The 72,089-nt window shown below is 34.5% G+C and overlaps 4 protein-coding genes across 4 annotated transcripts; 2 read left to right on the top strand and 2 right to left on the bottom strand.

Moving 5' to 3' along the window:
- The first annotated feature begins 14,629 nt into the window (after nt 1-14,629).
- On the top strand, nt 14,630-18,916 carry LOC112036690 (probably inactive receptor-like protein kinase At2g46850). Its single transcript, XM_024069520.2, has 3 exons — nt 14,630-15,576; nt 17,206-17,289; nt 17,568-18,916. The coding sequence occupies exons 1-3, from the start codon at nt 14,790-14,792 to the stop codon at nt 18,641-18,643; spliced, it is 1,947 nt and encodes a 648-aa protein (XP_023925288.1). The 5' UTR covers nt 14,630-14,789; the 3' UTR covers nt 18,644-18,916.
- A 7,742-nt stretch (nt 18,917-26,658) lies between these two features.
- LOC112036652 (soluble inorganic pyrophosphatase 1) lies at nt 26,659-31,257 on the top strand. The gene is made up of 9 exons (XM_024069480.2): nt 26,659-26,845; nt 28,261-28,409; nt 28,492-28,520; nt 29,027-29,092; nt 29,463-29,570; nt 30,274-30,339; nt 30,426-30,546; nt 30,655-30,736; nt 30,921-31,257. Exons 2-9 carry the CDS (start codon nt 28,274-28,276, stop codon nt 30,961-30,963), a joined length of 651 nt encoding a protein of 216 aa, XP_023925248.1. The 5' UTR covers nt 26,659-26,845; nt 28,261-28,273; the 3' UTR covers nt 30,964-31,257.
- Nucleotides 31,258-31,481: 224 nt separating this feature from the next.
- LOC112036651 (endoribonuclease Dicer homolog 1) lies at nt 31,482-33,519 on the bottom strand. The gene is given in 5 exon segments (XM_024069479.2): nt 31,482-31,780; nt 31,783-31,802; nt 31,940-32,346; nt 32,473-32,637; nt 33,022-33,519. Coding segments are annotated over 5 exon segments (1,113 nt in total). The 5' UTR covers nt 33,397-33,519; the 3' UTR covers nt 31,482-31,634.
- Nucleotides 33,520-36,370: 2,851 nt separating this feature from the next.
- On the bottom strand, nt 36,371-54,632 carry LOC112036653 (endoribonuclease Dicer homolog 1). The gene is made up of 20 exons (XM_024069481.2): nt 52,809-54,632; nt 52,585-52,698; nt 47,586-47,796; nt 47,009-47,403; nt 46,702-46,933; nt 44,730-44,902; nt 44,513-44,635; nt 44,249-44,409; nt 43,816-44,049; nt 43,558-43,708; nt 43,294-43,476; nt 40,509-40,670; nt 40,336-40,431; nt 39,614-40,242; nt 39,124-39,224; nt 38,841-39,040; nt 37,843-38,763; nt 37,397-37,561; nt 36,897-37,270; nt 36,371-36,780 (listed from the first exon to the last, which is right to left on the bottom strand). The coding sequence occupies exons 1-20, from the start codon at nt 53,949-53,951 to the stop codon at nt 36,603-36,605; spliced, it is 5,946 nt and encodes a 1,981-aa protein (XP_023925249.1). The 5' UTR covers nt 53,952-54,632; the 3' UTR covers nt 36,371-36,602.
- Nucleotides 54,633-72,089: the final 17,457 nt, after the last annotated feature.

Below are 72,089 nucleotides of genomic sequence, written 5' to 3'. Positions count from 1 at the left end.
AGCAAATCCTTATTCATCACTCTAACTTTCCACTAAGTTTCTAACTTCCATAGCAATTGTAGAAGTTAAGTCTGAACCTTCTAACTTCCGTAGCAGTTATGGAAGTTAAGTCTGAACCTTCTAACTTCCATCCACGTTGAGGAAGTTACTAAACAAGTAACCACTCCAAAGCTCACTATAAAAGGACTCATCTATATCAAATGAAGGTAAGTTTTCACTACTCCTAAAGTAGGAATTTTTGAGTTCTAGAGAGAAAACTAACTTAAGCATCGGAGGGTTCTTGGCCGGTTCACTCCGGTCACCTTTGATCTTTTGTTTCTTTCCTTTCAGGCCTTCTAAGCAACCACTAGTCCATTGAAGCTCGGAGTATTCAGCCTACTGATTTTTTGTGCATCATCATGTTGAATCTGAACTTGAAATTTTTACTACTTCAATGGCATGCCTACGTGCATGCTTCCAAAGCCATGGCAGCCCTCATGGGCACACATAGCCAAGGCCTTGGCAAATCTGTGGGCAAGCTGCCCAAGCCATGGTAGCGCAGCGTGCCCAAATAACCTCCTTTGGACATGCTAGAATGCCCATGACAGCTCTGCATACACACTGTCAAATTTGTGATAGGTTTATGGATCTTCTAAGTTACTAATGGATAAAGTAAATTAAATATATTCTTACTTGGATATTATTATAATTCTTTGACTTAGACTTCAAAAATTTTGGTGACACATCTTGTAAAGGTTGATTAGTTAATTAATTGGTTGGTCACTTGGTTGTGCTTAAGATAAATAAGACTTTACACATCATGTTTTTCTCTTTTCCCTCTTAGTGCTCGTTTGGCTTGTGCGTTTTGCATCCACGTCACAAATTTTACTGTTCATGGACCTACAAATTTCACTTTTCAGTAACCTTTTCATTAAAAATGGGTCCCACGATACTATTCACACATTTAAAAATTATTTTGCTACAGTATTTTTCAGTTTCAGTTTTCAGTTTTCAGCTGTATCCAAACGGACCCTTAGTAGTTAATACATATCCTTTTGAAATATCATATTTTTACAAATTCTACATTAACTTGTGACTTTGTTACTTGTTATTTTTTACTTATCGATTTTCCTATGTTTGTACATGCCTTGAGATATTTCCAATATCTCATTTCATTAAAATTTATAATGTGACACCTTTTCTTATTCATGATACTTGCATATTTGAACAATGGCATTTGGGTTATTCTCGTATTTTGCAAAATAACTGCAAACATATTGTGTTCCTTCGTGAGTATATTTAGTCTTGTTGTCACAAGCATAAATTAATAAATAAAATGAATTTCATAATTTACAAAATAATTATTTAAATAATAATATTTCACAAAAACCTATAAAATAGGACACTACTAAAAATGCTAAAAGAGGATTTTCCTTAAATCAAGGTTTATATATATATATATATATATATATGACTTTTCCCATTTTTTGGCTTTTGAAATCATTTAAAAAAAAATGTTTTGATGGTGAATCAAATATTGGGTCATCTCTAGTTCGTCCATAGTGTCATCCAAGTCCAGAAAGATTTTCCCAATATAAGAAGGTCGTCCAAGTGTAAAAAGGTCGTCCAGCATGGAAGCACTTGGACGACCTCCCAACACGTAGAAATTCTCAGGGTAAATTTATGTTCAAAAGTTTAGACTTCAGACCAAAATCTACTATTTTGAAGTATGAGTAAAACCCTTATTCATCGCTCTAACTTCCCACTTAGTTTCTAACTTCCATAGCAGTTGTAGAAGTTAAGTCTAAACCTTCTAACTTTCGTAGCAGTTGCTTCTAACTTTCATAGCAGTTGTGGGAGTTAACTCTAAACCTTCTAACTTCCATCCACGTTAAGGAAGTTACTAAACAAGTAACCACTCCAAAGCTCACTATAAAAGAACTCATCCATATCAAATGAAGGTAAGTTTTCACCACTATTACTCTATCCATCGTGGTAGGGGCGTATCCACAACAAATAGCTAAAGAAGTTAATTTTCTCGTTGTAGATTGTTCGTCTTTTTACAATGCCATCATTGGACAACCAAATCTAAATAATTGGAAGGCAGTGACATCCACCTACCACCTATCTGTCAAGTTTCCAACAGATTATGGAATAGGACAACTGTAAGGAGATTAGTTAGTAGTTAGAGAATGCTACTTAGCCATGTTGGCTATGGACGAACATGTACAGACGATGAATATAGAAGAAAGAAGGGTTGTTGCAGAGCCTACTAAAGTATTGGAAGACGCTTCTCTGGACGAAAGTAACCCTGAGAGGTTTACCAGAATTGGAACAAGCTTGGAAAAGAAGACGAAACAAGACCTCGTCCAGTTCTTAAGGAAGAGCATCGATGTTTTTGTGTGGAGTCATGAAGACATGTCAGGGATTGACCCAAGTGTCATTACCTATTGTCTGAATATGTATCCTTCCTCCAAGCCTATTCGTCAGAAGAAGAGGGTCTTTGCTCCTGAACGAGATAATGTTATTAAGGAAGAGGTCCAAAAGTTAACCACAACAAAGTTTATTCGGGAAGTTTATTACCTGGATTGGTTAGTTAATGTGATAATGGTCAAGAAAGCTAATGGTAAATGGAGGATGTGTGTAGACTTCATCGATTTAAACAAGGTTTTCCCTAAGGATAGCTGTCCATTGCCACGTATTGACCAGCTAGTAAACTCAACAGTAGGTCATCAATTCCTAAGCTTTATGGACACCTTTTTAGGTTATAACCAGAGAAGAATGGACGAGACAGGTCAAGAAAAAACATCCTTCATTACCAGTCAATGCTTGTTTTGCTACAAAGTGATGCTATTTGGTTTGAAGAACACGGGGGCAACTTATCAGAGGTTGGTCAATCATATGTTTCGTCCATAGATAGAACAAAATGTAGAAGTGTACGTGGATGACATGTTGATGAAAAGCTTGGACGAGAAGAAGCACCTGAATGACCCTCAGGAGACTTTTGACACGCTTAAATGATATAACATGAAGTTGAATCCAAGCAAGTGTGCCTTTAGGGTTTCGTCAGGGAAGTTCCTAGGATTTATGGTTTCTCATAAGGGAATCGAAGCAAATCCTGATAAGATCTAAGCAATACTGGATATAGAGCCACCAAGAAACATCAAGGAAGTCCAGTCTCTCACTGAACAAGTTGCAGGCCTTAACAGGTTTGTTTTGAAAGCTACTAACAAATGTTTGTCATTTTTCAAGGTTCTCAAGAAGGTGTTTGAATGGACGGACGAGTGTCAAAAGGCCTTCCAAGATCTTAAGGTTTATGGCTCATCTGCTAAGCCCGTCTATTTCAAGTGAAGAATTGTATTTATACTTTGCAGTATCCCTGCATGCAGTGAGTTCGACATTAATCAGAGAAGAAGGGAAGGTATAGAAGCTTGTTTATTATATAAGCCGAGCACTAAGGGGAGCAGAGGGACGATATCCTATGATGGAGAAGCTGGCCTTTGCACTAATAACAGCTTCTAGGAAGCTAAGGCACTACTTTCAGGCTTATGTCATCAATGTCTTAACAGATCATCCACTCAAGAAGGCAATGAACAAGCTGGAAGCTGTAGGATGACCAATCCAATGGGTTATAGAACTTAGTGAGTTTAATATCAGGTATCAACCAAGAAGTGCAATAAAAGCTCAAGTTTTGGCAAATTTCATCACAGAGTTCACTCCCAACCATGGTAACTTAGACGAGGTGGCTGAAGCCAAAAAATGGTCGTCTATGTAGATGGTTCGTCCACACAATATGCAGGAGGTATAGGAGTTATAGTGAAATCTCCAAAAGGGGATAAGTTAAAATATGCAGCTCGTCTACAGTACTAGACAACCAACAACGAAGTTGAATATGAAACCCTCCTTAAAGAGCTAGAATTGGTCCAGTCCTTAGCGGCAGAGTCAATAGTTGTCCAAGGAGACTCTCAATTGATCATTAGTCAGGTGAATGGAACATGTGAAGCTAAAGAAGAACAGATGAAGAAGTATCTCAGTAAGGTGAAACGGCTTGTTAAGAAATTTAAGGAGACTAATTTTCTTCAGGTTTCAAAGGAGGAAAACATGGAAGTGGATACCTTAGCAAAGGCAACGTCAGTAGAAGGGTAAGTGGACAAGTATGACAAAGTCCTGTACATGTCAAGCATAGATCTTCTAGAGGTGCAGCAGATTGAAGGAGAAGAAAACTGGATAACCCTAATAGTGGTTTACCTCAAGGATGGAAGGCTTCCAAAGGAAAAGGATGAATCTAGAAAGTTAAGAATTAGAGCGGTTACGTATATTCTCATAGACGATGTATTGTATAAAAGAGGCTTCTCTCAGCCTTACCTAAGGTGTTTAGCTTCAGACAAATCAAATTATGTATTGAAGGAAATTCATGAAGGAGCATGCAAAAACCATTCAGGAGCAAAAGCTCTCGTCCATAAGGTCATACGTACAGGTTATTATTGGCCAACCATTCAGGCAAATGATAAGGCTTATGTTAAGGTGTGTGATCAGTGTCAATGCTTCAACAATATCTCCAGGCAACCATTGGAGTACCTCACCCCGATGATGGCCCTATGGACCTTTGCACAATAAGGATTGAATATTTTAGGCCATTTTCCAATAGGAATCAGGCAAATGAAGTTTTTAGTAGTGAAGATTGATTACTTCACTAAATGGGTGAAAGTTGAACCATTAGCAAAGATTACACAGTAGAATGTCAAGAACTTCGTCTGGAAGAGCATCTTCTGCCAATTTGGGGTTCCTAGGGTACTAGTGTCAGATAATGGAAGGAAATTTGATAACACACCCTTTAGAGATTTCTGTGAACAACTTGGAATAAAGAATCATTATTCCTTACCCTCCCACTCGCAAACAAATGGGCAAGCTGAAGTCACAAACCAATCTTTATTGAAGATTATCAAAACTCGACTTAAGAGAGTAAAGGTAGTATAGCCAGATGAGCTACCAGGTGTTCTATGGGCCTACAAGATGACTATAAGGACCCCCACAAGGGAAACTCTTTTTAAACTAACCTATGAAAGTGAAGCAGTCATACCTACAGAAATACACATGGGTAACCACAGGGTGATGAAGTATAAGGACAAGGAAAATGAAGAACAACTTCGTCTCAATCTTGATTTGATAAATGAGGTGAGGATAGATGCAGAACAAAGAACAGTGAGGTATAAAAAGCTCATAGCCAGACAATATGATGCAATGGTGAAACCTAAGCGCTTCAATATTGGGAACCTCGTCCTAAAAAGGGTTTCCTTAGCAACCAAAAACTCGGCCCATGGAAAACTGAAGCCTCACTAGGAAGGACCCTATAGGGTTATCAATTGCAAAAGGCAGGGATCGTATTACTTGGAAGCCCTAGGTGGACAAAAATTAGAGCACCCTTGGAATGTTGAGCATTTAAGAAGATATTATCAGTGAAGTATCATTATGGACAAGTATCATTATGGACAAGCATCATCCTAGACGAGCATCATCCTGGACGAAGTTTAAGTTATGTGTTACTTTCCTTGTGTTTATTTGTGTTTGTTGTTAGTACTACATGTTTTTAGTATTTAAATTCCCTAAAGTGCACTAGCTTCCAGCTTATGCACTATCTATGGACGTAGTTACGATGGACAAAGTCATGAACTTAGTCCATTTGTACATAAGTGTTTTCAATTCCCTTAAGACACCAGCTTCTAAGCATGTATCATGCTTGTGGATGATGTTTATGTTGTGTAAATACAATTTGGATTTTCAATGTATATAATGTTGTGTGAATTTCAGTTTTCATGTTGTTCTCATTAAAACTAATCCATAAGAAGGCTAAAGGCCTAAGATGAGTAAAATCTCTAGACGCAGGAATGTAACGTCTATAAGCTTTCCTTAAATAAGGTAAAAACAAAATAAACCTAAGGTATATTCGTCTAACTAATGGACAAAATAAAGCATGCGTGCAAAAATATTTAAAATCCATGGATAAATGTGACCAACTAAACAATCCAATCTTTGAACGAGTGAATGCTGGAAACGTCTTACCCAAAGATCAATAAAGAGCCATCCAGCCTATGGACGAAGATTAATGCAAGCTATAAGTCGAATTTATGGACAAAGAAAGCTGGCAAAGAAAATTCCATTCATGGACGAGTTACACTTATAAAATATAATGAATGGTAGAATGTTGAACATGAGAAAATTATCCTAACATGGACGAGCTAAATGCATTCATAGGTGGACGGACCACACTTAAAACCATAGGATATAATATGGACGATGTAACCAAAGGAAATTCATTCATACAATGTGTTCAGCAATAAATAAAGAATGATGATAGAAATAGACATTCATTCATAAAAATTTAAAAAGGGTAGACGACTATCGTCCAAAAACCCTTGTACTGTTTAAGCCAATGAAAGCTATTGTATCTGTTATACGTCCATAAACTTGGATAAGGAGATTGTACTTAGATAAATTTTAAACAAAGCCCAAAACAACGGGCATTCCCAACGAATTAAAGTAAATAAGTTTTTCTAAAAAGAAATAAATATTACTGGGATAAACCACTAGGGGCATTGTCCCTAGACTTTGGTTCATCTTTGGCTAGCTTGGCAGCGTCCTTAGTAGGCTCTGTTAAGGCATTGCCCACGATATTGACGTCCTCGGAATTCGTCTGAAATAAGGAACTTTCTGCTACAGTAGGAACTTGGAAGGAGTTAAAGTCCATATCAGGGTAGGCCTCCTTGGCATTAGAGCAAAAGTCTTCATAACCAGCAGCATAATGTTGGTCTAGACAATTGGTGAAATCGTTTGACTTTATGAATGTTGCAATGGCTTCCTTCTTAGCCTTCTCCAAGGACGAAGTGAACTCTTGACATTTCACCTCAAGGTGATTGATACGAGTCTCCTTCACAATGGAGGCTGCCTTGAGCTTTTCCACTTGGTTCCTTAGTTCCTTCTCTGTTCCCTGAAGATGAGAGAGATCCTTGGTCAGCCTGATCACTTCCCCCTTCTTTAAAAGGAACTCGTCCTTCAGTTCTTTGTTTTTCGTCTTAGCGGCCTTAGCCTCGTCATAAAGCTCCTTGGCTTGGCGGGACGCCGTGTAGAACTTTGCAATGGCCTGAAAAACAAATGGACGAAGGAGAGTTAGAAATTTTCCTTAAATTTCTAGAAAAATAAAATAATAATAATAATAAGAAAACTACATATCTTGAAAAGATCATGGATGGCAGAACGTTCAAAGTCTTTCATAGACATGTTGTAACATGCACTCACCTCTTTGTCAGAGATGATCCCTTTGAACATCTTCCATGCATAATCTTTGTCCAGCACCAAGTTGGGAGGACATTTGGCTGTAACTGAAGGATAAACTCTATAAGGGACTTTGGCCGCAAGGAGAGTAAGATTTTCAGGCTGGACGATTGAAAGAGAAGCTTGAACGGGTACTAAGTTCACTGTTGGGTCGTCCAGGTCTACTGTCATGTCCTGAGGCTTTGAAATTTTGGGAGAAATGGTCTTGCTAAACTTTTGCTTCTTAAGACCTCGGCGTCTTGGAAGGTTGCCAAGGTCTATTCTACTTGAAATGCTTTTCCTCTTCCCAACAGCAGCCTGGACAACAGACTCTTGGACAGCTAAGGGAGTTGGCTCATCTTGAATCTTGGCGTCTTCCTCCTCTTCAGTCCCACTAGCCACATTCTTCCCTTTATTCTCCTTCATGGTGGCTAACCCTATGATGAGGAAAGATAAAGGTTTAAAAAAAATGAAATATAATGGATGACACTTACTTTGACAAATAGTCTCCTCGTGTGCAAGATTCTCCTCAGTAGGCTCAGGACCAAGTCCCCAGACAGCAAGATGACGAAATGTCACCAAGCTATGGAAGGACCTCTCAGGATGAGCACGAGCTTTGTCAATACACTCTAAGTAAAACTTGTCCAAATGTGGATGAGTAATAGCTGCATGAATAAAAAACATGGTTAGATGAGGAAAGAAATAAATAGAAAAGACGAAGTAAAGGATGAAAGACGTACCCTCAGGATGAAGACGACTTAGGGCACTAATAAAAGAAGGAAATAGGGCATTAATTACATCACTTGGGTCCCCAGCCCAATTTCCAGAAATAAAGAAAAACTCTTTCTACCCATCAGAAGAACTACGACCCATCAGAAGAACTACGACCCCTAATCAAACTAAATTAGGGGGCCCTAGACGAGAATTGGTAAAAACCAATATATTGTTTAATTTCAAAGGGTTTAACAAAAAAGGAACTCGTCCACTGTGATTGGACGATTCCCTTCAAACACCTCACGCTATAGCACTTGCATGGCTACTATCGTCCTCTATTCATTAAGGTTGAGCTAGTTTGGTCCAATACCCAACCTATGAAAGAGACCTCTACAAAAAGAATTAAGGGGAAACCTAAGACCTGCTAACAAATAGGAAGCATACACACCAAAGCCAGAGAAAGGAGAATAACACCACTCTCCACTCTCAGGCAGACAAGGTCTAAACTCCAGGGGTATTTGATATCTACTTACAATGGTAGTTAACTTATTCACATCTAGGATGGACGTAACCTCTGGGGCACAGCTATAGATAACATTTTCATCTTCCTCCTCGCCTTGAGGAGGACTAGTAGGTGACTTACTTCTTCTAGACGAGCTAGCCTCAGTTCCAGAAGTTGTCCTACTTTGCATCTTCTCCTGGAATTCCTTTAAAGGAAATCTAGGAACCCCAGACGAATAATACTCATCTTGGGAACTACTATCACTACTTTCACTACTACTTTCATAACTGCCACTACTACCAGAGGAATCGTCCTGATACTTGTCTATCTCTCTCTCAGTACTACCACTAGATGCAGACATATTTATAAAAATATACAGAATTTTCTAAAGACAGAAACCTAAGAATGAATAGAAGGAAGTACCTGATGAGAGACTAAGGATGAGGATGACTAGATGATGCTCTTGGATGAGATGGCAGAAAGGAAAATATCAAAAAAGTGAAAGGGTAAGAGAGAGAATGTACATATTTATAGGACCTAGGGGTGGGTCAATGAAGCGACGTGGACCAACCAAAATTTGACATGTGGCATATTCCTCGAAAAATAAATCAATGCGACGAGTCAATCAATATGATTTTGACACGTGGCATAATCTGAAACGACAAAATTCAGCCAATGTAAGGATGACACGTGGCACATTAATTGACCATTAAAATATTGACACATGTCAAAAGCAAACAGTAAATCAAAATTCTGCCACAATGCCCAAGACAGCCCTTGGACAAAGGGGGCAACTAATGGTGAATCAAAAATTAGGTCATCTCTAGTTCATCCATAGTCTCATCCAAGTCCAGAAAGGTTGTCCCAATACGAGAAGGTAATCCAAGTGTAAAAAGGTCATCCAACATGGAAGCACCTGGACAACCTCCTAACACTTAGAAATTCTTAGGGTAAATTTATGTTTAAAAGCTTATAATTCGGACCACGTTCTACTATTTTGAAGTATGAGCAAATCCTTATTCATCACTCTAACTTTCCACTAAGTTTCTAACTTCCATAGCAATTGTAGAAGTTAAGTCTGAACCTTCTAACTTCTGTAGCAGTTATGGAAGTTAAGTCTGAACCTTCTAACTTTCATCCACGTTGAGGAAGTTACTAAACAAGTAACCACTCCAAAGCTCACTATAAAAGGACTCATCTATATCAAATGAAGGTAAGTTTTCACCACTCCTAAAGTAGGAATTTTTGAGTTCTAGAGAGAAAACTAACTTAAGCATCGGAGGGTTTTTGGCCGGTTCACCCCGGTCACATTTGATCTTTTGTTTCTTCCCTTTCAGGCCTTCTAAGCAACCACTAGTCCATTGAAGCTCGGAGTATTCAGCCTACTGATTTTTTGTGCATCATCATGTTGAATCTGACCTTGAAATTTTTACTACTTCAATGGCATGCCTACGTGCATGCTTCCAAAGCCATGGCAGCCCTCATGGGCACACATAGCCAAGGCCTTGGCAAATCTATGGGCAAGCTGCCCAAGCCGTGGTAGCGCAGCGTGCCCAAATAACCTCCTTTGGACATGCTAGAATGCCCATGACAGCTCTGCATACACACTGTCAAATTTGTGATAGTTTTATGGATCTTCTAAGTTACTAATGGATAAAGTAAATTAAATATATTCTTACTTGGATATTATTATAATTCTTTGACTTAGACTTCAAAAATTTTGGTGACACATCTTGTGAAGGTTGATTAGTTAATTAATTGGTTGCTCACTTGGTTGTGCTTAAGATAAATAAGACTTTACACATCATGTTTTTCTCTTTTCCCTCTTAGTGCTCGTTTGGCTTGTGCGTTTTGCATCCACGTCTAGACGCAAACGCATTTCAGCCTTTTTTTTTTTTTTTTTAACGTTCCAGATTTTTAGAGGCAAATGTTACTGTAGCAGCACTGTAGCAGCTACTGTTCATGTACAGTAGTCATAAAGTTTGACTTTTCAGCACAAATTTTACTGTTCACAGACCTACAAATTTCACTTTTCAGTAACTTTTTCATTAAAAATGGGTCCCACGATACTATTCACACATTTAAAAATTATTTTATTACAGTATTTTTCAGTTTCAGTTTTCAGTTTTCAGCTGTATCCAAACGGACCCTTAGTAGTTAATACATATCCTTTTGAAATATCATATTTTTACAAATTCTACATTAACTTGTGACTTTGTTACTTGTTATTTTTTACTTATCGATTTTCCTATGTTTGTACATGCCTTGAGATATTTCCAATATCTCATTTCATTAAAATTTATAATGTGACACCTTTTCTTATTCATGATACTTGCATATTTGAACAAGGGCATTTGGGTTATTCTCGTATTTTGCAAAATAACTGCAAACATATTGTGTTCCTTCGTGAGTATATTTAGTCTTGTTGTCACAAGCATAAATTAATAAATAAAATGAATTTCATAATTTACAAAATAATTATTTAAATAATAATATTTCACAAAAACCTATAAAATAGGACACTACTAAAAATGCTCTCTATAATTACGTTTTTTTTTAGCCGTGTTTTCAAAAAACACGACTACAATTAACTTATAGTCTTGTTATTAAGAAACACAGCTTAAACTATTGACATATAGCTGTGTTTTTAAAATGCGGCTATAGATTAAGTCTATGAAATGAAATATTACATCACCGATACTTCAACGTGTCTTATAAAATGAAATATTAATTGTTATCGACAACTCCATGAGTTTGAGGTTGACCAAATTGAGGTGCAAAACAATGTTGCTCCCTTGAGATAATACGCACCATTTATGGGGCATTTTATCAACCAATGGAGCAAACATTTTAAACACGCCATCTCCAAGATACAACGGATTGACCACCCTTGCCATTATCTTACTAGTCTGCACTACTAAGTAAGATTTTAAGTCATAAACTAGTTCTCTCATTTATATCCAGGTCACATAGTTATAGAAAAACACTACTAAATATTTTGTAAAGAATGAGAGTGACAAATACAAAGAATAAGAGAGAATAGATTAATAGTATGTGGCTCTCTAATAAGTGGAGGAAGAGGACCTATTTGTAAACTTAGTGAATTGGTTAGTTACACAAGGATTAAATTGGCCACTAAATATGAAATAATGGAAAATATGAGTTTAATAGGATTATAACTCTTAAATAAAATCCATAAATGACAAAAATTTATGGTTAAATTTTGACTTAGAAATTAAAGGAGAAATATTTATGGAAGTTAAGGGATGATCTAAGAATATTTATTAATGGACTATTTTTAGAAACTTTTTATGAGAATAAAAGTAACTAATTTTTATGATAACTTTTTATATTTTTCATGAAAATAATATTAATTAAAAATTTTCTAAAACAGTCCATTAACAAATATCCTGAGAGCATCTGTTAATTTGACTCTTATTTTTATAAGTGTTGTGGAAGCTGATGCCAGTTGACCAATTGTTATGAAAATTTATGTGACCCTCTCCGAAGGGCCAATGAATGGTTATGGGATGTTGGTCCTACCTACGGAGCCCAATACATAGGATATGGTGCTGTGAATTAGATCTTGAATATAACAATTACAATTTATTGTGTTAATATGTACTCTGAGCAAACCTGGATCAATAATTTATTCTTTTATTTCATGCCCGTTTGAGATCATCTTACCTTATCTTTTTTTTGCTTGCATTACTATCAAGTACCATTGTTTTCGATTGTTATAGTTTAATTATATTGATAATTCTTTTGTGGCAATTTGATTCTATTTATACCATTATATTGACCTATATTATTTCTCTCATTTAGTGGTGTGGGACTTTCTTCTTACTATCATTTCAATATTTATATGATTAGTTACTCAAGTCATAAGAGATATTTTGGTCATGATTATTATTGCCTTCAAGTGGACAGTGGACTATCATTGAGATTTGAAGCACACTGTTACTTTTTTGGGGAATTTTATATACGTATTAGAAGTTTAAATAATATATTGGGAGTTTATTTAATTAGGATTTTTGTTTGTGCTTCAATAATTACATTTTTTAGATATTAAGAGCTGGAATTTTTTTTAAACCTTTATTGTGCTTAAATTGTACTTTTTAGTCCCTTTTATAGCTTCAAGATATTGAAATGCTATGTCATTTAGAGATGGATGGACATTTTGATTACATTACATCGCCTCTCACCATATAAGTCCACACAGTCAAGTGCCTTGTCAACAATGACACTGCCACCGTCCTCTTTACTACTCACAAGTCATAACAATCAAGGTCCAACCCTCTAGCAATTACCCTCTTTCCCTCCATGAATTGGCATCTTTTGTAGATAATAAAGGTCTGAGTCAAGTTTGGATTTGATATAGGTAGGTTTTACACAAGACAAGGAGAGTAGGAGACCCGTCACACTTAACCCGCACGAAACGAAGTCACCTCCCCTTCACTGGGTTACCACACAAAATAATTGCTTATAACATATGAGAGAGAGAGAGAGAGATGGGTATATTAGTGAAAGCAAAAAAAAAAGAAAAAAGGCAAAAGGCAAAAGGAAAAAGATAATTTTATTCTTTAAATATTTTGTTATTCTTTAATTTTTAATAAAAATAAAAGCTTACATGACTTAAGCAATTTTCAAAATAACATAGATTCAAATAGAATAACTATGTTGTTAATTTTGAGCTTTGTTATAAGTATGTAGTTAAATGATTAAATTTATCATATCCCAATAGTTTAATCTTTTGAGACAATTAGTAATTTAACATGATATCAGAGTAAAAGCTCTTAAGTTCAATTCTCTCATTTAAGAGATGAAAAATAAATATTTTCAAACATAAATGATCGCATCAAAGAACTCCCAAACTTAAAATCACAAAAGTGTTATTTTTTGTAATATAAAAAATAATGAATATAAAAATTATATATACATACACACAATTTTTATAAGTGGGTAAAATATAAATCATAGTCAAATGAGCTTTTTCCTTAATTCCTTCCATTCACCCTTCTCTCTTCTCTACCAAACAAAAGAAAGCAATAGCCGTTCTTTATTTATTTCCATTTTTTATCCTCATCATAGTGTTAAGAGAGACTACATTTTATAATTAATCCACCATTTGACACGAATGGGATTAATTAAAAAATTGGTCAATTAGTTGATTTCAATTTTATAAAATAATAATAATAATAATACCGTGGGTCTTAAGAATCTCATCTCGAACTTTTTGCACATAAAGAAATGTCTCATGACTGTGCTCTAAAGTTCAACTAAACAACAACTTGCAGGGGCTCAATTTTTTGTTCACGCTAAAATTAGCTGTGAGCATGAGCTATTACGCCACATGACCCGGCAAGTTTGGCATCCCAACACAAAGGTCACAAGACTCACAACAGTACCAAGAAGATGCACGGCATACCCATATATATTGATATTGTGTTCCACATCCACACGTTGCCTGAGCACAAATGTCACTGCACAGTGACTTAATAAGCGAGTTATTTAGAAAAGTATCCATATAGGCACATACACAAAGTACAAACCAAAGCCCCCAAAAAAAGAAAAAAAAAAAGAAGGTTAAAAGAGTAGCCACCACGCGTGGTCTTGGAGCTTGAGGAGCTCTCTAATTTGTAGCAACAGCAGATTAGTATTTTCAAGATATATACATATATTAACACAACTCGGATTACAGATCTGACATTCCGTAATTCTCAAACTACATAATATAACTTTGTATTTTGTATGATAGTACTTGGTTATATATATATTATGTATATAAATCTCGAAAGCCATGCAAGTTTTTATATAAACTAGGCCATGCAAATTGTTTATAAAGTAAAGAGTCACCGAAATGAGTTGAAAAACTCAAAAAACTCGCACATCGGCGCCCATGCTCACACAGAGCACACCATCCCATATCGTACAAACTGTAGCCCATTTCACAGACCAATCTTCTCACCCTTCCCTAACTTCTATATGCTCCTCCTCAATTCCCTACTTCATCTCTGATCTCGCCACGTTAGCTTTCTCTTTCATCCTTGATTGTGTTTGTGAGTCTCTATCATCTGACACGCCAAATCATAGTCATATATGTTTGCTCTTTTTGTTAGAGATATGTACTGTGAGTAATATATGTCTCTTACTACTTAGCACTATATTATTCAAAAACCATCTTATTCAACCATAGCAACAAAAAGGCCATGTACGTGTTCTCTCCTTTACTACCTTACTACCTTTCCTTCCAAAATATTCTCTGCAGCCAAACCTTTCACTGCAAATGTTACCTCTATTCTTTGCTTCCTTGTTTCTCCTCAGGCTTCTTAACCAACTACCTTTATCTCACTCTCTTATAGAACCACAACACCACCACCAAGAGCTACAAACCCTTTTGCTTCCAAATCAATGTAATGAAAAATGTGGGCGCATTGATCATATCCCATTTCCATTTCACTTGAACACTTCATGCGGCTCTGTACCTTTTAGTGCTTTTCATCTCTCTTGCCAAAACTTCACCACCCTTTTTCTCAACATTGGCTCTGAGAGCTACCGGGTTCTTGAATTCTTCTCTGATGGTGTGCTAGTGGATTTTCCAGGTCTCTCTTCTTGTCGTCAGTATAATGACTTACACTCATTCAGTTTTGCTAAAAATGATAACTTCGCCGTGTCGGTTGATAATGTGATTGGCTTGTATGACTGTGAGGATTCTTCTTTGTGTAAAGCAGAATGTGAAACAATTGACTTGCCTGGTTGTGATGGCAGTGATGGTGGTACTGGTTGTTGCTACCCACTCTCTGATCATAGTATATGGCATGTTGGAGAGGGGTTTTCGGGATTTTCCAAGTTTGGTTGCAGAGGGTTCTCAAGTTGGGCTGTTCTGCGAGGGTCTAATTCAGGCAAGCGTGGAGTTAAGTTGGAATGGGCTATTCCAAGAAATTTATCTAGTGGAGCTTGTGCTGGCAATGCAGACATTGTCAATGCTACAGCAGTTCAAGCAGGGGTGAGGTGCCTGTGTGAGGATGGGTTTGTAGGCAATGGATTTGCTAATGGAGCAGGGTGCTTGAAGTGTGAGTAGTTCTTTGAATTTTAATGGTCAAATTTTGCACATTTTATGTAGCACTTCTTTGAAATTGGATGAGAATTAAACTTCATTAAAATGCATCAGATGTGTTTGGTTTGTTGCAATAATCCTATAGATCTTCCACTTCCAGTCAGTGGATGTGTTTGGGTGATTCTGAATAAGGTAGTTCTGGAATGCTTAAATTAGTAATTTGGCCCTACAACTATTGGATGAAGTTTAATTTGGTCCCCTTAACTATTTGATTGTGTAAAATTTGCCCCTTAATCTCTAATGTTGAGTTTGTTCTCCACTAAAAACTTGAAAGGGTAAATTTTATTTTGGTCTCTTAACTATTAATTGTGTCAATTTTGCCCTTTAACTCCTAAAAAATAAAGTCAATTTCATGATGAGGTTTGCTCTATGCTAAAAACTTACAATATTAAAGTAATTATCTGTCTTAAAATTGACTCGATTTTAAAAATTGAATGATGGAATTGACACAATCAATATTTTAGGGACTGAATTGGTACAATCTATAGTAAAAGGACCAAATTGAACTGGGGAGTAGTTAAAAGATCAAATTAGTAATTTAACCTTCCAATATTAAGAGAAATCTGACCACTACTTGTGTTTAGTGGCTTCTGTTTTGTTGCAATAATCATCTATAGATCTTTCGGTCAGTATAATGTGTTTGAGTGGCTCTGAAAGTGATAGTTCCGGTACTAAGAAAAATCTCACTATTAATTGCACCCATCACGAAGGTGCAGAGCATCCTAAGATTGATCTTTGATTCTATTTTCAGTTGGGATGTATGAAGATAAGGATATAACGAGAGATGCAGCACTATTCATAGTTGTTGCATCCTACTCACATCATTATTACATATCATTATCTTTTAGACAAATGCTCATCAGTCATCATGAGGTCTGCAACAGTTTTAAGTTTTTTAGGTAAAGTTTATATTCTTTTCTTTGGTGATTCACTAGTAATAGACATCATTCATCAGGCCTTTCATAAGCCATAGTTGGGACCATTGCTCCCTAGAGTACTGTGTTTCTTGAAGCAATAAGGAATGAGGTAGTTTTCATTTTATATATCTGTTGTGTGGGCCATTCTGAACTTCATTATGTACCGAAAGCAGTTCAAAATTCTTAGAAGTTGTTCTGTTAACTTTAATCTCAGATTCTGAAGTACTTAACCATACAGGAGGATAAGAGTCTGCACCTTTAGAAAGGGAATTGCAAACATGATATCATCCAATTAACATGTTCTAATTATGTACTACCAATTGAGCTAATGCAAACAGTTATCAGGTGAATTCACTCATTTGGCTTAATGTGATAGCTCACCCAATCAAATTATATTTACATAAATCAGTGGGTCTCATCAGTCTTCTCCTTCAAATTTGCTTAGAAAAAAGAAAAGATATTTAAATATAAATCAATGTAAAATTTAATAGCAATAAGCTATTACTTCAATATTCAAGTTCAAGGGCACTGAATAATTTGAAAGTGCACATCTTTGAATTGGGCTCTTCTTGCTTGAATTTGGTATATGTCACAAGGTTGGTGTCACTGAAATTGCTAAAGACACTTTATATAACTATGATATTCACTTTTATGAATGTCTTTGACAGCATGCATCAAGGATGGACAGGAAGTATATGGGAGTGACTGCTATACCAAAGGACATGGTGAAAGGAAAGCGATTATTATAGCTGGTATGTAATCAAGAATTAGACCCTATGTGACTTACAATTTTCATATAAATGGTGGTTTAAAGATTTTGTCTCAATAAAAACTGCAATAAATGTTATTGAAAATTATCCTTACCCACACAGTAAATGGCTAAATGCAACTTGGATGTTAGAATCATTTTGGTAATTGTACATTCATCTCGTCATTTTCCATTTTAGATAAATGGGACATGGTCAGTCTTGAATTTCTCTAATATTTCTAGTCCCTGAGAGTTTAACATGATGGCATCCTAACCATGCAGGAGTTCTTGCAACGGTTTTCATAATCGCCTCCTTGATAGCAATTTTTTATCTACTTAAGCGGCCTGTTAAGCAGGGGAAATATGACCCAGATAAGGGTTACTTTCACAGCACCGTCTCATTCCGGAAAGCTTGTACAACTCGATTATTCGCTTACCATGAGCTAGACCAAGCCACCAAAGGGTTTGAAGAGGCTCAGAAACTTGTAGACAGTAGTAATGGCACAATCTATGCTGGGGTTCTTGGGGATGGATTGCACGTAGCTGTGCATAAATTACAATGTGACAATGAAAGAGACTTGCTTCAAGTACTATCCCAAATTGAGGTTTTATCTGCAGTTCAACACAGGAATATGGCCCGCCTCCTTGGATGTTGTATTGACTCTGGCTACAACCCACTAGTTCTCTATGAGTATCCCGCAAATGGTACCTTGGAGGAACACTTACATCAAAGGAGAGAACATAGTATTAGTCTTGACTGGTACAAAAGACTGCACATTGCTGCTGAAACAGCTAGTGTTCTTGCATTCCTGCAGTATGAAATTTCTCCTCCTATCTTCCACCATCATCTCAAATCCGGTTACATTTTTTTAGACCAAGATTTTTCTGTGAAGATTGCTGGGTTTGGTCTACTTAGCTCAAGCCTTAGGAATGGGGCCGATTTGTATAACAGCTATGAAGGTTCGTGTTGTTTGCACAAAAATGATGTTTATGACATGGGTATGCTGCTTCTTGAGATTATTGCAGGCTCAAATCACCTAGACATGCCAACTGTAGCTTTGCAAAAAATGAGGAGTGGAAAGCTAGAAGAGATTGTGGATCCACTCCTTTACTATCATGAGCAACCGCCTTTTCGCAGGGAGCAAATAGAGATTGTTGCAGACCTTGCAACGAGGTGCTTCTTGTTTGGTGCAGATGGCAAACTTGGTATGATCGATGTTGCGAGGGAATTGGTACATATTACTAAAGAAAGCATTGATGGAGGTAGTAAGAGGGTTCCTGCACTAGAGGAAACATTTTCAAATTCCAGTCTCCTTCAAATGATATCCATGTCTCCTGATTCTATATATGTGCCTTGAAATAATGCTTCTTGCTGATCTACTGCCAGTCAGCAAAATTATTTGTCCAATGTCCAGGCCACAAGCCAAAAACTCTGTGTTGTGTGTGCACTTGCACACATCTGAAATTCTGTACATTAATTAGTGAATTGGGAACTCACTTTTAAGGATTTGAATGCTGCTAGTTCTCTGTAGTGTGTATCACCTGTATGTATAGGCATATCTAATATATATGTTGTTTCGTCCTTCAGAGAGAGAAATTAGAAAACTATTGTGTACGCATATTGCATAGAAGTTTGTCTCCTACAGATAGCTTCTTTTGGTCTTTATATTTTTTTTTGGTAGGGGCACGAGAAAATATCTCATGCATCCTATATATGCACCCTCCCTCTTATGGGATATAGATCCTACATACTATAGGATTGACACTATAAGAGGAATGATACATACATATATATATATATGTGTGTGTGTGTGTGTGTATATATTAAATGCCTAAAATAATTATTGAACATGCATTTCTTGTCACTTCCAATAAAAGCTTTAGACCATAATTTTGGAATTCACAATTTATCACTCATTTATACAAGTGTAGATAGATTTTTCAAATTTAATTGAGCTTCAATGTGTTTCTTGCATTCTTTCCTATAACAACAACAAACTTTAGTCCCAAAATTTTGAGTTGGCTATTGGTTCTAAACAAATTGATTTGGGTTAGCCACATTCTTTTCCACTATTCTATTGATCTTATCCAAAATCATACTTTTTGTTAATTTCATAATTAACATGTTCATTTTTATTACTTCTACTAGTGTTATTTTAAGTCTTCTTTTATCTTTTCTTGTTTCTACTACTTGAATCAAATTAATTACTTTTCCAAGTGACTAGACCCTCTCAAGTGACCATTTGTCATCTTTTCATTAATAGAAGCCCACCTTATATGTAGACAAATTTATTCATTCCATATTTTATCTTGTATTTGTACTTATTCATTTTAACATTTTCATTTTAGTTATGACACATTAACTAATGACAAGGCTACATATATAGTAGCTTTGTCACATATTTTGGTTACTCACATCATATTGAGAAGTAGCTCCACATTTTTCTAGTATTTTTTGTTTTATTTTTTCATTTTAGATTGTGATAAGATCAAATAAGATAGTATCTATGTCAAATCTGATGATAGGTTCTATCACGTTATATTATACCCTTCTTTTTTTCTTTTTTTGTCATTTTTGATAGGCAGTAACATGATCATGGGTAGTAATTTTGTCACACTCAGCTACTTACATCACTTTTGAATATTAGCTTCATAATACCTCCAAAAATATTGGCTGTACCGTTAAAGACCCATATAAGAAATTTTAACAAACATCCCCCTTGAATTTTATGGAAGTGGCTATTCATCTTTGAATTTTTAATTTTAAACAATTAACCCTTAATATTATGTTCATAACATATAGAACTTTATGTTAAAAAAATTTCACTAAATCTTACTGGAATAAAATTACATTATATGCACACGATTTTTTTACAACACTTGAATTTCATAGATATTTTCTTCTCAAAAAAAAATCATAGATATTTTTTTCATAAATATTATTATACACACATATCAAGCCCATTTAAGAAAAAATGAATGAAAAAAGAAGATAGGATAATTTCACTTTGACTAAACTTTCAAAGTGGAAAGTTCTCAAGAAAACTACATAACGTGGAAAAAAAAATACAAATAATAGAGTCTTTTCTTTTGGCAAAATATAGCTTAAATATGAGTGACTTTATGTGCACTGTATGGTGCTTTCTAGTTAAATGAGAAGAGATGCAAACCCTAGGTGCTGAATTGCTTAGAAAAATGGCACCCTTGTCTTGTGCCAATTTTGCAAGAGATAGCAGAGTAAATGGGGGGACATATGAGTGCTGCTTTTGCTGCCCAAATTTGTCTTCTGCCCATATGTTTGCCCGGTACCCAGAAATGGAGAGAGGAGAGAGAAAATGTGGGTATGATTTTAAGATTATTATTATTATTATTATTATTATTATTATCCTGAATTTAGCTTAGTAAATCATTTATTTGAGTTTCTTTTGATTTCATCATGGTTAGGACTATGAGCATTTTAGGTTATGTTTGATATTTAGCTTAATAAACTGTAATATTTACTATTAATGAATTTTATTATTTTGTAGTGTTAGTTTTTGTTTATTTATGATTTTATGATTTTTTTTTTAAGTGTCACTCTACAGTTCTTACAATCCTTCACTTGGTATCACAATTGTAGTAGGCATCTTGAGTAATTATAAAGTATCACTTTATAATTTTTATTATGCTTGTGTTTATTAATTGGAAAATAAATTTATTGTATTTGTATATGTGATTAATTTGTAAAAAATATATGCTTATATACTGTAATTTTTTTATGTTAGTGTTTACATATTAAAGATATTGTAAAGATGCATCTTCAATTGCATTATACAGTTACTATTATATGTGTATGATTTTTTCTCTCTCCGTATCCGTAAATCAAGCAAACAATGGGCACGGGACAAATTTTGCAGCAAAGGTGGCACCGATTGGGCCACTTTTGTTTTCTCTCTCCTCTCTCTTATGTCCCCTCATTCTCTTTTCTTTCTCTTGCAAAATCAGCACTGTGTATTTGTTTGGAAGTGAAATATGGTGAATGAAAAACTTTAGAAGGGAAATGGGAAGAAATTTTTTTTTTTGAAATGTGTTTGGTTAGGTGGGGAGGAAGGAAAATAAATGATAGGATTCAAGTGTTTTCTCTTAAGGCCCATCAAAAAGTTTTCTCTCCAAAATATGGAGAAAACTGAAGGGAGAAATTGGGCATCATTTTTGGACGAAAATGCCCATGTACAGTTGCAAATGGGCTTTGTCCACATTACTCTTCTTCACTCTTTTTTTTTTCCTCCTGGACATTGCCTCTTCTTCTTCTTCTTCTTTTCTTTTGATTTACTGGGCAGGCTTTGTCCAGTGCTCATATTCTTTTTTTATTTATTTATTTATTTATTTTTGTTTAGATGTGATTTTCTTTCTAGACTTGATTTTTATTTTTTAATAAATTTAGGTGATTGCTTTTTTTTTTTTTGGGTTGTTTATCACTTTTTTGGTTTTAATTGAGCATCATTTTTTAACAAGGGTATATGCATAAATTTATTCTAACTCTCTTTTTCCATCCCTCCACTTTTCCACTCCTAACCAAACAAAAATGAGGAAAATTAAAATCTTTTTTATTCTCCCACTTTTCCATCCTCTCACCATTTTTTATCTTCTCACTTTTCCACCCCCCAATCAAACAGACCCTAATGGTTCGTTGGTTGGGTAGATTTTAGAGGGGAATGAAAAGTGGAGAGAGAAAAGGGGAAGAAAATGATTTTAAGAGGGAAAACTAGTGTGACCTAGGTGTTTTCTCCTGGGGTCTATCAAAATATTTTCTCCCTAAATCAAGAGAAAACTAGAGAGAAAATAGGTTGCAAATTGTTTGGGTTTTTTGGATGCAAATGCCTCTTACAACCTGCTTCTCTTTCTTTTTCCATTTTCCTCTTATTTGAATTTTAGTATTTTTCTTCCAATTCTTTGGTTTTGTCTTTTCCTTTTATCTCTTCTCATTCGTTTGTTTGATTTTTTTTTTTCCAATCTCTTTTGAAAGGTTTTTATTTTTTAAAGTATTTCCTCATCTGATTTGGGTTTTTGTACTTTTTTTTCTTTTTCTTTAAATAATGTGTCGATCCATACACAAAATTTTTAATAAAAATATAATGTGTTTTTTTTTTATAAAAAAAAAAAATGTAAGAGAAGCATGAGAGTAAATTTATACAAACTACATTTTTCATCATCTTATTTCTCTTCTTAACTAAACAAAAAAGTTTTCTATCCCTCCATTTTTTCACCCCTCAAACAAAAGAATTCTCTATCTTCCCATTTTTTATCCCTCCTCATTTTCTTTTCTCTCACTTTTTCTTTCTTCAACTAAACAAACTTTAAAGGTACCATTTTTGAGCAATCAGGCACTTAGAGGCTGTTTGGCCACCTTTTTTGATCACTCAATTTTCGTTACTCAATTTTTATCACTCATCACTCATAACTCAATACTCATCACTCATCACCCATCACTCTAAAATTAATACCCGTTTGGCACATCACTCATTTCCCATTACTCAATATTTTTCACACTATTTGTAGGCCCCATTTCTGTCACCATTGCAGCTCTTTTTTTTTTTTTTTCCAGAGTACCCACAAACCCGAACCCAGAAAAAAAAAAAAAAAAAAAAAAAAAAAAAAAAAAAAAAAAAAAAAAAGGAAGGAGACGTGAACCCAGGTGAAGAAGAAAAGAAAAAAAAAAAAAAAAAAAGGGGAGACGGTGAACCCCAATAAAGAAGAAGAAAAAAAAAAAAGATGGTCAAAAGTTGTGGCTAAAAGTATGGCAGTGAGTCCCTCATATAGTGTTATTTACAAAAATGTCATTAAGTTATGAGAATTGGAAACTGAAAACAGCCAAAAGTTGTTTTCAGTTTCCATAACTCATAACTCAAAAAGTACAGAATTGAGTATTGGAAACAGAGTTATGGAAATAGAGTATTGGTGCAGGTAAACAAGTATTTTGCTATGAGTCCCACCATTTTTGAGAATTGAGTTATGAAAACTGAGAATTGAGTCATGAGATTTGCCCATCCAAACAGCCTCTTAGGATGCCAAATTTTGCATCTCTCCTCACTTAGCTAAAAAAATATGTACATGTACATAAAACCTAAACAGGTGACCAAGGATTTTTTATACAAGATAGAATTTCTATTCTAGTATAATATAAGTGCATATGTGTGTGAACCTCCATCTTGAAGACTTAAAGCTCCCTCCTGGAGACTTGAACTTTGACCCTTGTCTCCCACACCCCACAAACATTTATACTTATGGAGTGACCACCGCACCAAGGGTGCACGGTGATAGATGGGCAAGGATTTGCTGCAACCTTGTTTGTAGCAATTCCTACATAATAATGATATGTCAAGCTGTTAAATAGACACATTTCCAAAAATTTATCTTTAAGTGCTTCGAGATTTGTGCAATGTGGCAAATTATTTCTAAGTGTATATGTATATGAACCTCCTTCCTAAAGACTTGAACCTCCTTCTTAGAAACTTGAACTTCGGCCTTTACCCCTCACACCTCACACCCCACACACCTCACACCCCACAAGCATTTATACTTGTAGAGTAACCACTGCACCAAAGGTGCACGGTGGTAGATGAGCAAGGATTTGCTACAACTAAAGTTGCAGCAATTCCCGCGTAATAATGATATGTCAAGCTGTTAATAGACACATTTCCAAAAATTTCTCTTTAAGTGCTTCGAGATTGGTGTGATGTGGCAAATTATTTACATGGGAACTACTTTCACTTTATGGATTTTATTAATGTGTGCCTTAAGGGCACACATTAATTTTCATTTTTGAAAAAAAATTTCTCGAGAATTGAAAAAGTGTTGACAGCTTTTTCAATTTCCGAAAAAAAATTTCCAAAAATGGAAATTTTAATATGTGCCATTGGGGCACACATTAACCAGACCTTTACTTTATTAGATCTGATCTCCACCATTGATTTTCTTTAAAACAAAATAAATACAATGATTTATATAGGAATTGCTGAAACTAGGTTGTAGCAAATCTTTACCCTAAACAGATATTTAAGCAATATTTAATAGTAATCATTGCTTTCTATTAAAAAAAAAAAAATAGTAATCATTGAAGGAAATTAACTTATTTAAGATGCTGACTAGATTGATATACAGACTTTTCCATGAGTCATCATTATTACTATTATTTTTTGTATAATTGTTTCCATGAGTCAATTACTCGAATTTGATAATGTACAGACAGACTGTGAATGATCCTACCCAAACCAGAGAGAGATAGAGAGAGATTTCCTTTAAAACGTGCAGGCAAGTGGCAACGTGGTGTGAGCAAGAGTCAGAAAAGGGAGGTTCTCAGTTTTTCAGAACCCAAACAAATAAACAAACAAACAAGCAATATCTCTACATCACTTGAAATTGTCCCCAATATTCGACCACCAAAAGTGCAGGACACATTGACATTCATAATTCATTAACGCACGCCAAGCTACACTTCCATAGGCCATAGATTTTCCTGCCATACATGTACCCAAGAAAACAACAAGAATCCCACTCTAATTTGTACTGAATCTTAATATTTCCATTATAAATTACAAAATAATGGCTTACCTCCTTTATCTTTCTGTGCACGTTGCGAAAAGTTTGCTTCTTTTTTCTTTTTAATTTTTTAATTTATAATTATAGATACACCTTATTTATTAATTTAAATTCATTATTCTTGTATTTAATTTTTTATTAATTTTTTTTTTAATGTAAGGAAATGGTGCCTTAGCCTTTGATCATATTGTTTTACTCTCTATCCAGGACCTTTAGATTGTTAACATGTCTTTTAAGTCCATTAATCAACAATTTTAGTGTTCGAACTTTTTTTTTTATTAACCTAATTGTACAAGATTCTAGAAAATCCTACTTTTTTTTTAATTCAATAATTACTAAGAGCATTAGCATCTGGGGAAAAAAAACAACAACAACAAAAAATTTTACACACTAAAAGGCTCTTTATCTATTTTACAATACCATTTTACAACTCACCCAACATCTCATTTCTTATTTTTCAACACTATTCTTTTATTTATTCATTTCTCTCTTTTCCTCTCCAACTCTTTCTCTCTCTTCCATTCCATTTTTATCTCTTCCTTTGAAACAAATCAAACAACACAGCAACATCCAAAACTCAACCCAAAAATAATGTACCATTGCCAAGCAATCCAATCACACCACCCACCACCAAAACCTCTAATTCAAACCCAAAACTCAACCCAAAAATAACGCTGAGTAGCAACCAAAACTCCTCAAACCAAACCCACCACCACCACCACAAACAAAACCCAAAACCCCTAGCAACCAAAACTCAAACAAACCCCAGCAGCAACTATCGAAACTAAAAGCAACCAACCAATTTTAACCCACAACCACCGATTCAAACCCACCCAACAATCACGAGCAAAACCCATCCATTGCTTCAAGCCCTAACCACCAAAACTAAAGCCTAGCCCCATAGACAAGAGACAGAAGAGTGAAGAGAGAGAGAGAGAGAGTAAGGAGTTGAATAAAATAAAGAAATTTATGTTTACCATCAGTGAACAATAAGTTGTATATGTAACAAATCACTGTAGCAAAGTGCTAAATTTTTTTAGTAATAGTAACTTAGGTAAACTAGGTTTTGTGCGTGTGTGGATGTAAAATAGCCATTTAGGGGGCTTTACACCTATCAATGCTAATACTCATTTGGGTGTTATTGCTCTAAGGGGTAGGTGATTTGAACCTTAGACATCTCTCTTGAGAAACAAGAAGTGCAACCGTTTCAAGATTCTTGACATGACTAATCTTTAATTGAGTTAAGCCTTTCACTTGAAATTATTAGACAACCGTTTAAAATTTTATTTTTAAATACTTGTTTCCAAGTATTGGCTAGCTAAATAACAACAATACATATGTTAATCAATGTCTTTATGCACTTGTTAAAAAAGCTTCAAATGGTCCTATACTTTTATTGGGATGTAACAAAAGTTAAAAAATAAATTTAAATTGAAAGTGACTTGACTCTCTATAAAAAGCCAATCGATTATATTATAAAATTCGATCTTAACAAATGCCTTAAACCATTGTTAATTAAACCCTAATAACCACTAAGAAAGTTTTCCTCTAAACCAATTTAAATAAAACTCTTTCAACACATTACGTGACAACTCAAAAAATAAGTCATGTGACTAGCAGATAGGAGGAGTTTTTCTCCAAAGTAGTTTTTGGAGATAAAATTTTCCTTAACAAATTACTAACAAACATCTCAAAGGGTAGGTTAGATCTTCCTCACATATTACCCCAAACAAAAAAAACCATTTTTTTTTGCCATATAAAATAACAATCTTTGAAAGTTAGCGAAGCAGGTGGAGGGGGGGAGCTAACTTCTCTCCCAAACAGACACGGACAGCCCTTCAAAGAATTGACCAATCCCACAACACGCCTCTCACTTTCTCCCTATAAAATGTCAATGCCCTTTGTCCAGTATTGAGAACTCCGTCTAACCCGTACATATTTCTCTCTCTCTTTCTTTTACCTCTCCAACTTCAAAATCCTAGGTATGTTTGCACTCATTCCTTCTTTATTGTTTACATTTGATCTTTTTGGTCTTTTCCCAGATACAGATTTCACTATGTCATGCTCTTGTGTGTGTTTTAAGTTTATGTGCATAGTTACAAATTCCTATAGGTGGAGATCTACAATGTGTTGTACCAGGAATAGTGATTGATCTTAGGACTTAAGTTTTAACACATTAGGATGTGGAAAGATACACACTTTGATAGTATGATAGATGTAGTAGAGCACTCAAAGCACAGTTTCTTTTTGGATAATTTTAACGTGTCCAATAGATTTATTATGGTCCCAGAATCATCACATAAATATTATGGATTGGATCCATCTGTGTATGAAGTCATGCCAATCTAATATTGGTTATGGGGCTCTATTTATTTATTTATTTTTGTCCCAATATGGCCTCCTTAGATAATAAGGGTTGACTTTAAACTTTTAAACTCTAGTACAAAGGTTAAGTTCTCAATTGCATTCAGATAATAGACAATAGCGGATCCGGCATAGGCTTCTGGGCTCAATTCGTTTTTGTAATTTTCACTGTAGAACATTCAATATTGCACCACTGATTTAATCTGTGCACCCATAACCTGTTGGACCTTTGAAGATTAAAAGCTTTGTCATGAAAAAACTAAAAAAGGACATGTTTTATGTCAAATTATTTCAATAGTGATGGGGATCTCACTTTTCCAGATTTAAGGCTACTCTCCTTTATCATAGTCATAGAAATGGCATTTTATGTCAAAATATTTCAATAGCTATGGGCTTTTTGCTTAGATAGATGAGGTGGTATTATTTATCACAGGGATATATAACACGGCGCTGCACTCACATAGGATGGACCCCATAACCCAACCCTATGTAAGTGTGGTGTTATATGGGCAGTGCTTATTCCACAGTGTGTGGATCCACACACTGTGTGAAACAGGTTTTTCCCATGTTGTATATTCCTGTGATACAAAATAAAAATTCATAACTATAGGGGTTTGTTTGAACAACCTCAACTCGTGTGGTATATGCATGCATACATTTTCATTATCTCTCTTTTAGAAATAATTATCTCATGCATGTTATACATGCATAGTCCCTTTCATAGTGTGTGGGGTCTATAGTGGTATGCGACCCACTCACTTTGAGAAGGAGGGTACATATATTCGATACATGAGATACCTTCTCCTCTTTTAGACTGTATCTTTCATCGGACTATTTCAACCATGCCTTGTCTTACTCCGAAAGATCTATATAAATAAATGGCTACTCAATGCGAACTGCATAAGAATTCTGCATTGCTACCTCCTGCAACTAGCATATCTAATTTTCATCTCTCACCCTGAATTAAGCAACAGAGTTCTTAGATCCACTATTTTGCATATTTTATTAAGCTTTTCAATTCACATTTTTCCAGCATCTTATTAGAGATGAGTTACGGGCAAAATGGAAGTGAAGGTCAAGAAACTCAACCTCATCGTCCAACTCCCCGCTTGAATGAGAGGATCCTTTCATCTTTGTCAAGGAGATCAGTTGCTGCTCATCCTTGGCATGATCTTGAGATTGGTATCTATAATCCCACCATATTCAGTGTTCATATAAACTTAAACTTAAGGATACTGATCCTGTTGCATATAATCGTCTGCAGGACCTGGAGCACCCAATATCTTCAACTGTGTATGTTTTGAAACCAACTTTATCATGTGAAGTGGTATACCTTAGAGACAAAACTAGTTGATGAAGGGGAATTGAGCCCTTGATATTTAAAAACCTAGTTTTTTCAGCATTAGTTGTTTTGTGTACAAAGACAAAATGAAATCTTCAATCAGTTCTTGATGAGGAAAGACAGAATAGCACAAGACATGAGTACCTAAGGATTCTCAAAGTAGATTCCTCAACTTTATGGTTATTCTTATGCAACCTAGTGTTCCTTTTTATGTCAGTGGGTAAAATTAGAGCTGTATGCTAAAATTTTCACCACCACTTCAAACCTTCTCCTCTCAAATTATTTGGAGAAGTAAATTAGACTCTATATCCCAGCAGCCAACTTTTCACACCCTTTTTAAAATTTCATGTATTTTCTCTTTCCGAGCAACAATGCTCAACTTCTAAGTGGAATTCCTTTTCTTCTAGCAAAATTTCCGAAGTATTTGCTTGTTGAATTGCTTATTGGAATGCTACAGGTTGTTGAGATCACAAAGGGAAGTAAGGTCAAATATGAACTTGACAAGAAGACAGGACTAATCAAGGTATGATCCAGTTCAAACACTTAGAAATGAATGCTTTTGGTGCTAATCTACAAAGCATATTCTTTCAACTGTCTATTGAAGCATATTTAACTAGAAAGGGTTCCTGTTCACTTCTAAATGCTTCAGTCCAATCCGGTCCATCTACCCAACATCACCTGTCCGCCCCCCCACACCCCCCCCCCGGCGGCCACATGACCACTAAAAAAGGGTGGGCAATTCAGCTGGATGAGGACTGAAAATTGTTTGGAAGGAATTGGTCCTTGAGTTGTATTTCTATCCAGAAGAATCTTAGTCCTTTCAATTTGTCACCTTGTTCTTTGCTTAAATATCTACCATCAGATTGTTCTTACTGTGTGGATAAATTGTTCAGGTTGATCGGATTTTGTATTCATCTGTGGTCTACCCTCATAACTATGGTTTTATCCCTCGCACATTGTGTGAAGACAACGATCCACTGGATGTTTTAATTCTTATGCAGGTAATTTGTTATTGTTTCATATTCATTTATTTAATAAAATATCATGTCTATCAATAAAAATTTTACTTATAGTTGCCAAAAACCTTGTAACTTAACTGGCACCTCCTAATGTTTCCAATGGAGACGTCCTGAGTTCAAATCTCCCTCCTCCATTTGTAACTATCGAATTTATTCCCCCCCCCCAACACCACCCCACAAAAAAAAAAAAACAAAAAAACAAAACAAAACTACTACTACTTATAGTTATATACTTAAAAAAAAAAAAAAAAAAATCTTGTTTAACAAATTCTGTTGAGTGATGGGCATAATGCTAAAATGACATATTTCTTGGATAATTCTGTAATCGTTAAATTCTCGACATCTTTTTCATTGAGTGTCTAAAATACTAATTTCTTCAGTGGCATTCTATGCTACTACTATTCACAGAGGTCCCTGAATATTAGCGGTATATTCCTAATTGTTTCAGAAGTTTCCAGGACATTTGGAAGTTTGTGTTTACTCATAAGTTTGTGTTTCTCTTTTCACTAGTTTTTATTGTTTTTCCACAAATCATTCAACAATTTATCATAAAGATACAAAATACCAAATGTTGAATTTGCATTACTTCATCAATTTATTTGTATAATTCTTGGTGTTTGCATGTTTGAGTTTCATGTTAACAATACCTTTCACAAATTCTAACCTAAATCAGTTACTTGAATAGGAGCCCGTCCTTCCTGGTTGCTTTCTTCGAGCCAGGGCCATAGGACTTATGCCTATGATTGACCAGGTACCCTTTTAAAGCCCTAAAGCAAACAGAATCTTTGGCACTGATGATAACTACTTTGTAATAACTACTTTGTGCTTTGAATCCAGGGAGAGAAAGATGATAAGATCATTGCAGTGTGCGCTGATGATCCAGAGTATAAGCACTATACTGACATAAAAGAGCTTGCCCCTCATCGCCTTTCGGAGATCCGCCGCTTCTTTGAAGACTGTATGCTTTTCATTCTTATGTCTGAAATTTATTGCCCAAGTGTAAGAATTTCTTAAGTTTATCAAGGTTTATTTACAATGTGAGAGGTTTCTTGACATATTTTTACAGACAAGAAGAATGAGAACAAAGAGGTTGCTGTCAACGACTTTTTACCTTCAACCACTGCTGTTGAAGCTATCCAGTACTCGATGTAAGTCTCAAACAACCAATAGTTTTTTAGCTGTGATATAATTTTAGATCACCAGAAGGAAGCAATATGCAGTTAAGAAATTTATCTATTTTTCCTAAGAAAATCATAGAAGCATCACTGTCAGTTTTCTCTTCCACATAATTTGTTTGGTACCAGCTGAAGTTTGTATGTTTAATTGATGCAGGGACCTTTATGCTGAGTACATTCTGCACACCTTGAGGCGATAGGCACAGAGTCTATCTTCCATTAACTAAAATGCAAGGACCTTTGTGCTGAGTACATTCTGCACACCTTGAGCTGATAGGCACAGAGTCTATCTTCCATTAACTAAAATAAGTCCTCTTATTAATTTTTTGAAATTTTATGCGAAACTTTAATTATTGCTTGTTGTAATTTGGATTTTTTGTTCTCAATTATTTGATAAACCAAATTGAGATGCAATCATAAGAGAATATTCATTATGTGATATCCTTTGATTGGAATTTTATCTTAATCAGAATCCTGAATTCTTGTTGTCTGTATTCATGGTTTCACTACGACCAAATCTCCTCAAGTCCTTAAAGCAATTCTTATTCTGTTCAAATGTTTCAGGTGTTAAATTATGTTTAATTCAAAGAATTGTATTTTTTTTTTTAAATTGAATTGTTCAATGGACATGGAAAATGCTTAGATCCACATGGAATGTTGACTTGCATTGTGTTTGGTTGTCAAGAAACTTTTGCAATAAATTATTTCAAAACAAAAGTGGAGCACAAAGAACTTAAATATTTTTCCTGAATTGTTTGATTTGCAAGAACAATGTACAAGAAAGTAGTCAAATCTTTCGCATCTAGCATAACTATTTGAATACAATAGAAAGTAGTAAAAATTATAGGGTTGCAACTCGGTGCCATCATGATTAAAATCTATTTATGAGTTCCAATAGAAGAACAGCAGCAGAATCTTTGGCCTTTTTGATACTTGGCATAGGATCTCCCACGCATTCATCTGTCCAGCCTCTATCAGTAGTATTCACGCGTGCAGCAAATGTAAACTGCTTTGCATAGGGCCACCCTCGTTCACAAGCCTAAAATTGCAAGTATCAAATTCTCAATTAGCAATTTATCACATGATTGACTTATATGCATCTTCAATATGGAAAATGTACCCCTTTTTTTTTTTTTTTTTTTTTTTTTTTTTTTTTCCCATTTATTGTTTCCTTACTTATAGAATGGCATGGGCCAATTTCTACGAAAGCAGATATCATTCAACATTTGTCTCGTAAGTGTTTGGCTCCCATTCTTCTTTCTCTTCCCATTTTCATCATCGCCCTCCTTAGCTTTCTTCCCATTTTCATCGTCGTCCTCCTTAGCTTCAGCCATTTCCTTCTCTTTCAAAGCAGCAAGTGCATTTCTTGCGGCTAGTTTCTGTGCCATCTTCGTTTGTGGATTCTGAGCAATTCCTATCTGGACACCATCAAAAAAGACTTCAACCGTAGCCATATTTCCACTTCTACTTTGTCTATATTCCAGGAGTTCAGCCTGTTGCCCGCATCGTTCCTGCAGCTCACGCACAGGATGCATTGGGAGTGTATCTGGGGTAACCATTGGATGCAAGAGAGGTTGAAACACCTGGAGACAATGAGGTTTCAAAGTTGAGTAATTTCCTATATCATTTCTTGTTATTCAAATCCCAAAATGGAAGGACAAAAAAGAGGAATGGACAATAGAAAACTTGGTCTCTTTGCTGAAACCAACCTTCCAAACAACTGAAATCCCACGTCCACTGTCAAGAAAAATGGCACCAGCAATGGATTCAACAATGTCACCAAGAACTTTAGGAGCTTTACAGTCACTCAGACCAAAGAAGTTGAATCCTGGCTTTAACCATTCGTTTTGAACTTCTTTCACAAAGTCCTGAATCTGCACACAGAATCCAAAAATCATGTCACGAAGATGACATATAAGCCACTGACTAGATTTAGGGAAAGGAAACTATGGCCAGGCCACACAGCTTCCTTCAATACATGTCAACTGTTTAACAAAGGCGCTTTGAAATTCATTGAATTGGTGATCCACCATGGTCCAATTTGGTCAAACCAGCAATTAGAAGCCTTTGATAAGAAATAATCCAATGGCATAACGCTCAAGTATAAAAGAATTTTTGATGAGTAAAAAGATTGAAAAAAAGCTTCTGTCATCAAGTATAACGCTTCCTTGCGGAGTTTAGAATAGAATGGAATGGAATGGAATGATAGTAAATGAATGAATGTATTTAAAGAAAAGGAATAGAAAAGAGAAGAAAACCTGTTTTTCAAGAGCGGGGGAGGCATGGCGAAGGTGCACATGGAGATTATTTTTGACAGCAACACGTGCAAAATATTCGTTGTTTACAGAAGCAGCTCGCAGATCAGTCAAGCGGCCCGTGGGAAGATGTTTGTAAAGGAAGAAGAGATGCCTTGTTATGAGATCAGCTAAAATAGCATCACCGATTAACTCCAAACGCTTATAGCAGGGTAGTCCAGAAGACGAAGATGATGATGGCTGTGAACCGTGAGTAATAGCTTCCACCAAAAGTCCCCTGTTATTAAACTTAATGTTCAAAGCACCTTCTAAGGCTTCAAAATTGATACTTCTAAGTATGTCCTCGGGAACATTAACATTTGATGTGCTGCACTCCATCTCCAACCCCACCAGCCACCGAAATCAAAGCTTAGTACCACTGAAACCACCGAGAGAGAGAAAGAAACAGAGAGAAGAGACAGAGCAGAGAGAGAGAGAGAGTGAGGAGTTGAATAAAATAAAATAAAAAAATTTATGTTTATCCTCAGTGAACAGTGAGCTTAGGATTGGGACAAATTCCGGTACCTATTTTACCAGCCAAGCCACTAACCGGTCATGGGTGCTTAAAATTTGGATAAAATATTATTTTGCTTCTTAAATTTTATTAAAATTTTGTTTTTTACCCCTAAATTTTAGGAAGTTTATTTTTCATCGTTAAACTATTAAAAATTTTATATTTCATTCTCAAATTATTGAAAATGTTTTATGTGTAGTAAAGTTTATTTTTCATCTTTAAACTATTGAAAAAGTTCTTTTTTCATCCTTATTTTTGTCTCTATACTATTCAAAAAACTCTTTACAAAATTTAAGAATAAAAATATAACTTTTTTAAAGTTTAGAAATAAAAAACAAACTTTTAATAAAGTTTAGGGACCAAAATAATATTTTATCCTTCAAATTTTTTGCCCAACTGTTAACAGATATATAACCCTACTGTTTTATGGGTTGTAAAAAATAAAAACACAAATTTTAATGGAGTGAAAGAGGAAGAGAGAGAATTAATTTGCTTATATTATTTGTTGGTATAATTTATATTATTTTAATGAGTTATATGTAAAATATAAACTGGGATGTTAGGCAAGGTGAAAAATAGGATGATAACAACTTTTAGCAATAGCAATCCAGGTAAACCAAGGTTTGTGCATGTGTGGATGTAAAATAGCCATTTAGAGGGTTAAGTATTATTCACAACAAAATATCTAAAAAGTTTAGCTTTTAGCAACTCAAAATACTACTTTATTTATTTTAATATCTTACTTTATAATCACTCAACATCAAAAGTTTTATTTTAACATTTAATACATTAAAATAATATAAACAATACAATAAAATAATATATCCAACACAATAAACAATAACCACAACCATCAACACATTAAAATATTATATTTTTTAACAATCCACATTAAAAAATTATTTCTTTTGTTTTAAGTTTAAGCTACAGTGAGCTACTAGATACTCACTTTAGCTCTGAAGTCAATTTTTTTTTTAGTATAGCTTCTTTGCTGTAGAAACAATTTTAGGGAATTAGTTACTAAATTGACTTTTTTGAGAATGCTCTAACCCTCAATGTTTAAGGTAATTTGAACCTATGATGTCTCTCTTGAAAAACACAAAGATGTGCAAATTGAGTTTCAAGATTCTTGAACAACCTCAGCTCGTGGTATATTTATGCATACATTTTCATTGTCTCTCTTTTACAAATAACTATCTCATGCATCGTATATATGCATCCCCCTCTCGTAATGTGTGGGGTTTATACTCTATAGCAGTATGGAACACACTAGCTATGAGGAGGAGAATACATATATCCAATACATGAGATACCTTCTTCTCTTTTAAAATGTATCTTTCATCCGACTATTTCAACCATGCCTTGTCTTACTCCCAAAAGATCTATATAAATAAAGAGTAAACATTCGATCAGGCTGTGGCGTAAAACTTTACGCCAGCCAATAGGAGGCTGCCACATCATCATTTAAAATATCTTGTCTCTTTCTCTCTTACTCTCTCTCTCTTGTCCTCTCCATTTCACAAGTCTCTCTCTTCTCTCTCTTTTTTTCTTTCTTTCTCACTTGTTCTCTTCCTCTCTCCAACCCTCTCACCCATACCTTTCTTTCTCCATCTAAAATCAAATCAAATTAAAAGCTTCAAAGCCATTAGCCCATTCCCTTCTCCCTCTCAACAAAGCCAGAGATCTCACTACACAAACCCAAACTCAGATTTACTAAACCCATATTCAGTGTTCACCACATCCCACCCGCCTAACACCACAGATCCACCACAAACCCAGACCATGGCCACAGATCGACTGCAACTCCTCTAATTCGAATTTCCTCGTCTCAAGCCTGACCCGTAAGGATCTAGCCTCGCATTGTCGCCGCATTGTGTATGAACTCGTTCTAGATGTAATCAGCCAGAGTACATTTCAATTGCTTTCCAACGAAGATTAAATGTTGTTGATTAGGGGGATGAATTCTTCATCTTGGATCTTCTCCTTAACTTTGTTGATTGAATCAGAGCTTTCCACCTCCAAATGGATGGTATTTGCCAGTTAGGACTTTCACAAAGATTAGCTTTAACAGAAAAGGGATGGATCTTTGTAAGAGAAAGAGTGAGATTTTGATCAGAGAATGGTGGAAGAAGACATAGTTGATTCAATTGAGATGAAGGGGAGTTGAATTCAAATGGAGAAGAGAGGCATCGGTGAGAGGGAGAAGGGGAGGAGCTGATGGCCTTGAAGCTTTTAATTAGATTTGATTTTAGATGGAGAAGAAAGGTATGGGTGAGAGGGTTGGAGAGAGGAAGAGAACAAGTGAGAAAGAAAGAAAAAAAGAGAGAGAAGAGAGAGACCTATGAAACGGAGAAGACGAGAGAGAGTATGAGAGAAATATACAAGGTATTTTAATTGATGACGTGGCAGCTTCTTATTGGTGTTTTACGCCACAGCCTAACCGAATGTTTACTCATAAATAAATGGCCACTCAATATGAACTGCATAACAATTCTTCATTGTTACCTCTCGCAATTATTATATCTAATTTTCGTATCTCTCGCCCTGAATTGAGCAACAAAGTTCTTACATTAACTGTTTTGCATATTTTATCAAGCTTTTCAATTCATGTTTTTCAAACAAGTATTTTAAGGAAAAATCATGAAAAGATTGAGATCCATAGTCTAATAATAATTAATAACTTGTGCAAAATGAATGTGCCAAGAACCTTGTCGCACAGTGACATGATATAAACTCGTGCAACAAATGTTACATAACAATAACACACAAATACGATCCAAAGTCACTTTTTTCTCCAGCTAGCCAAAAATATCTGCAAGCTTCATTTCTTACCAAATTGTTGACAAGCGCTACAGGTTTACTATTTTCTTTAATAAAGTTGGAAAAAAAATATTTAAATACAGCAAATCGACAAAGGAAGAGGCAACTTCTTGTAAAAAACAGGGTGCCTCCTGTCGAATATTAATGGTTAGACTTAAACATGATATTTCAACTGCAAAATTATAGGGTTGTAACTTGTAACTCATTGCCATCATGAGTACAATCTATTTATGAGTTCCAATAGAAGAACAGCAGCAGAATCTTTGGCCTTTTTGACGCTTGGCATAGGATCTCCCACACATTCATCTGTCCAGCCTCTATCAGTAGTATTCACGCGTACAGCAAACGTAAACCGCTTTGCATGTGCAGGGCCACCCTCGTTCACACACCTAAAATTGCAAGTATCAAATTCTCAATTAGCAAATTCTCACATGATTGACTCACTTATATGTATCTTCCACATGGAAAATGTACCCCCAAAAAAAACCATTCATTGTTTCCTTACCTATAGAATGGCATGGGCCAATTTCTACGCAAGCAGATATCATTCAACGTTTGCCTTGTAAATGTTTGGCTCCCATTCTTCTTTTTCTTCCCATTTTCCTCATCGTTCTCCTTAGCTTCAGCCGTTTCCTTCTCTTTCAAAGCAACAAGCGCGTTTCTTGCAGCTAGTTTCTGTGCCATCTTCTTTTGTGGATTCTGAGCAATTCCTATCTGGACACCATCGATAAAGACTTCAACCGTAGCCACATTTCCACTTCGACTTGCTTTGTATTCCAGACCTTCAGCCTGTTGCTGGCATCGTTCCTGCAGCTCACGCACAGGATGCATTGGGAGTGTCTCTGGAGTAACCATTGGATGCAAGAGAGGTTGAAACACCTGGAGACAATAAGGTTTCAAAGTTGTGAAATTTCCTATATCATTTCTTATCATTCAAATCCCAAAATGGAAGGACAACAAAGAGGAATGGACAATAGAAAACTTGGTCTCTTTGCTGAAACTAACCTTCCAAACAACCGAAGTCTCACGTCCACTGTCAAGAAAAATGGCACCAGCAATGGATTCAACAATGTCACCAAGAACTTTTGGAGCTTTACAGTCACTCAGACCAAAGGAGTTGAATCCTGGCTTTAACAATTCATCTTGAACTTCTTTCACAAAGTCCCGAATCTGCACACAGATTCCAAAAACCATGTCATGAAGATGACATATAAGCAACTAACTAGCTTTAGGGAAAGAAAACTATGGCCAGGCCATGCAGCTTCCTTCAGTACATGTCAACTGTTCAACAAAAGGTGCTTTGAAATTCATTGAATTGGTCCACTATGGAATTTGGTCAGACCAGCACTTAGGAGCCTTTGATAAGAAATAATCCAATAGATGATTCAAGTATAAAAGAATTTCTGCCATCAAGTAAAAAAGAATTTAAAGGCTGTAAGCAGAAAGAAAACCTGTTTTTCAAGAGCACTTGACCCATGCCGAAGGTGCACATGGAGATTATGTTTGACTGCAACACGTGCAAAATTTTCATTGTTTACAGCAGCAGCTCGCAGATCAGTCAAGCGCCCCGGGGGAAGATCTGTGTATGTGAAGAACAAATGCCTTGTTATGAGATGATCTAAAACTGCATCACCGACAAACTCCAAACGCTGATAGCAGGCTACTCCAGAAGATGGTCGTGAAGCATGAGTAATAGCTTCCACCAAAAGTCCCTTGTCATTAAACTTAATGTTCAAAGCACCTTCTAAGGCATCAAAGTTGATACTTCTAAGTATGCTCTCGGGAACATTTGATGGCCTTGATGTGCACTCAATTTCATCGGCATCAAACTCCACTTGAATGCCAATCCATTTCATGAGGTGATTAGCAGCAATTTTCCCACCTTCAACATAATAAACTCCAATAAGTGCTTCAACAACATCTGCAAGTGTCTTGCTGGAGAGGACTCTATATGAACTCGAGTCACCCTCAAGCTCACCATCTTCCATTTCATCATTTTCATATCCATCAATGCACTGATCCACCCCACGTTCAGTCTCGGTAAGTGATCCATCCTGATCAAATAAGGATGATTCTCCATCCTTGGTATCCTCATCAAAGACAGGCAGAACCCCAGGAGCAGCCCAACGAGATGGAGCAAAGCGGTCTGCTTGGATATATGATTGAAGCCCTTTGCCCAATGCAAACTGATACAAAACCATGTTACTCACCTTTTGTTGTCTCATCCTAGTAAGCTGACCCTCATGTTTCTGCGGGTATCTAAGAAAAAGAAATCGACTAACAACCCATTTCAGGTAAGCATCTCCCAGAAGCTCTGCTCGTTCATAACAGAAAGTCTCCTGGCATGAAGCAGCAGTCAAGGCTTCCAAGATCTGTAGATAAAGGAAGGCTGTCAGTTAACAAGTAGTAAATAAGCATTTTAATTCAAACATCTGAGATCAGAAAATACCTTTGAAGCAGGGACAGGATAGTTTATTATATCTTTAAGCTGAACTGCAAGTAACATGCTTTCAACCCTCCTCATTATAGAGGGCAATCTCTGGGCACCACGAACAAGTGATCCAGGAAGTGGGTGTACTAAGCACAGCTCTGGAGGAAGGAACACATAGTATGTTTTGTCAAGATTCTCTTCAGTTTCTCCTTCATGTCCTTCACAGATATAACAAACTCTATTAGCTCAAGAAGCATCAAATTTTTAGCAAACCTTACAAGGCAGGAAAAGGAGAGCATACCTTCCTTGTGTTCGAATCGAGGGGACAGAAGATTCTTACAATATGAGACACCACGTCCTCTAATTAGGGGTTGGTGCTTATACATCAGCTCAACTCCATACCTATTTAGAGAAAACCCAATAGCCAAATGCACCTTTTGTTGTGCAAGAAGAAACAGAAAGCTTTTCTAATCTGTAAGGATTCATAAACTATTGCCAAATATGAAATGTGTGGAACAAAGACTTATATAGCCCAACAGTTACACCTGACAATAGTCAACTGTATCCTCCACAAATTAAAATTAGCTTTCCTCTTCTTCAGGCACAACATCTGAGGTGCAATGTGGCTAGTTGGTTGATAAATTAGAATCAAACAATTTCTAGACAACATGGGAAGAGGGGGAGAAAATAGGGATTCTTTTCTTTTTATTGTGGGGGAAGGGGGGTGTTCATAAAAACAAGTTGAAAGAAACTTAAAGGCAGACAATTTGAAATTGAAACATTTATCTTACTTTTGCTTATAGTAATCAGCATACGAGCTGTACTCAAGAGGACCAAGATAGCCTTCTTTCCTTGGGAAAGAATTCTCTGCAGTCATCTCATAGCGTACTGAATCCACATAAAACCTCTTACCCGAGTGAGCAGCTGTTAAAATTCTCCCAACTAAATCCTCTGCACTCATACAACCATCAGCCATCATCAATTTACCTTTGGTCAAATCTACATGCTTTGGCAATTCCACATCCTCCCGACTAGGAACCAATCCTGAAGCTTTCACAACATCAAACTGTGCCACAGCTCCTCTGATTCCATATGTGGGATGGGATTTCTGTCCAAAAGCCATCCCATGACGCAATTTTCCAAACCCATACTCCCTTCTGTCTCCACCAAGTGTCCTCTCGTTTGTACCAAGATAAACATCTGGTCGAGCTCTTTGAAGGGGATTATTCCATGCCTTTGTATTAATAATTTTTTCAATCAGATCCCAATCAATTTCTCTCATAGGATCTACAGACTTATCGCTAACCACGGGGACAAACAAATATGCCTTTGCAGGATCCCAAGGAGTAGTGGAAGGTTCAACATCCACATCCAGTACAATGCTCATCAATCTCACATGAAAACTCTTAAGGGATGCCAACTGCAAACCACTCAAAGTAGGAATAGCATCAGTAACTGAATATATAAAAAGTAAAAATGGTTTAAATAAACTATACTCAATTGGGTAACCAACCTGACTTTCAGTCATATCTATTGACCCCTTGAAGACAAGCGATGCCTTTGTAGTCATGGTTCGAGCGATAAATAGATCCATCGACATCGATAACACCTAATGACAATAAATGTTATCAGTGAAAAAAAAAAAAAATGGATTCACCATACAAATGACACATGAAAAGAAAATACCTCTGCATCCAGCCCATTACCAAAAAGTACTGCAAAATCTGAAACTTGAGTCAAGAACGGATCTTTTGAAGAGCCAAAGTTTTCACATTGAACGGCATACATATTAAGATGAAGCAAATTTGAGTCGTTACAAACATCTCTTCCAGATAAAATCCATTCTCCCTGAAAGACCAGAGACAGTTAAGCAAGTATGCATTTTAAAGATAACCATTATAGAAAAAGAAACCTCAAACATGGTTGTTAGAATAATAAAATGCATTATATGTGTAATACAGAGTCCAATGCAAGTACAATTTTGTTAGATATAGTACACAACACAATACAAAGCTATAATTGCAATGAAGTTAAATTAAACCATTTGGCTTTTTCAACTGATTCACATAATCATTTCACATCCCTTTGAAGACGCTGTGTGAATAAACTTTAATTATGAGAGATTATCTATTGCCCTCTAATGTTTTTGATACCCGTTCTCAGCTTCAACATTTTTTTTCTCTACAGGAAACATAAAGAAAATTTTTTCATGACCTATTTACTTAAAAGAGAATCACTTAAATATAACCTTCCAAGAAGTCAGAAGTTCTACCTTTTTCAGTCAAAAAAAATAGAAGACAGAAGTTGAAAAACACTTTGTTTTTGCTAGTTTAATATTACAAATTGAGAAAATGGAACTTGAAACTAAATAAAAAAAATTAGTCATAGACCACAATATGGTAGTTTATAGTTTATAAAATTATGCTGTTACAACATATGGCTACCGTATGGTTCATGGTTTTTCTTCCCAGCCCACCCCTCCCCCAACACCCCCCACCCCCTCTCCCCAGGTAAGGATAAACTTATTATGTTAAAACTTTGTGGAAAGTTAAGTTTCTTAAAATTAACCTTTGATGAACCACATTATCATGAAATGTTTTATTAGATATATTTCTTAGTTTTCATATGTCCCTCTCTTAGTTATCACGTCCTTTTGCCTCATCTTCCCTTCTTCAAATGTTATACAAATCTGGTGAATTTAATCATAAGCAATATGATACTACTACCAGACAAGATAACAAAATATATAAAGTTCTACACGCAACACCATCAAAAGTGGAACTCTTTTCTCAGCCACTGCAGTAATTTTTACCGACAAGAACTAAAATATATCAGAGTTAAAAATTCACATGGGTAGTTTTTTAAGTTGCCACATAGTGGGTTCAAGGAACTTTCCTCCAAATTCTGTCCTTCCTAAATATACTGTATACAAGATTATCAACTTTGATAGGAAAACTGTGATTCAGTTATTAGATTTATACTAACAGACCCTCTTTGATTGGTCTCGGTGTTGGGGTTTCTCGGATTGTTCTACCCTTATGGATTTTCTTTCGTCTATTAGAATAGCTTAGTGGCTACTTGTGTCTATTTGCTTACCATATTGTTTTTGTTCACTGCCGTGAATTCTTTGTGATTTTCTTGCTTTTCCTTCATTAATAATATTTTCTTCTTACTTATCAAAAAAAAAAAAAAAAAAAAAAGATTATCAACTTTGCTAGGCGCAAATGCACAAGATTAAAGAGAACTTATCATTTTCTTAACTCTAATGAATATACAAAAGTTATCTAGTTTGCTAGTCATAAAAAAAATATTCAAAAAGAATTTTAGCAACCCCACTAAAGTGCTAGATAACTATTTTTCATAAAGTACAATTCATCAATTATCATATCTCTATTAAAATTTTAGCAATTTGAATAAAATTTTTATTAAAAAAAATCTTCCCTATTCCAAATACTATAACAAACCAAATCACCATTATTTTAATGTAATTTTTCAAAAGAGAAAAGAAAAATCTCTCCTATTCTTTCAAGCGCTATTATCCATTACATTAAATCTTCCATATCTGGGTTTTATTTCTTTATTTTTTATAAGTAATAAAAGTTCTATTGATGATGAAAAATACTTTATGTTCACAATGACGAACACAAAGTAACTTTAAAAATTACAAAAAGATCAAAAAAGCATTCATTTCTTCCATATTTAGGTATTACTTTAAGCAGTATTATAAATTTAACATTTTGAGTCTCAATCAATGTTGACAGACAATTGAACATGAAAGCAAATAATAATAAAAATCTGCAATTTCCATGTATTACCGGTCCATAAATCAAACTTATTACTCATAACTGAATAAAAAAAAAAAAACAAAAAAAGAGGTAGATTTTTTAAAACAAATACTTTTTTTTTGGGGGGGGGGGGGGGTGCGGGGTCACCTAGGGCAGCTGTGTTTGGAGGGCCACACTAGCCAGCTGGCCAATATTCTTTTCTTGAGGGCTCACTGGATCAACTCAAAGATAAATAAATAAAATTTAAATTTCAGGGAACGCCCCCTAGGGACCCAAAGAGGATAACATAGCTCTGCTGCTGCCTAAGGCCAATCTAAAGCTTAGGCTGCAATACCAACAGTTTATGCCAAATGTAAATAAACTTCTGCCAGCTTGAGGACCAAGAAGACTTTGCAAACAGAAGATAAGTTAGAACTTACAATAGCATTGGCGCCAAAATTGTAAAAATAGAGGATGTCACAGCACAGATATAACCCACTATCTATACCATCAGGGGGTTTTTTTTCCCTCTCAATTTGTAGAAATTCAATGGCAATTAATTGTCAGTGTTCTGTGTGGCAGGGAAAAAAAAGGTGTCCTTTTACAGTAAAGGATGGTCTTCATTTAAGCTTTCATTTTGCTAATCAGAAATACACCCCCCAAGACAACAAAAACGCCTTGACTGTGTGATTGCAGTATTAACTAACCTTAAGAACATCGGCCACGCCTTCGGGATAGAACTCTCTATGCCTAGCTGTCCCAGGGAGTGGATCTCCTTCATCATTCTGATCAACCTTTTCTCTTTCTTCCCCACTTCCCTTGTCTGGCAAGAGCATGTCAGTAAATGCTCCCATCTCATGCAGCTTCTTACAAGCAGCCAAGCAAACAGCCTGCAGAATAAGTAGATTATAAACTATCATTAAATAAGACTCGGAAGAAGCTAACATGATTGCAATGAACTAAAAGCTTGCCTGCTGTGCTAGGCGCATTGAACTGCATACAGGACCCTCAAGTTTCTCAAATGGTGCATTACAGGGCAGTTGAAGCTTGCATGAATATTCAGTGGGACCTCCTGGCTTTTCATGCTTCTCCATAATAAACTCAGGACGAAGTATTGAATATCTGGATAAAAGATGAAAAAAATCAAGTAAAAATTTGATCTTACTAATAACCCTAAACATCAAGGAATATAGTATGTAATATTTGTCATAGAGTGGTGAACAAAAAACCTGTCACTGGGTAGTTGAGAGCAGTAGAAATGAACGAGTCCAACAGAAGAATTTAAGCTTACAACTGCACCAGTTGACTCCACCTGGTAAACTGTCCCCGGAGATGAATCCACTGAAATTAACCTCGAAATGTCTTTAATATGACTAAGGTCAGTTCTCTCTATCGCTTCTTTCCGCAGAATCTCCTCACTATTCCTAGCATTCCTTAAGAATGCTTCATGTGACAAATTTCCCCTAGAGAGAGTACAAAAAATTGAGCTCTTACAAATGCACAAACATTTGAAAGATCATAAATAGATTACTAGTACTAACAGCAACACTGAGCCAGACCCAACACAAGTACCATGTGAATAACAATACCAAGAGAAAACATAGACATTTGAGTTTTTTGGCTGGACTATACTGACATTGGGAAAAGAGCAGACATAAGTACCTCTCAACCATCAGGATGTAATCAGACCCAGGCTTTCTAGCACGGCCCCTAGACTGAATGTATGCCAAGACAGTTTTTGCGAGGTCAAAGCGAATGACAACATTGCACTGTCGAATATCAAGTCCTTCCTCAGCAACACTAGTAGCAACTAACAATGTCACCTAGAAAACAAGTACAAGAATTTGTGAGACGCAAGAATATCTAATCATGAAAAATTCATCTTTTATGTAAAACAGTTCAATGAGCATAGAATTCAAAACATACACGACCATCCCGGAATTTGGCAATTGTGTCCTGCATTTGGCATGTCCGCATTTCATGACTATTGTTGTGACCTATCAAGCTTGCACATTTAATAAAACTTAGAGATGGAAGCTCTGCAAATACCTGCATTCTTGGAAGAATATAAAAATATACTGTGACAAACTTGGAAAACTGAATCAATAAATGCAAAGAGAAAACCATGTATTAACATATCAACCTTTGGAAGAACTAAAGCAGAAACAACTCGCTCAACAAAAATGATTGCACGGAAATCTTCTGTCTGCTGGTACTTGAGAAGTATTTTAATCAGTGACTGCACTTTTGGCGTCACTTTTCCATCAGCAACAGCAGCACCTATTATCACATCCACATGCTCCCCACCAGATACAACTACAAGTACACCCGTTTGGAAAAAATAATGTCAATATATTTATCATATAAACACCTGGCAATTCAGAAACGCATGGACAGAGAGACAAGTTTGCTATGTTGGCCAGTCACTTGGACAACCTGGCATATATTTAAAGCTCACCTGGATGGGGCAAACATCCTTTGAATGCTCAAACACATAAGAGCACCAAAAATATATTTCAAGTACAGATGAAGATAGTAATTTAACTACAATAATCCAGGATTTAATATAATCAAAAGTCACTACTTTTTACCATATTCAGACATTCCCAATACCAAAAGTACATTATCTAGTCTCCCAACTTATTATTTGTCTCTTTTTACCATCCCTACGCATGTGGCTAATAAAATTGAGAGGTTGCAAAGGGATTTCTTGTGGGGGGACTCCAAGTTACATTTGGTGGGATGGGCCAAGGTGTGTGCACCTTTGAAAAATGGTGGGTTAGGAGTAAGGAAATTAACTACTTTTAATAAAGCCTTACTAGGGAAGTGGTTATGGCGGTTTGGGATTGAGGAGACAAGGCTTTGGAGAAGGGTTGTAGCTCTCAAGTTTGGGGAAGAATGGGGGGGATGGATGCCCAAGCTAGGTAGAGGGGTGCATGGGTGTGGCTTGTGGAGAAGTATCCGTATGGATGGGAGGATTTTAGCAAGAATATTCGCTTTGAGGTAGGGGTGGGGGATAGAGTGAAGCTTTGGACAGATCAATGGTGTGAGGATTCTCCACTTCAATTGACTTTTCCGAGGGTGTATGGGATTGCATCCAATAAAGAGGCATCGGTGGCCTCTTCTCTTGAACGGTTGGGGTTAGAGGAGCGGAGAAGCTGGGATGTTCATTTTACTTGGGGACCAAATGATTGGGAAATGGGTGGTGTGGATGATTTTCTCCGTACCTTGGGCTCTAATCTACCTCCTACTGAGAACGGAGATCGTATGCTATGGAAGTTGACAAAGAATGGAGACTTTGATATTCGTTCGTTTTACAATAAGTTGAAAAGCCCCTTGACCATTATTTTTCCTTGGAAAGGTGTTTGGAAGGTTAAGGCTCCTCGGCGTGTTCCCTTCTTTGTGTGGACTGCTGTATGGGATAGGATCCTTACAGGTGATAATTTGAGGGGAAGAGGGTTGGTTTTTGTCGACTGGTGTATCATGTGCCATAGTAATGATGAGACGGTGGATCATTTGTTACTACATTGTGGAAAGGCTTATCGGCTGTGGAGTTAGGTGTTTAGATCTTTTGGGTTTTCTTAGGTCTTGCCAAGATCAATTGCAGATACTCTATTCTGTTGGTGGAATTGGCCTGGGAAGCATTTGCTAGCATTTGGAACTTAGCTCCATTATGTTTGATGTGGTGTCTTTGAAGAGAGCGAAATAGGAGGACGTTTGAGGACATGGAAAGTTCAGATGACCAGCTATTGGCCTATTTCAGTGGCACTCTGTTTGACTAGTTTAGGGCTTGGGGACACACCTCAAGTAATTCTCTCCCTATGTTCCTTGGCTCTCTCCTATGTACTTAGTATCTTTTCCTTTCTTTATCTTTATTCTTTTTCTTTTCCCTTGGTATTTTTCTCACTGCCTTATGTTTTTCTGCATAAGGTAATGTTCTTGTATATATACCTTTATTACCTATCAAAAAAAATTTTACTGAATGATTATATCATCTCTCTTTTGCTCTGAGGTAGAGAGGGGGGGTGGAGAAATCAACATATGTTGAGATCAGCATTAGCTACCCAACATCTTAAATGTCTATTCCATTTCATCACAAGTCAGCAATTACTCACCATGACTGTCAGGAAGCTCTCCCTCCTCAATCTCATCAGCATCAGTCCCATTCTGAGCCACACCACTTTCTAAGTCTTCAGCTTTTGTATCCTTATCAGAAACAGCCCCCTCAGATAATTGGCATTGTAAGAGGGATACAACTTTGTTCAGGTAGGATTCTTGAAACTTGACATCAAGCTGGTAGTTTGCCCTCTCATCATTTTGTAAAGCAGTCAAAAAAGATTGTGCAACCTGCAAAAGAATAATTTCATGTAGTTGACCAAGAGTAAATGACTAATACAGCTTATACTTGTAAGAAAACGGTACCTTATAAGCGCACCACTGACCCAGTTCACCAAGTGCATAGTTTATAGCCCTCAACTTTTGAATTAAATTAGCAGCCCCATCACATTCTGTCCTTTCAGAAACACCATAGACTTGGCGCAACTCCTCCTTGGCCCCGGCATCTCTAGCACCCATAAACTGCCATTTACTTCGTCTACAACTCGATTTTGCAGCTTCTTCAACTTCAGCTTCCATTTGTTTTATCTGTTCATGTAGGGACCATAAGCTAGCTGCTTTGTCATACTCCACCACAACTTCTGAAGGCATTGGCACATGTTTCTCAAGCTCTTTACGGTCTTTAATGGTACAAACTATGGAATCTAGTTTACTTTCAAGATTACGAATCTTTATTGCACAATCTACTTGGCTGGAGACACCTGAATAGATCATATCATGGGTAGCAAAAACATGTTGTGTAAGACATGTGAGAAAAAGGAAATCATAACTAATAATACAATCTAAGTTGATGAGAAGACCCTCGTAAGAATTTTAATAGCTTAAAAAAGAGGAACATAATGATAGAAAATGAGACCATTATTGTCACAGAGAGAGCAATTACCCTTTAAGTTAACAGGAGAAGCAGTCATTCCAAATACAGATGGCCTCTTCTCCTTTTGTGTTGTATGATAGAACTCAGACATCACTAAAGAATATGGATGTTTCTTCACAGCATGATGACACTCATCCAGAATAAGGAGATTAATTGCTTCCATTTTTATTATACTGTGTCTCAGAATGTTCAACAGAATTTGAGCTGTCATCACCAAAACCTGCAGCAAGAATAAGCAATGGGGTTAACTGGTATAGAAGCAGGCACCACCCGAGTTACAAGACCAATAATAATAATGAAATCAATTATAACAACATAAAAACCTTCTGTTTTTGATGCAGTAATCTTTCAATGGTAACACACATTTGCCATAAATTTTTTTTCCAGATTCTGTAAGAGTCCCATCACACAAGACCGACACATATTCGGGGCATCAATCACGGCCATGACACGCTAATAAATCTAATTTTGCAGTGAAATTACAAATGCTTGGTCAAATTGTGATGGAGAGCAGATTCTATTAGCACTTCCTTTGGAACCAATTCATGACTGAATTAACCTTAAATTCAATTCAATTAGTCAAGATAAAATGAATTGAAATTTAAACTCATATTTTAACTCATAAATGAATTGATGAAATGAAATTTGTAGATTGTAAGCCCAATTTATGTGTTTGGAATAAACAAGAATTGAAAAGGAGTACAATTGTAATCAATTTTTTGTGTGTGGGGGTGGGGGGTGAGGCACATAAGATGAATAGCATTGAATAAAATGACACCATACTACCCCTACTACATGTTGATTTACAATCTAATTTTGTAAAAACCAAATATAAGTTAAAAATTTAATCATTCATATATGTTTCTTAACAAAATTTGAGAGAGAGAGAGAGAGAGAGAGAGAGAGAGAGAGTAGAAAGGAACATATGTTCTCAAATGCTAGTATGTAATATGTGGGAGTGGAAAAAGGTAGAGATATTTTGAGTAATTGATAAAAAGAGTCTTACAACAAGAAATGAATCAGAAGTTGGACCAAATCTGATATAATTAGGTCCATTGTTAGCCAATTCACATGAATTCTAAATCATTTCAAATCATATAGGGAAGTTGTGGTTCCAAACATATGCCCTCAATTTGAATTCAATTCATTTTGGTACAAAACACATGAATTGGACTAATTTATACAAATTCAATTCATTTTAGAAAATTCATGGGTTTTCAAACACGTTATTAGCATATGTCTCAATCATATTGAACACACTAAGACAGACACCATCAAGGCCTACATTGTGGCATGATCAACTTGTAACTTAAGATTATGCTTAACTGTAGAACACATAGTTGTTGGACAGTGCATGCAAAAACAGGAATGGCAACAGGGCAATGCAGGGTGGGATCAGGGCCCCATCCCCACCCTGTTCTCTCTGCGGGACAAGAGCGAGGTGGATCGGGGACAAAGCAGGTTAGAGGTATTTTTCCATCCCTACTAAGGTGGCTTTTCAACATTTATAAGGTAGAAATGAAAGAGTAAGGGGAGGCATAGTCATATGAGTGCTAAAAGAGAGAGAAACCAAGGGTTTTAAGGGATGGTAACAAAAAAATAGATTTTATACATAAAAAAGATTAAATTTTATATGGGTCTGGTTAATTAAGCTTTCTATTTTTAGAAATATTTTCTCGGGAATTGAAAAAGCTGTCATTACTTTTTCAATTCTCGAGAAAACTTTTTCCAAAAATGGAAATTAATATGTGACCTAAGGGCACACATTAGTAAAATCCATTTTATATATATGGGGCAAGATGAGGCAGGGCAACAAAACCCGTCCCCGCCCCATCACCTCTTTGGGGCTAGGAAAATCCACGCAGGACATGATGAGTCAAGCAGTGTAAAGAATTTTTGCCATTCCAACGCTAAATGGCCAAATAAAGATTCACGTGTAAATTCTCAAACCTGATGCTTCCCATGAATTTACTAAGGGAGCTATGTTGGCATCAAACACATTGACCCACCTTCAAGATTCAAAAATTTTAAGGCCAAAATTTAAACCCGCTCTAAAGTAAATCAATTCCCATGAATCCCACCTAACCTGGATTTCCAAGAAAGTGAAAAACAAAATTCAACTTTCATCTCCTCAAAGGAGACAGCCATAAGAGCCCTGGATATCTGACAGTTGATGCCAAGAACATATAAAATTCAAACCTACTAAATGTCCCTTTAAAACACTCCCTAAAGGAGATTCATAGAAATGAGAAGAAGAAGAAACAATGCCAAACAAAGAATTATCTCTTCAATTTTTCACCAATTCTTTCAAACCACATATCTGATGGATGTCAAGAATTGCCCCAACCCATATGAAGCTTGCCCGTATCACCCTCACAAAAACACCAAACACTATTTCCATGAGAAATCAATGTTTCACAAAGTATCACAATATATTTTCAAAAGGAATACTTTTTTGATAAGTACCCAAAAGCAAATACTTCTGACACAATGACCAAGAGAAGTCTAATGCATGAACATATAATCAATCATCTGACCATTTTTTAACACAAATGCAGTTTCAAGCTGAGAGCTAAACAAGAAAAAAACCTTCTAGAGTGCAACTTCTCATTAGTATTTGTCCCACTGTGCAACAGTGTTTACACCACAACCTTAATCCTAGGGGAAACTTTGCCCATCCAAATCAATCAGCAAGATAGGGGACCAGCCATCAGTCACTAAACACCAACACCTATCATCTAGAGAATAATTGGACAAATAAACATCATGCAATGCTTAGAGAAGAGAACTAGGCTCGCTATTTCAAGGTAACATAAGTTTCCTAAAAAATTTTGGTCATGCAAAATGCCACCAATATGGTGAACCCAAAGATCACAATTATGCCCTGCCTCTAAGGAGATGAAGGAATGCTTCTTTGGAAGGACTGCCTCCCCACAGGTTCTCCAATAACCAACAAGTTCTCCTGTATTACATTCATCACATTTCATCTTTAATCCATATACTCATACTTGTTTTTTATCAAACGAGTGCCAATTTAAACTTGTCAAAACATATGTAATCATTTTAAGAAGAAAAAAAAAAGTACTTTGATTTTAGGTCTAAAATCATATAATAAGCTGCCAGATGATTGATAAAGTAATAATTCATTACAAAGCACAAAAAGGCACAACTCTAGTACATGGGAAATATACGAGGCAAAAATCAAAAAAGAAAACGCTGCTAGATTATTGTCATAGGCAAGCTTGTGGAGATCAGTAGTCCAAATCTTCCCTCCCCACCCACTCTCCTTGTGGCCAAAACTTACTTATCAACCCTTTCCCTCCCTCCACTCAACATTAAACTTGAGTGAAATTTTAGCGGTGGAAAATTAGTAATGACATGTTTGTATACTGAAAATTACTGGTAGTGGAAGGCAAGGACAGATCAGAAAATATTTTTGCTAGGTAGAGGAAAGATCAAAAATATATAAAGAAATAAATAAATAAACAAGGGAAAGTAAAGTTTTTATTTTTTCTTTTTAAATTGGTATGTTAAATCGCGCACCCATTTTTGAACCCACAACCTCACCCTCCACACATTCTTATAAAAGCAGAATGTGCCATTTAGGCCATATCTCACAGGCAAGGGAGAAGTACACTTCCAAAGATAGCTTTAGCACTCAGCAAAAAACGAGGCAACAAGTCATCATACTGAACCTACTTATCAAGAGACATCATACTGAATCTATCATAGTATTGAAAACTAAGAGTTTTTATGATTGACACGGCACACCAGATTACAACCAGATCTCCTATTTCCACTGGTCCACTCTTGGATCTTCCCACCTCCATACCCCCCTTCATTGAGGGAATACACACAGACAAATAATTTTTCTTTTAACAGGACTCACTCGTTTACTCTTAATTTGGGGTTGGGTAACACTGTCTTCTACTCAACAACTTGGGCTGATGATTTCACAATCTTGATATTTGATAAAATCCATATCCTATGGGCATTAAAATCAATCTCATTTGCATTGCAATAATTAATTTGTAGGCCTATAAACTTTTTTTTTTCTTTTCTTTTTTTATAAGCCATTTTTGTATTGAATAACAAAATTTTTTACAAAGAATAGGAGGGAATCACAATCTTGATATTTGATAAAATCCTTATCATATGGCCATTGAAATCAATCTCATTTGCATTGCAATAATTATTCTGTAAGCATATAAACTTTAATTTTTTTTTTTTATAAGTCATTTTTGTATTGAATAACAAAATTGTTTATAAAGAATCTGAGGGAAAGTCTGAGTAAAAAGGCTACATACTGAACTATATCCACTAAAACACTAACATCTACAACACTAGAGGGTGTACACACATCTATGGACACCCATTAAAATAATTATAAACCAGATTTTTTTCTTGAGATTTATTTGAAAGGCAAACCTTGGTGCACAAAGTACAAAAAAGAAACACTAAAATAGGTGTCAACATCAAATCTTCTCTAAAGCCCTCATTATTTGTACACATGCTATGGACACATACACTGCTACAATAGCACAACAATGCCATTTACACTGTATCTCATTGTGATGAAAGAATTTTCCTTCCAACAATTAATCTATAGCCTTCTAAAGTAAAATTTCTACAATCAATAACTTCTTCTCCCTTTATATGTGTACATAATTTGCTAGTATTTTAAAACAACACAACCGCACTCTTTCTCCTGTATATGGCAAAGATTTCTTTTGCAAGATCATTAACTCTATAAAACAGAGGATCCAAAGGATTCATTTTTAAATATTGGTAAGTAGCCACAATCAAATCACTTATCTTTCAACAATCGAAGCTAACAACTTATTCAAACCGTTGCCCAAGTAGTAAAAACATTATAAACAGCTAGTCAGATAATAAATTTATAAATACGTCATGCAGAGCAGAAATAATTAGTTATTCAAAACATTATAAAATTTTCAATACTATAAGTGAATCACATCTTATCAAAGTCAGAAAGTTCAAAAGATACCTGTTTTGATTCAAACTCACGCTGCCATCTTCGAGCATCCCAGAAATCTTGACCCATTTCGCCACAATAATGGCCCACTTGAAAACCAGTTCGCTCACGAATAACTTCAGCTTGCTGAAATCAGTAAAAGCATGACAGCAATAACAACATCAACTCATTTTGCAATGAATATACACCATCATGGTTAAGTTGCTAAAAGAAAAATAGCCTCCAAAATAGACTACCTGATAAACTAGTGGCACTTTAGGAACTAAAAACACAGCAAGCATTTTCTTATTCTGCCTTTGTAAATCGTTGCAGATACTTTTGAGAAGGAGAACAGCAATGAGTGTCTTCCCTGCCCCTGTTTCGAGAAAAGCTATTGTATTTCTGTTCTTTGCCTGTTCAAGAACATCCAATTGATACTGTCGAGCATGTTCTTCAGGGATTTTTTCCTTAGGCTCCTCAGGTTTCACCTCATCCTTTCCATTACATTCCTGGTTTTTGTCATTAGCCACCTTCCCCTCTTTGTTACGTTCAGCTTCCCAAGTTCCTACGCGAAAAACTAACTCATTCGACCCTGTCCTATCCCTCTCCCAAAAACCCTTTGCCTCCCTATCCCTCCAATCCCTATCTCTACCATCTCTCCTATTACTATTATAATGTTCTCTCCTCCTACCATTATCCCTATCCCTCCTATCACCGTCATCCCAATCACGCTGCGACCTCTTCCTACTAGAACCTCTCTCCCTATCCTTGTTCTGATACTGCCACTGCCCTCTACTCGAATAAGGCCTGTCATTCTTATAGTTACCAAGCTTAGCCCTTTTGCTACATCTCTCCTCACTATCAATACTCCCCCGCTCCCTCGACCACTCACCACCTCTATTCTCAACCTTTTGCACTCCATCTTCCCTGAGGGAATGGACCAATCTCTGCTCTCCATTCCCATTATCAGCTTCATAACGCTTACAATCTCCATTCCCATTCTCCACCACTTCTTTGGATTGCTCAATTGAGCCCTTCTCCTCCCCCTCAGCTTGAACCTTGGACACCCCAGATATCCCATTCTCATTCTGGAACCAGCCATCCCCAATAGGACAATCCAGAATTCCATTCCCAATGAGAGTGGAATTACCATTAGCATTAGCATTAGTACCAGAGACTGGAGGGAGAGGGAGGCCACTACCATTCTTGATACTATCAAGGATGTGTTCAATTCCACCAAAGAAATCATTGTGGGAAATATTATCCACGGCGGAATCAGGAACAATAGAAGTATCAGCGTCGAAATCGGCGAAATCACAAGGTATGTCCTCATAGGCATCCAGCCAGTAAGACGGTGCCCTCACATCCTCACCCCCTAAACCCTTACCTTCATTCTCCATCACTCTCTACCTCTACTATTCCTATAAATATAGATGCCAAATTCCAAGCACAACACAATATAAATATATAGAAAACTGAAAACTTTCTTATAGATATAATTTCAAATACAAAAACCAAAATCCAAAATCTCTCAAAGGAATACTGAAAAAAACAAAGTGAACAGAACTGAATGAAATCTGCTTTGTTATGGAGATAGATAGAAAGGCAGGCTTATAAAGATGCTGTATGTGTGTGTGTGAGAGAGAGTGAGAGAGAGAGAGAGAAAGAGAGAGAGAGAGATAAAGAGAGATTAGCAGAGAGAAGGAGGTGGATAGACCGTACGAAACACGCAAAAGGGGTTTAAGGGTTAAAAGAGAAAAAACCAAGAAGAACAAGAACAAGAACAAGAACAGAAACAGAAACAACAACAACAATAACCCTAAACCACAAACTTTGGTGTGTGATTCTTTTAGATTCCACGGTCTATCAACTCCTCCTATTCTGCTCTCTTTTTTTGACCCCCCTCTTATACGTTGCTTTTTTCTTCTTCTTTTTTTTTTTTTTTTTCTCTCTTCTCTTCTCTCCTCTTCTTTTTCTGGGTATTTTCGCTCCTGCTACTCTGCTTTTCTCTACCTGAGAGAGAGAGCGCCACACAGCAAAGCAAAGAAAGTGATGCGAGAAAAAGAAACCTGAAAATTATAAATAAAAAAACCCCTTCTTTTATTTTTTACTTTTTTTTTATTAAAAACACCGAAAGTTTTAAAAACAGAAAGATTCGGCTAATGGGTCCTTTTATAGCACACATTAAATATCTGTTTTGAACAAATTTTGATAAATAAAAAATAAAAAAGTTATTAAAACAGTAAATTATTTTTTTATTTTTTTATAAAAAATTTTTAAAATAAATTATTAATATATACCTTAAGTTCACTCGTTAATAAATCTCAAACCAAAAAAACACAAATGTAAGTTTCGTTTGGAAATTGGTACATAGTCGGTTTGTTACATAGGAACAAGTTCTCAAAAAAGGTTGCTGTCAACGTAGATTTCATTCAACCAACCAATTAACGACACGTGTCGCATCAAATTTCATTTCCGCGTCTCTAATTTTGTTTTTTCTTACGTGGCGCATTTTTAGTGGCTTGTCAGAAAGAGTGTTCTATACGACCGTGATGGTGTTAAAGTTTAGTTTTTTTTTTTTACTACCTACTAGTTACGATAGCAAATTGAAGTACATTGACACGTGGCATATTTTCCGACAGCAGGAGAGCCTATCAGTTTGCGCCACTCGTGCAAATATGGAATCCAGCGTAAGTAAAATCTTTTTGGATTTTTATTTTTTAACCCAAAAAAAAAAAAAAGGACAAGATAATTCGCTCAAAAAGTCAAATGTGGTACAGAACATTGTGGACCGTCGGATTGGTTTTTATTCCGAGGTTGAAAGGGCGAATAATTTTATCCTATTAAGATCTTCCCACTATGGGGTTTGGTGGCGATGTATGTATCGCATCATGGTGTTTGTGTGAATTTTTTGTTTTTGTTAATTTTGTTTCTGTTATGATTTTTCTAATTCATGAAAAATCTCTTTCTCTTTTTAAACAGAAAGATGAAATTCTTGTTCTTGATCATAAGCTTTTTGTTTTTGGATTCTGTTTGGAAAGATCAAATCAATTTGTGGGTCCGTGTCTTTGTACAAACTACAAATTATACAACAATAAAATCTAGGGAAATTTACACCATGTGTGGTTAGCACTAGAGAAAATAATCATTTTAGGCTGTTTCTTTGGGTTACACCATTTTTTTTTTTCATTTTTTTTCCCTTTAAATCCATAAATTTACTCTTATAATCTTGGAAGGTTTTGATTTTTTTTTTTTGTAAAATTACTTTTATATTATCATAATTAGTTATTAATTTATAATTTACAATGATAAATTTAAAAAATTTAAAAAAAAATTATCTCCTTTCTCTTTTCCTCTCCATCTAAACACGCATAAAATAAGTATTTTCTTTCCCCTTTTATTTTTCTTTTTTCCCTCTATTATTCTTTTTCTTTTCCTCTTATCTTCTTAATTTCTTTTCTAAAAACTTGAACCTCGACTTTACCTCTCATAACTCATAAGCATTTATACATGCAGAGTAACATTGCACTAAGGGAATGTTTGGTTCGTATGTAATGCACATTATAATGATGTGATATTAAAAATATTTTATTTTATTTTTTCTAATATTATCATAATTTAAAATTACAAAATATATCATATTATATTAATCTCATTACCTTCTTAAACAATGTAATATTATATTATCATATTGAAATTACATTAATATAAGATTACAAGAACGTAATATTACGGCATAATGTAACATCATGGCAAACTAAACGCCTCCTAAGGGTGTGCAGTGATGTGTCAGTTAATATATATATGTGTATATTATACAAAATAAATATTATATTCTAACATAATCTAAATGTGTATGTGTATAAAATTTTCTTTTATAAACTTAAACTTCAATCTTTATTCTCTCACCCTATAAAAATTTTATACTTATAAAGTAACCATTACTCTAAAAGAGCACAATTGTTTACCGGTTAATGTTATTGATAGTACAATGCTTCTTTCTTTTCTTTTTTTTCCTTACATGTGGGCTATGAACTATGAAGCAATAATTATGGCATTAATTACGCTTCAATAACTGCACGAAACGGCCAACACGACCTTTGTCCTGCAGCTACTTCACATCATAAATTTGTTTTGGAAGGAGTGAAGGACAAATCATAAATTTAAGACCATAGTTGATACTTTTTTTTTTTTTTTTGAGAAGAAAAATACGCTGTACTCTAAATAGTGATACTTGTTAGTATGTATTTATTTTTTTAAAGAACCAACTTTAGTTTAAATATTATAAATTTACAAAAAAAAAAAAAATCTACTCTTTAATATATATATATATATATGATTTAAAATTCTTAACCCCTAATCGGTCAAACTATGATTTTGATTTTTGAATTATGCATCAAATTTTCAAGTTCATCCATAAATTATTAAGACTTTATGGTTCTAATGTACTTATTAATGTTTAAAAATGAGTCAATTATATTTTATCCACATTAGTATGAGTGTGTGTGTGTTTATGCACACACACTTTCATCACCATTTCAAAGAAAACTTAACATATCAATGCTTCATAATTTTCTAGTGTTTGACATGAGGACAAAACTGCAAGGTTCTCCTCCCCCGCCTCCCCCCCCCCAAAAAAAGGTGGGAAGATGAGATTTATACTCAAAATTTTCTCATAGGAGAGACCAAATTATATCACTAAGCCATGAAACTCTTTATCTTATCCTATCTTATTGTTATTATACCAATGAGGCAAGGACAATGATTAATGGTAAGCACTTTTGTGCACGACGTTGTAATGATACATTAGGTCATTTGTTAGTTTCACAAAGTCATAATTTAGAGACCACAAATATTTTATGTTCATTTCACATTTTTCATATAATTGAACTAATATTTAAATTATTCCAAACTTTTATAATGGAATTTGATACCTAACAAATTGTCTCAATAATTAATGAATTGTATGATCAACACGCGATGTAGTCCCTAAATAATTATTCCAAACTTTTGTAATGGAGTTTGATCTTAAAAAAAGGTCTTAATAATTAATGAGTCATATGATATATTCATGATGTAACTCCTAAAAAAATATTCTAGATGGTTCGATTATTTTACAATAAAAAATTAAACTTTGTTTATAATTTTTTGAAACTTTGGATAACAAAACTGTAATTGGCTTACAAATAATATTCTCTAAATAATAATATTTTTTAATCTACACGTTTGATATCAATTATTGGGGCTTAGAGTTGAGGCAACTTTTATTTGAGGTGCGGAGTTGGAAAAAGGGGGAAATCTTTTTTTTTTTTTTAAATATATATATATATATATTTTAAGGGGCTAACAGTTCAGGCAACTTTTATTTTGGGAGAGGATTTGGGAAAAGGAGGAAGTAGCTTTGGAATATAATGGGCTCTAGCATTTTAATAATTTATAATGGCATAACTTCTTTAAAAGGTTTTTAACAAGGTGCTTCGAGAATTGATTAAGAAAATAAGTGGTTTAGGACTTTTGGACGCTGGCATTAGTTTTTTTTTTTTTTTTTAATATATAAAAGACAAGGGTAAGGGTACATTTAATACTTACTAAGAAAATTTACTATTTTTCAAAAATATTCATCATTACAAAAATATAGTCAAACCATACAAAAAATATTTGAAATAAAAATTAACCACTTTGAATTTCTACATGCAGGTAGAGAGCTATTGATATTTTTCTAGAAGAAAAAAAGCATCATATATAATTGAATATTTAATATTCTTTAACACGGGCTTTAAGCATTTGTTAACAAGAAAAAATAATACTAATAAAAAGATTGACAAAGATTTTTTTTTTTTTTTTTTTTGCTCCGACTTTAACTTTGGTGCTAAAGAGTCTTAAATCTTAATTTTGATTCAACTAAAAAATTCTTAACTCATTCTCAAAAAAAAAAAAAAATCTTAACTCTTTCCTACTTTATTAAAGAGACTTCTAAGAAGATTCACAGAATGAGTCCTAGATCAAGTTGGGTCAATTGAGAGGGGGAAAAAAAAGTTGTTTTGAGTCTAATATGCCTTCTTCGTTGCTACCAAAGTCAAATTAGTAAATTCAATAAATTGTTCCTAGCAACTTCCCCTTTTACCAAAAAAAAAGGACCTTTGTTCCTATTAATATTGTATATATGCCATATTGTAGCTACTTGCAAGGATGTACTAATATTCGAATCACTAGAAAAAGCTTTTATAGAAATGGCCCTCAAGTTGAAATTGGGTCAACCAAAAAGACTTAAACCATAGCCAAAGCTTTTTTGACCAAAAAAAAAAATAAAGAGGATGCTTAGTTGATTTTGCAGGTCAAAGGAAACTGGAAAATCAGATGCCAATCTTCATTCTTCCTCAACATGTTAATATCAAGGTATTCTCTAGGTCCTGAATCTTCATGGTGGACATTATTGCCTAGGAAAAAAGAAAAAAGAAAAGCTTGAATTAATCAACTAGTTTAATTAAATGCTAGAAAAAGTTGTATAATGCAATTATGAAACCCATTTATCCATGTAGCAATACTTTTTTTTTTTTTTTTGATGAACCATGTAGCAATACATTGACATTGTGTTTTGTGCCCCTATTAATATATACAACTACAAGAAACAAAAGGAGGACAAGGTTGTGGGGGCTTAAAAACAGAAAAAGGGGGGTCCGTAACATGTGAACATTTGCATGATTGATATACGGACAGAAACTTCAAATCATCATCATCATTACATTACGATCTTCTTGGATACAAATGCAATGAAAAATTGGTGAAATTAAGCTCACAATATTCTCACTCTAAAAGGGGTTTGTTGGTACATGCATGTTGCATGTGAATAATAAAAATTCAAAGATTATGAGTAACCAACTTATCAAACAAATGATCTCAAGTCGTATTTGGATAGTTGAATTTGGATTTATTATAAAATAGTGGATTTAAAATTCATTGATTCTAAATCTTTAAATTTTAAAATTTTCTATATATATGATGATTTGAAATGATAAGATTTAAACAATTCAATCAGGATATATTAAATTTAATAACCTAAATTCAAATCCACGTGTCCAAATTCTACAATCCAAACACACTATTTTTGTGAATCGAATTCCGTTAAAGTGCAAGGATCAGCATATATAACTTTTTTTTTTTTATTATTATAAGAATTGGCATATATAATTGTTGTCATTGTTGTTGTTCCAAGACATCAAATAAAACTGTCAAAGACTCAAAATCCTCTTCGCTCAGTGATGACTCCAACTTGATATAAATTAAAAAAAGAAAAAGAAAAAGAAAAGATTAAATGCTCATTTATTAACTAAGAGAATGCACAGAAGGGCCGTACATCTCGGCCTACAGAGCACAAATCTAGGGGGGTGGGGGCGATTTGAAATGGGCATGGGCCCCAGCCTGTTACGAAAATAGGCCCAGAGGACTTGACTTTAGAGGTGAGCTTAGCTGCAGGGTAAAAAAAGAAAAGAAATAATAGGCCCAGAGGGCTTGATTTTCCCTTCCCTAGGGAAAAAAAGAGTGACATCAAATAAACTCTTGCTTTTAACTTTTTAGTAGAGTGGTATAGTTACTCAACGAACACCCCTGTCAAATAATAAAGGATATCTAACAATATTGTTAATTGCCCGATTTTAAAAGAATGTGTAAAATTAGCATTTTGAGTGCCTAAAATTCGAGTTCTAAGATAAAAATTAAGTTTTTAAGTCTCGATTTGTAAGTTGATGGGTTTGATGTGGAAAAAATCCATGTGGAACTCCAATTTTAAAGACTCGAGTTCCATAAATTGCAAGAAAACGCCGCTATAGGACTTAAAAATGTCACTACAGGGCTTAAAAATCGAGTTATAAAATTTTTTTTGCATAAAAACGCCGCTATAGGGCTTTAAACGTCACTATAAGGCTTAAAAACGCCACTATAAGACTCCTTGAATCTGGTATTAAAAATTTTGTAGGAAAACACCACTATAGAACTTTAAAACGTCACTATAGGACTTAAAAATGCCACTATAGGGGTGACCAAACTAAATTTTTTTTGCATAGAACTCAAGTTTCTAAAACTCAAGATCTATGTAGCATTTTCAATCCAAGTCACCAACAAAACACTCGCAAAGCGAGTCTTTGAAACTCAAGTTTTAATATGGATCTCGAGTTTCTAAAACTCGAGATGCTATTTTTCATATTCTTAACTTACTACGTTGTTAAGTTTTACACAGTTGGTTTGCAAATTCCCCTATTACTCAACTAACCAAGGTTCTTACTTCCTACCTAGACGTTTTTTGTTTTTTTGTTTATTTTAACTAACTAGCCTTAGACTACCATAATAAGGAATGGGATTGAGTAATATTTTTATTATTTAATGAATATAAATAAATTATTTTTTATATATTATGTAATAAAGCGCATAAAAAGTAAATTAATATCAATTATCTTTTTCATCTTCTTAATTTTATCCTCAATTAAATAAAATAGTTTTTTTTTCCACTTTTTTTTTATCCCAATCAAATACACTTAAAAAAAAGTAAAATATCTTCTATTTCTCGACTTTTCTATCCCCCAAGCCATTAGTCAGCTTACAGACATATTCGAAAGGGTTGAAACTATATCCAATTTCATAACATACATAAGTTTCAACATGGACAGAATTAGGTGGGGGTCTGGGCCCCCCTAGTTCTTAAGAAAAAAAAAAAAAGTATATATATATAGGTATATCTTTTACAATTTTATATTTGGGTCCCTACTTTCAAAAATTTTGGGCCCCCTCCTTTACAATTTTACATTGATTTTATTGTAATAGGCTAATAGCATTTGCATTAGTTGTAAAATAACATAAGACCCCAAATTTGTCCAATTAACCCTAAAATACACCCACATCAATCTAAGTATCATTGTGCAAAAATACATATGTGCTATAGCAATTGTGCAAATTTACACAATTATTGTAGCACAAATGTATTTTTGCAAATTTACACAATTACAAATTTACAATAGCACGAATGTATTTTTGTACAATGATACATAGACTAATGTGGGTGTATTTTGGGTTGATTGGGAAAATTTACACAATTATTGTTGCTATGCAAATGAATGTTTTATAAATTATTTAGATTGAGGACAATAATTTTTGGTTGAGGAAGAGAAAGATGATTTGAGATAATAATAATAATTTGACAAGGAAATAGTATTATGATGAAGTGTAGTGTAAAATAAATAATTGTGAGTATATAAATTTTTTTTTTTTTAAAAGTAAGTTATTATGCTAAAATAGATAGAAATTTTTACATGAGCTGATGCAAATGCGCTAATATAGTAAGAAACAATGAAGATTTGTTTTTGCTTTTATTAGTAGATGATTGCATTATAATGTATTACGAAACAAAAATTTTGTGTATTTTTCTTTGTTGATTGTTTGCTAATGCTAAATAGATACTTATGTGAAATTTCATGATTTTTTTTTTTACTTATACTCCGGCCCCCCTTAACTGGAAATCCTAGGTCTATCCCTGTTTCAACTTACGTTTGAATAACAACACTTACACATGAGATCACCACTAATACTTGTTTAAGTGCAGAATCATAACGTGACACTTAAACATGTTGTAGATTTGATTATATATTTGGGTGTATCTCTAGAGTTTCGCAAAGACCACTGATTTCTTTAACCTAAATTGGGTTTTTAAAAGATACTTTTTTTTTTATTATTTAAAATTTAGCTTACTATTTTTTAAAATATACCCTACCGAGTTCTCACTCTATTTTCCCTTTTACAAATTACAACTCTAAATAAATATTGTTTCTTTATTCTTTAAAAAAAAAAAAAAAATCAATCATGGCCACAAACATTGATTTGGGCCATTTGTCTAAACTCACCAATACACTTCCCCATAGAATGCCAGAGAGAAAGTGAAAAATATAACAGGAGGTGGGAAACCTAGTGGTGACAAAGTTAGCACTCAAGATTTTAGTTCATGGAGTAAGATTAAAAGGCAAGATTAGAAGTAAAATTAATCTAAAAAATATTAATTGATGACGTTTATTAAAATTTTGAATTCTTTTACTATTTTTTTAAGAATGCTACAGCTCAGGTCGAGTAAAAACAGTAATCGGAATGAAATTTTTTATTATCTCTTTTTCGGCCTGTCCCGGCCCGGTTTGGCTAGAAATGAAGCAAGAATGACAGTTTTGAAATTTTTACTATTTTTTTGGAATGCTTCAGCTTGGGTCAAGAGAAACGGTACTCGGAATGAATTTTTTTTTTTAATCTCTTTTTCTTCCTGGAGTAAGATTAAAAGGAAAGATTAGAAGTAAAATTAATCTAAAAATATTAATTGATAATAATAAAAATATATAAACAATTATATTATTAAAAAAAATTGGTCTAAAACTTCAAGTTTAGGGATACGACATTTTCCCTCTAAAGCTATCTCAAGTGAAGGTCAGATCTGAGAACGTTGTTAGTATATGATAGGAGTATAACATTTTAATTCGTCTAAAAAAAAAAGAAGAAACATTTTACTTAACCAATGAGAGACAGAGAGAGTACAGGACCAACCAAACCAGTTGGGTGGGAAAAATCTGTGTGATACAGCCCAGTGTACGCTTTTTCACTGTGGGTCGGGTCATACTTTTTATGTTAGGGCCTATGGCAGACTGACTGTCTGGTCCCGTATGTTCTTCTTTTTTGGACCGGCCCTGTTATTTTGTTATAAGCAGGGATTTGCTACGGGCCAAAGCCTATTCCAACTAAATACAATACTTGATATCCCTTTTACTATTTTGCAGGGCTGAGTGGGCTCCTGACTTGTCTGAACCCTGAACAAGTTACTGGTGTTTGATAGATAATTGGAGTTAACACGCATATATGTGTGGTGATAAAAGGAAACTAATAAAGCCCTCTAGCATATTGCATATACACCTTTGTCCTTGATGATCTTAGCTCGGTTTTGATGGGTTTAAAGCTCATAGTTTCACCCATTCTTGATCAGTACAAGTTACTTCGAAGAAGTTGGTTCATTAGGCCTGTAAAGTGTGATGCTATGGGCCCTTTTAGTCAGTCTGTTCAGGGTGGGGAATTTCCACAGAGATTTTCAAAGAAAACTTAAAAGTAAAAGATAGCCTGACTTTTATTTTCCTCCCACAATAAAAAAGGGTGAGATTATGACTTCAAAACATGCATGTTAAGAGTCTTTTATATGTGAACATATATATATGATCACATGCCCATGTCAATGCAATTAAGTCATTGAACTCATTATTAGCCAACTGTGAATCAATTGTCCCAGCCATTCCTCCCACACCCACATTTCAAAGTGCATGTGGATCATGCTTTGATTGCACAGAATTGAAATAAAGGTCGATTATCAGGTGGTCGGTGGTCTATTGAATTAGCAAGTACATTGTGTTTTACTTTCGGTTACCTAGCTTACCCTACATTAATAGTACCTTGTCAGCATAGATAGAGGAAAACATAATTAACAAATAGATGTTCCAATGGAAAAAGGAGACCTCCAAATTTACTTTTCATTTGCTTATCTTTGAAATAATAACACTTTAAAAAGTTCTAGTATATATAAGTTGATCATATAAAAAAAAAAAAAAAAAAAAAACTTAGATTTTAAGCTAAAACAATCATGACAAAGTGATATTTCTTTTCTTGCTTCAAGTTCTCTTACCTTAATAATGCAATACCTTTTCCTTTCTCTTTTTCCCTCCTTTCTGGGATTTCTTTTCCTTTGGTGGATCCAAGCTATGCTATACACCAATTTGCTTGCCCCACGGACCACCACCATTTCACGTAATAGTGCCGGATCATTTCGTCTAATAAGCATTATTTATCAATACAATGAAAGATGATAGTAGGGGTACTTAGCTAGCTAGAGGGGGATTTTCTAATGTTATGTATACTATCATGCATTATGTATGAATATTACTCCAATTAATTAATTAATTATTCTGTTTATAACTTTTTCATACACCATGATTGACATGCTTGTGGGAAGTCACATGGGCCTTTGTCAATAAACTATAAGCCTTTAAGACTCGCAATGTATGGTAAATAAACGACCAAAACAGCAAAAAGAAAAAAGAAAAAAAGAAGAAGGATATGCTATTATTCATTACATTTGAGACATTAGTCGAATCTGGTTCTTCTATTTCAACCACAAGGAAATAATACCTTGTACTTGATGTAGAAGAAAGCTAGCTTGAAGGGGATTGGTTGATTTGTGTTGGCCATATAAGTAGGATGCTATATCTGTATGTGACAGGGACCAAACTACATATTAATCATTTTGGTAAAATAAACACTCGATGCACCATAGTTCATACCATTTTCGAAACGATTGGTTGAGCAGGCAAAAAGCTGCTCTGGCATGAAAATAAAAAAGAAAGGAATAATAATAATAATAATAATAAAGAAACCAACACTTTCTCCAATGTTTGATAAAGAAAAAAGGACTGTTTGTCTCTTACGATAAACATAATAAATGCATCATTCCCTCCAAAAGCCAATATTTTTGAGTATTAACTCTAATAGAAAAAAAAAAAAAAAAAACTCTAATAGAAAATTCTTTTTTTTTTTTTGAAAAAAGGTTTTTATAATAAACTAAGCTTAATTTTATTAGAATATAGTAGGATATTAAATATCAATATATTTTATCATAAATACATAAACCAAACATGTTTTCTAAAATTAAAGGGTTATCGTGGTTTTGTAATACTTGAATTAGTTACAATTTAGGTTTATCATGCTAAACCTATGTATTTAATTTTATATACACTATATGTTGGGTTCATTGTAACATTTAATCATAGTTACATATAATAAAGATGACCACCGTGTATCTTTGGTGCGATGGTTACTCCATAAGTATAAGTGCTTGTAGAGTGTGGAGGGACAAAAACTAGGGTTCAAGTATTTAGGAGTGAGATTCATACACATATACACTTATATTAGGCTAGAGTAGAATTCTATCTTGTATAATATACATTTAATCACAGTTACACATAATAAAGATGACCACCGCGTATCCTTGGTACGATGGTCATTCCATAAGTATAAGTGCTTGTGGAGTGTGGAGGGACAAGAGGTGGGGTTCAAGTATTTAGAAGTGAGATTCACATATATATATACACTTAAATTAGTTTAGAGTAGAATTCTATCTTGTATAATATATATATATATATATACTCCATCCGTCCCAATTTTTTTGTCATATTTGAAAAGTTAAACTTTTTAAGGAAACATCATTCATTGTCTTGTTTTTCTTATAAAAATGTATAAGTTTACAAAACTACCCTTAAATAAATTTATCAGTTTTTAAAAAAAGAGTTATTCTTAATGAGGCAACTAAAAAGGTGCCCCAATTAAATTGATTTTTTAAAATATTAGTTAAGTTTTTTTTTTTTTTTTTTTTTTTTTTTTTTTTTTTTTTTTTTCCAAATAGTTTTGAAAATAAAGTAGGGGTATGAACATTAGTAAACTAATAATTTTTATTTTTAGAAATAGGAAAATATTTTGGGACATCCCAAAATGGAATAGAGGACAAATAAACTGAGACAAGGTAGTATATAATAAAGATGTACTAAGATCCTTGTAACTCAATTAATTGGTATTTTTAATTGAGACATCTAGGATTTAATTCCTTCCTCCTCTAACTATCCAATTAATGACTAACTTGGTATGCTTAATTATTCAATGACTTTAAAAAATAAAAATAATTAGGAACTAAAATAGAATGTAACCCAAGTTTGAGTAAATAAACATATATTTTTGCTTGTCTTTTCCAATTTTATTTAATTTGGACATATTATTACTATTTTTTTTGAAGTGTATGTATATATTTGTGTGTGTGTGTAAAAGAAACAAACACAAATGCACATGCATACACAAGAGAGGAAGAACGAGGTTTTCAGTTATCTTGAATAACAATATTTAACAAAAAAATTCTATAATATAATTGCATAATTAAGCATATTCTTGGAAATCTTATTAAACTCCAAACCTAATCAAATGATAATATAATTTCATTCTAGAGATTTCATGATATTATTAGGCATCATATTTTTAGAAATCTAGATTTTTGAGAGCTTATTAAGTGTGAATTTAGATGTTGCTGAAAATTAAAAGTTTAGTGTGTTTGACGTTTTTTTGTGGGTCCTATACACTGTTTACAGGACCCATAAATACGGAATTCAGCAAATTTTAAGTTAAAACTGGGTCTTACAGTATTATTTACACATTTAAAAATTATTTTGCTATAGTATTTTCAGTTTTCAATTTTCAGCAATAAACAATATTCAAACAGACCCTAAATTATCTTGAACCAAACCCTACATTAATGTACGGTTTGTAAATATTTCTAAAGAAATAGTTTGGAAGAAAATTTTGTGGGCTTCTTTTTATTTTTTTTAATCATCCTTGGAATTGACTGTCTCTATCAATTTTGTCCTTAAACTTATTATTTGAAAATTGAACTTCTGCACTTCTTTTTTTGGCGAAAAATTAAATCTTTTACTAATATTTTCCATTGAAAATTAATGCATTTAATTTCATGATGTATACATAGTATTTTTCATATTGTCAATAATTTTAAAATATTATTATTATTATTATTATCATGTACACATATTGTGATTAAATATGTTAATTTTAACAACAACAAAAAAGCCTAATATAAGATACAATTTGTTTCAACGCCCAAATGGACATTCACATCAAATCTAAGGATGATATTTGTAAAAATTCTTAAATATATCTGGCATTAAAATTTTACCTAATCATGAGCTCCAGTCATTAATTTCTTTTTCCAAATTATATAACGAATTGCTTTCAGAGCTAGCTGACGATTATGAGAAAGATTTATCAGAGTACAGCTGTACTTCAGTTTTTCTTAAATCTAACCCAAACGTATGGTTTGTAAGTTGTAGCCTGATATAGATTGTTCATACCCAACTTGAACTGTCAGCTATATGATGGGGGGTATAAGTAGTGAATAATCCATTGTTACGTTTCTATTGTGTACGAAGTGAAAGTGAGAGAAAGAGACTATGACTTTAAGGCTAGGATTGAATATTAATTGTATACGATAGACTTGAGGCACTTATCTAATTTCTCTGCCGTATCTGCCTGTGGTCGGTTTTGTTTTTTACTCCAGGCATAGCCACATTTTCATAGACACTTTGAAGTTGCTTAGTTGTTCCATTGATTAATTTGTAACACTCAAACATTAGAGGTAGGGTTTGTCTCCATGTTTGGTTGAAAATCGTCGGTGATATACAGTTCATCTTATTCTATCTCATGTCAAGAGAAATTTATTTTTACCGATTACATGCACTGCTGAGTCTGTTTGTGTATTAACTATAAAGTACACTATAACAGTATTAGTATATAGTTGAGTTGAGTTTATAAATAAATTTGATGTAATCAGACACGCTCACAACAGATGAGCTGCTGTGACAATCTTTTCCTGCCACTAGTTTTGAACATCATTTTCTTGAAAGGTTTGTATTCATTAAAAACACTAAAAAATAGTAGTTAAACTACAAGCTCTTGATTACGATTTTAGAATATTTACAAGATAAACTTGACACCCAAAAAAAAAAGTTTGATATAAAAGACGTTTCAGAAAAACTGTAAATATGGAAAGCATGCAAGTCTAAAGAAAGAAAGTGTAGGCAAGGCCGTATTGGGAATACAGGTTGGCATATGATATAGTAAAAACAACTGTGTAACACACACACACATATATATATATATATATATTTTGCAGTGAAAAGCTAGAAAAGCAAGAAAATTAAAGTTTCATATGGTACCATTAAACATGAATGAGGGAGGTAGCTATAGGTGTAGGGTGTGATATAATGAAGAGGAAAGCGACTTAACAGCCAGAGAGGCACAACGGTTTCTCAGTGCACAGTGTGGGGCAGACGTTAGACTATTAGTGTGGGGTTCAATTTTGTAGAAGGAGATGGGAGAGAGAGATGGAAGGAATGGTGGCTCTGAATAATAGTAATTGTAGCCCCACTGTAGCCCTTGCTAGCTAGACGTTTCATAAAGGAATTATTTTGGTAATGACGCCCCCATTGAACCTAGTTCCCTTTCAGCTATTTGGTTGATTCTCTTGCTTCCTCCTTGCCTTACATATGGACCCAGTATTTCAATATACTCTCTCATTTTTGCAATTTATTAGTTCATATCATCTTAACTGGCAACATAGCTAGCCACCAAGTCCTAGATTGTTGCCTATATATCATCATCATGAAAGGGATATATATATATATATATATATGCTAGCTAGCTTTATAGTTGTTGCGATTCATCTCTATTTCTATTAAAGAAAAAAAAAAATCAGCTATGATGCTTCTTTTTCAGAAGAAAAAAAAAAAAACTATGATGCTTCTTTAATAATGTTGAAAAAGGGAATAAAAAAACAAAAAAGAATTTTTTTAAACTAAAGAAAGACTACCATCTTTTAGCTAGAGCTGTATTTATTTTAATGGCATGGCATGCAATTACACCATCGACTAAACCTGGAAATTGGTGTGGCACCCCCAAATGAGGAACATGTGTCCTTCACAAGTTACGACCAAACTTAACCACTTGATAGTTGATATAAGAAGTTAAGAACAAGCTTATTAAGCTTTAAACCTTATTTCTTTTTATTTTGTCTTACTAGAGAGCACAATTCTGAAGTGAAGCTTGATGTATATAGCATAAAGTACACAAAATAATAGGATATATCTGTTAAAAAAATAGAATTATTACAACACAGTGACATGCATGGTAAACAAGGGAAATCATGTGGCATTGATTTCTGAGAGAGAGAGAGAGAGAGAGAGAGAAGGTGACAAAAAGCCAGCAAGAAATCAAGAATTATGAAGCAGTAGGATATTTAGCCAACTGGGATCGTGTGTCTGGTTGTGCTAGAGTCTGGGGTTGGGCTGTGGTCCTAGTCTCCTAGATTATTAACACTCTGGCTTTATCTACATATATACACTGTACACAACAGTAGCCTGTATATAATCCCAAAAAAAAAAGAAAAAAAAGTTATATATAAATTTACTCTTACGATAAATGACCCTAGTATTAAAGGGAGTGCATGCCCTATCATCTGAATAAATGATGAAAGAGAGGGATATAGGTCCCCAATAGGCCTCTGATACCTATAGCCTTTAGCTTTAAGGAGAGGGACGGTGGCAGTAGTGTGGTGTGGCACCACTGACCACCCCACACCTCTTCTACGTGAAATAATGATATTTTCCTCGAACATTCTCGGTAAATGTTACTAAGTTTGTTTTTTTTGCTAATCACTGTATGTTACTACTAATTACTTATATAACTTTTTGCCTGTAAATATGTACTTAAAAGTATATTAACGTGAAGCTAAACAGTAAGCATGTTTAAAGCCTCGTACACGTGCTAGCTTTTTTCGATTTTGGCTTTCAATATTCTTTCTTAGCCACCCTGTGATGGCCTTGTACTTTACATTTATGGATTTATGGATAGTTTATAAAGATAATTAGTATGAGAAATGCTACTAAATGTCTTTAGAGTATTGGTTAATAATTCATTTAAAAAAAGATTTTATGGGAAATGAAAAAAAATAATTAATATTTTGACAGTTTTTTTCATTTTCCATAAAAATGGTATCAAAACTTTTCTAAAATAAATTATTAACAAAAACCCTAAGAGCACTCCTTAGCATGACCTAATTAGTATATCTGATGAGAGCCATTAGTTTCTTCAATTAATTTTGCCACTGTGCTAATCTGTTTAGTGTTTAGTGTTTTTATATATATATATATATATATATGCCTAGTATGGAATTCGTTTTTTCAAGCTCTCTCATCATATGCTTCTTGAATTTCTGATTAATTTGTACGAATGTTGACTATCGCATACCTTTTATCATTTAGCCAACCAAAAAAAAAAAAAAAGAAAGAAAGAAGGAAGAAAGAAAGATATATCGTATCCTTTAATTTAACAAGTGTTTTTTTTTCTTCACGTGATGACATGTTTGGGCTTAAAGAATAGCATCTTTCCCTTTTATATTGTAGCTTATACCATTCATATTATCCGATTCTTTCCTAGAAGAGAATTTGAGTTTGACTTCTCCTCTCCATTTTGTTATCATCATTTATGCCTTGCAGGCAAGAAAAAAAGAAGAAGCTATTGTTAATTGATCTCAATAGTTTCCCATTTACTACAAAAGAAAGTAAAAAGGCAAAGAGTAAATTATAAGGCTAACTTGTTTGGTGTATTCTACAAAGATCCATCAAGGAATTTATAACAAATTCTAATTGCATTCATATCAATAGAACTGTGTTGTCTGCCCTAGCTAGAAAGGACAAAGTAAATGCAAAGAAAATCAAGGGATAAAATGATTTGTTTATCCGAATGTATTATTCACAGATCACTGCTCCTAAGCCAAATTAACTATAAACAAGTCTTTAACCCAATTCCAAACTTTTCAGGCAATTATAAAATATTTCAGAGTATAATATCATACTTTCTTTCCTAACATTAATGGTGATCTTATTAATTAAATTCATGGTAGGATTTACAATTTATATAAGAGGAAAGAGTAGGACATTAGTTATTATACTCCTAGAATATTGTATAATTTTCCGAACTTTTTGCCCTATGCCAAGATTTTGAGTCTCCGCATATGAAAAATTTTAGAGTGACAAACTATTTTACATTTATTATTATTATAAATTATTGATGTGGTAAGTAGCTAAAGGTGAGTGAAAAAAACGATATCAGTGGTGAGTCTGGATGAAAACCAATAAAAAATTGACATAGGAACAATTTGTAAATTTTTTATTTATTTATTTTTTATATACAAGATACTAGAATATTGTATAATTTTCCGAACTTTTTGTCCTATGCCAAGATTTTGAGTCTCCACATATAAAAAATGTTAGAGTTACAAACTATTTTACATTTTTTATTATTATAAATTATTGATGTGGTAAGTAGTTATGGGTAAGTGAAAAAAAACGATATCAGTGGTGAGCTTGGATGAAAACCAATAAAAATTTGACATAGCAACAATTTATAAAAATGTTATTATTTATTTATTTATTATTTTTATTTACAAGATAGAAATTCTACTTTAATTTAATCTAAGTATAAATATATGTGAAACTCTTTCTTGGAGACTTAAACCCTGACTCTTACCACCCACACCCCACACCCTCACACTCCACAAGCACTTATACTTGTGAAGTGACAATTATGCCAATGATGAGTGGTGGTGTAAAATAGTTTGTGGCTCTGTAGCATTACTCTTTTGATATATAAAGTATTTTCCAATAAAAAAGTATATAAAGTATTTAAAAAGAATAATTCAAATTTAAATAAAGTATTAAATGATATATATATTTTTATTATTAATGAAATTTTTGGATAGGTTTTGAGTATTTTTAATATATATGTCAAATTCAAATTATTAGATGTATGACAAATATAATTTCACAAATATTTTTTGTTTCTTTAAAATCTATAAAGCCCAAATT

This window comes from Quercus suber, unplaced genomic scaffold, assembly GCF_002906115.3.
Source record: "Quercus suber isolate HL8 unplaced genomic scaffold, Cork oak 2.0 scaffold_351, whole genome shotgun sequence".
NCBI classification, from domain to species: Eukaryota; Viridiplantae; Streptophyta; class Magnoliopsida; order Fagales; family Fagaceae; genus Quercus; species Quercus suber.
The sequence above is the reverse complement of the archived record's forward strand: the minus strand, read 5'-3'. Positions and strand labels throughout refer to the sequence as shown.

Coding starts and splice junctions, on each gene's coding strand:
- LOC112036653 (XM_024069481.2), bottom strand. CDS start 53,951: ATGGAGAATGAAGGTAAGGGTTTAGGGGGTGAGGATGTGAGGGCACCG. Junction 39,225..39,613: donor GCTGATTACTATAAGCAAAA/GTAAGATAAATG, acceptor TTCTCTAAATAG/GTATGGAGTTGAGCTGATGT. Junction 37,562..37,842: donor CAAGTGCTCTTGAAAAACAG/GTTTTCTTTCTG, acceptor ATCTGTGTGCAG/ATTCGGGACTTTGTGAAAGA.
- LOC112036652 (XM_024069480.2), top strand. CDS start 28,274: ATGAGTTACGGGCAAAATGGAAGTGAAGGTCAAGAAACTCAACCTCAT. Junction 30,340..30,425: donor TTATGCCTATGATTGACCAG/GTACCCTTTTAA, acceptor CTTTGAATCCAG/GGAGAGAAAGATGATAAGAT. Junction 30,547..30,654: donor CCGCCGCTTCTTTGAAGACT/GTATGCTTTTCA, acceptor ATATTTTTACAG/ACAAGAAGAATGAGAACAAA.
- LOC112036690 (XM_024069520.2), top strand. CDS start 14,790: ATGTTACCTCTATTCTTTGCTTCCTTGTTTCTCCTCAGGCTTCTTAAC. Junction 15,577..17,205: donor TGGAGCAGGGTGCTTGAAGT/GTGAGTAGTTCT, acceptor TGTCTTTGACAG/CATGCATCAAGGATGGACAG. Junction 17,290..17,567: donor GAAAGCGATTATTATAGCTG/GTATGTAATCAA, acceptor CTAACCATGCAG/GAGTTCTTGCAACGGTTTTC.